A 71,412-nucleotide genomic window follows, 5' to 3' on the forward strand; every position below is an offset into this window, starting at 1 on the left:
ACTTTTTGTCTTGATTTCTTGGTACTTTTTCAAAAACTGTATAATAAACCAAGGAGAATATAAACCAAAACTGGGTAGTTATGTCTAACCTTCAGTTGTCATTACTCTTTTGCTAGATTAGATGGATTATTTAAAGCAATAGCTATTTGATAACGTTTCTCAGAGGCTTCATAAGATTTTGTATTTATAAATGTTAGGTCGATTAATGGATAGCTGTGAAATAAGCGATTTCTAGGTTGATTAAACGACTGTCGATGTATTGTTACAAAGCGCTTCACTACAGCACGACAGTGGCCACCCGTTATCTGAGAATTGTGTACATTTTCAGTTGGATATTTTTGTGGGAAAATACTATTCAACTTCGAAAATAGTTATTATTAGATATTTCATTTTGATGTTTGAATGGCAATTACACGCAGAAAAGATTCACGTTCGCTAACAACTCTATTTCATCGCGAACTGTCTCCAGTCAGTACTGTAGCTAAATTGCCAGCCAGCCGACTGCCTTGCACAGCTGTTTGCTTATGGAGAAAATTGCACAAAGCTTTCGGATGCGGGACTTTTGTGAACTACTTGCTGAACTGAAGGTATAATTTGCCTGTTTGTACTATTAACCTAGTAGTTAGGAAGCTAGCAAACTAGATAAAACCAGTGCAACAAAAAAGTAAAAATAACTAGTTAAGAGTGTGTGGATCGGGGGAAAAAACTGGCGAAAGTGCACCAGGACCCGAAGAAATTCCTGATGGCAAACGAGATGATAATTTTGAACGTTTATGATATGGTAAGTTAATGTTCCATTTAAATTGCTTAAATGTAAGAACACTAACCAAAACACAGCAACTCGCAGCTAACGTTTTCCGAATGACCGGTATTTCATTGACGACCTAACGTTAGTTTTAAAGCGAGCTAGCTATCCAGCTAGCTACTGTAGCTAACAAGACTCGTGTCTGAAGCGGAGAATGGATGGAGCATTGGAAGAGCTTCGAACTATTGCTGATGTATGGAAATGTTAAACCGTTAATTTTGGGGTTAACTGGGCTAACAGCCAGGGTCAGGATGTTTTACTGTCTCCGGCTGCTTCTGTTTTGTAATCTGGCCAAGTCATGATCTGCCTGTCGGCGGGAAACAAAAACAGCCAGCCCAGGGTCTGACTGTCATGGGGAAACCGAAGTAAAGACAGTTCCAGGTTGGATATTCGACGAATATTCGCCTGTAGGTTTCCTTACGTCCACCAACAGCAGTTAGGGACCGTCAACATAGTGACAACAGTTTGTCGATTTACATCTCGCACTTTTAAATTATTTATTTACATTTTTGAATTTCAATAGCTCTTTGGCCATATGACCTACTGACTTCAAACAAGGTTCAGAATGTACACTGTGGGCCTACACATTGCACACCCTTTAGTTTGTCTATTTTCATCTCGCACGTTTTTACATGAATTTTTCTAACTTTAAAATGTCAATAACTCCTTGGTCATGTGACCTACTGACTTAAAACATGGATCAGAATGTACACTGACTACCCTTATATATTGCACACCTTTTAGTTTTCCCATTTTCATCTCACATGTTTTTACATACATTTTTCCAAATGTAAAACTTCAATAGCCCTTTGGTCATGTGACCTACTGGACTCAAACTTTAGAATGTCCACGGACTAGCCTTATATATTGCACACTCTTGTTTGTGTACTGTGAAATCATGTGGTGTAATGTACATTTATGATAGTTTTAAATTTCAATAGCTCCTTGGTCATGTCAATTACACACCTAAGAAGCGTGCAGTAGATATACACCCATATTGCATAACCTCTAGTTCAAGTCAAGAGCTACCCTTCCCCCTTCAGTCTGCTTTGCACATGTCTGAAAGTGACAGAGCCAGCAGCCAAGAGTTTTTCACAGAATGTCATAAAAAATTGTAACACTAATGAATGTATGTAAAATGCTAATATGTATTAGATCCAGTACAATGGAATAACTAAGACCTGAATTTGAATGCAGCGTGTTCCAATTCCTCCTTCTCTTTCTGTCCAGCAGGGTCAACCAAAAACACTTGGCCTAATGGTTCATGCAGATACTGGGGAAGCAATATAGAAATGTATTGATCCCTTTAATGATTTTACTATTAAATCACCCATATCACAACCCTCATACCTCTTAACAAAAATGTACCTAAATCAATTTTGGAAAAAGGATTTTACTCACAATGAACTTCCAGTGGTTCTGGTTCACATTCATGAAATCAATGACAGCATTGTTGTTATTGTCATGTTATGACTGGTATTTATTACCTCACCCACAAGCCATTTGTGGGGCTGCAGAGTTTTAAACTCCGAATGATGGAGAAGGAAAGAGGCATTTTTGTCTGTAGACCTCACAACAGCAACCACCACCTCGCAAATGTTTCGCCACAGAGCTGTGACCTGCAAATGAAACACATTTATAAGAGTTATTGTCCGCTTAAACATGAACTGAAAACAAACTATCACAATCCTTTAACATTAAAAAAACATACCTGGCCTGCAGCCTCGTTGTCTTGGAGTGATGTTGCCTCATCCCTGTTTTCATATTTCTTGTGGTGTGCCTTCCCTGCTGGTTTCTTTTTACCCTTCTTTGGCTCAGGTAATTGTCTGGGAGGCTGGAAATACTTTGACCTGGACTTGTGAGGTGAGTATTTTCTTTGTCTCTTGGCCCACTGCTCCTCTTCCTGGTCCAACAACTTGTTGCGGTAGGGGGATTTAGTGAACAGTAATTCTGGCAGATCATGTTTTATTATGTGCTCCCTATACCTTCCTTGGAGGGTGGCATGCATTTTCAAAATGAATTCAGCTAGATGGAGGAATTTCTTCTTCTGCAAAATGGAATGCTTCACTATCCAGAACCACTGTTCCACATAGCAGTTGGTGTCCTGTGATTTCCCTGATTGAAATGTTGTGTTGGTCACATTACAATATCTTGTAAGGTCACCCAGCAGTATCCCACTCCATAGGGGGGAAATGGCCATGTAAGTGTCCATTAGAACATCGATTATCCCAGGGCAGAAAAAACGATTTTCCTCCAGAAGAATGCAAATGTTTAAGAACTGACATGAATTCACGTGTGAAGGGAGATTGTCCGCATGTTTTGTTTTTTTGCTGACATTGCACTTTCTTCATAACTCAACTCTCATGTCCTCCACTTTCATCTTCTCTGACTTCATAATACTCTCATCTAAATGCTTTTGTGATTCATCCACAAGATTACTTTTAGTTGTGATTTCAAAAGCACACACGTGTCTAAAGACATTGAGTGCCTCGAAGAGAAAAAAATAATGTAAAATTGAGTGAGATGAAAATGGACAAACTAAAGGGTGTGCAATATATAACAGTAGTCAGTGGACATTCTGTACCTTGTTTGAAGTCAATAGGTCACATGACCAAGGAGCTATTGAAATGTTAAATAAAATAGACAAACTAAATGGATAAACTAAAGGGTGTGCAATGTGTAGGCCCACTGACTGAACATTCTGAACCTTGTTTGAAGTCAGTAGGTAACATGACCAAGGAGCTATTGAAATGTGAAAGTTAGAACAATTTATATAAACACGTGTGAGATGAACAAATTAAAGGGTGTGCAATATAGAAGGGTAGTTAGTGGACATTCTGAACCTTGCTTGAGTCAAGTAGGTCACATGACCCAGGAGCTAATAAAATTTCAATGTAAAAAAGGTTTGTACTTTGTTTACGCTCCCTGACATTCAACTAGGAATACAAAATGCTGCTCACATTTCCACATGTTTATTAGCTTTGGAAAGTGAATGAATGTCCAAATTGTGAAAATAAGACCTATGCAATGTTGTACGCAATTTTTCCAACATGACACTTATTTGGAGTCTGTGGCTCAAGTGGTTTGAAAGCGTGAATATCTGTTGAATATCCAACATTAAACTATCTTTACCTCGGTCATGGGGGAGAGTGGGACGCTCATAGGACCCTGGCTGGATCAGCAGTGATTATTCTACACTTAGGATTTACGTTTTCCAAAATAGATTCCTAGCAAACGTTACTAAGACTGACCAAACTGTTTAAACGTCCACATTAGTAGAAATCCACATTTTTGAGCTGAAATACGTTGGCCAGAGTTTACCCATGATGTTGCACAACGATTTAAGTCGATAAATAATAATCGTTTTAGTCAATGATATAGCTAGTTGGGCTTGAAGTGACATCCTAACTGCCCACTTAGTGCAAATCCGTGTGAATGCAGTGACTTTGCCTGTGACATGTACGAATTATTTTCAGGTTATGTTTCTGGGCTGGGTTTTATTTGAATGTTGCCACCCACTAATTGTTCATTAATCAGAAACCGCTGCAAAGTTATCCCTCTTCCTGAATGAGATGAGCCAAACAGCCTTGTGTCCACTTAACTGCCTGAGCCATGGATACAAGTAAAATAGGGAGTACAAACGTATGATTTTTTTGCACCAATTGTATTTTTTTTAACAGAAAATTTGCTTAATCCATTGTATATTTTGTCAATTTTCACTTTTAACTAGTCTGTATTAAAAATCTATATATACAGTGTACAAAACATTAGGAACACCTGCCCCTTCCATTACCGACTGGCCAGGTGAAAGCAATGATCCCTTATTGATGTCACCTGTTAAATCCACTTCACAGTAGTCAGTGTAGATCAGCTTTAAAGTATGTGTCAGAGTAAATGTATAATTATTTCATTAATTACTGGAATTGATTTGGCCAAGTGCATTTGCGCTCTCTGTTTAGCAACGGTATCTGCTCAGTTTGGCAGCTGCGGGAGTGTGAGGGAGATGCCCGTGTGCTTCGCGGTTTACCGGATCTTTTTTTCTGCAGCTTTCTTGAAGATCACTCCGCGACACACGATGCAGCGCTGTCGTTCAGCAGAAGATGATGCGCTGCTGCCACTGCCTTGTCATTTCTCACTCGACATCACTCACCGCTGTCATAAATTGGCTCATGCTAGCCACAAGTTGTGACTGAGATCAATTGTCATGAAACGTATTTACAGCGATGAGTTTCTTTCTCTTTCATACAAATTTATAACGAGGAGCACAATGTGTTTTGTGCGGGGATGTGCTTACTAATGAGTCTCATAACGAACCAATTAATATGATGGTAATCCCAGGGAGTTCTTTCAAAACAGGGCAGAATCCTTCAGGAAACAGTGCTTAGACAGTGGAAAAGTAAGTCAGCTAGCAAGGTATTGTTGTCATTTTATAACAGGTGATGATAAGCAGAAATAAGGGAGTACGAACTAAATCTCAGTAGTAGATGTGAGTTTCTCTTTCAAACAATCCCCTGGCCTTGTACACAGCTAATAGCTAACATTTGCCAAAGCAAGCTAGCTACTGATAGTGCAACCCTAGTAACAGTACAGATTAACATGAAAAATGATCATGCCCACTACATTTTACTGTATAAATGATTGTTGAAAACTAGTCTAGATTGGAACTGTTGCTGTTAAAATACAATAATTCTTAACTTGAATAAACTGATTGAAGCAAGATGCTTTTTGAGGCAAACACACACACAGTTCTGGGTTGCTCATCTACAGGAGGAAGCAGCAGTCTCCTGACTGAGAAAGCAGTAGATGTTCTGGCACCACATACCTATGCGTGTCAGGGTTCTCAACTCTGACACTTAAAAAACAAGTACAGAAACAGTTTCAAGCATAACCTCAGTGTTGCACTGTCAAAATCAGAGCACCGAAAATAGATATTCTCTCATTAGGACTGTGTGTGTGTGTTTTCTGGTCTACATCTGTGTGCCGTGATCAATCAGTTTATTCCAGTTCAGAATAAAAAATATGTATTGTATTTTAACAGCAACAGTTCCAACCTATACTTTTTTCAACAATAATTTCTACAGTAAGATGTACAGTAGGCCTGATCATTATTTTTCATCTGTACTGTTACTTAGGGTTGTACTATCAAAAAGCCTGCGTGTGTTTTCAGTTGTTCATCTGTGTGATGTGATCAATCTGTTTTTTCCAGTTCGGAATGAAAATTATGTATTTTAACAGCAACAGTTCCATCCTAGACATATGTAAGATTGTCTTTTTAATGGGGGAAAATAAACATTAACAGATATTTATATGGATATTTTATTGTTATTTGTTTGTCTATATTGCATTTGTTTTAGGCATAAGGGCAATGAAATGTACCAATATTTATGTATAGTTGCATATTTTTCTAAGCTTGTGTAACGGATGTGAAATGGCTAGCTAGTTAGCGGGTACGCGCTAGTAGCGTTTCAATCAGTTACGTCACTTGCTCTGAAACCTATTAGTAGTGTTGCCCCTTGCTCTGCAAGGGCCGTGGCCTTTGTGGAGTGATGGGTAACGATGCTTCGTGGGCGACCGTTGTTGATGTGAGCAGAGGGTCCCTGGTTCGCGCCCGTGTCGGGGCGAGGGGACGGTTTAAAGTTATACTGTTACATTGATGCTGTTGACCCGGATCACTGGTTGCTGCGGAAAAAGGAGGTTGAAAGGGGGGTGAGTGTAACGGATGTGAAATGGCTAGCTAGTTAGCGGGTACGCACTAGTAGCGTTTCAATCAGTTACGTCACTTGCTCTGAAACCTATTAGTAGTGTTGCCCCTTGCTCCGCAAGGGCCGCGGCTTTTGTGGAGCGATGGGTAACGACGCTACGTGGGTGTCAGTTGTTGATGTGTGCAGAGGGTCCCTGGTTCGCGCCCGAGGTCGGGGCGAGGGGACGTACTAAAGTTATACTGTTACACTTGGGTCCCAGAAAAACACATTTCTAATTTAGGTCCCAGGCTGAAAAAGTTTAAGAACCCCTGGTGTAGATGAAGGGGAGGTGACAGGTTAAAGAAGGATTTTTAACTCTTAAGACAATTGAGACATGGATTGTGTATGTGTGCAATTTCAGCTTTCATGAATGGCACACTTGGCATTCAGGCCAAAGGGTCCAATCCTGGTTTCATCAGACCAGAGAATCTTGTTTTAGGTGCCTTTTGGCAAACTCCAAGCGGGCTGTCATGTGCTTTTTACTGAGGAGTGGCTTCCGTCTGGCCACTCACCCATAAAAGCCTGATTGGTGGAGTGCTGCAGAGATGGTTGTTCTTCTGGAAGGTTCTCCCATCTCCACAGAAGAAGTCTGGAGCTCTGTCAGAGTGACCATCTGGTTCTTGGATACCTCCCTGACCAAGGCCCTTCTGCCCTGATTGCTCAGTTTGGCTGGGTGGCCAGCTCTAGAAAGAGTCTTTATGGTTCAAAACTTCTTCCATTTAAGAATGATGGAGGCCACTGTGTTGTTGGGTACCTTCAATTCTGCGGAATTTTGTTGGTACCCTTCCCCAGATCTGTGCCTTGACACAATCCTGTCTTGGAGCTCTATGGACAATTCCTTCGACCTCATGGCTTGGTTTTTGCTCTGACATGCACTGTCAACTGTGCGACCTCTATATAGACCGGTGTGTGCCTTTCCATATATTTTCCAATCAATTGAATTGACCACAGGTGGAATCCAATGTAGAAACATCTCAAGGATGATCAATGGAAACAGGATGCACCTGAGCTACATTTCAAGTCTCATAGCAAAGTGTCTGAATACTTATGTAAATGAGGTATCTTTTATTAACTTTTTCAAGCATTTTCAAAACATTTATTAAACCTGTTTTCGCTTTGTCATTATGGGGTATTGTGTGCAGATTGATGAGGGAAAAACATTAAGTTACTAAATTTTATAATGAGAAAGTAGTCATCATTGCTGCATCAACAGTTACCCAGTCAGGACTTATTTTCTGAATCTCTTCTTGCATATAATCCTTATTGTTGAAATGACTTCTCAAATGAGAAAAGTACTGCTTAACATTACAGGGCTCAGAAAAATTACACAGGTCACATTTTATACAAGCAGTAACTGTTTCATTAATATTTCTTCGGTGTTGAGTCAAATGCTTCTTGAGTGCCATTTCTGTTTTAAAGGTGCACGGACAGTCTTGATGCATACATGGTAATGGGGAGGATCTTGCATAATGTCCATGCTTCAATTTGTAATGTCTAATAAGGATGCATTCATTTGATGTGTCAAATCTGCAGTACTTACAGTTACACTTCATCCATTGAAGGAATAATGCTTTTGGATTTCCAAGAATCTAAAAAAGAATGTTTACATACATTGTTTTTATTTACTTTAGTTAATATGTTAATTATTTACAAATTCTGAAATTGATCAATTCAAGCTATAAGTGCTGTCTAGGTAAACCTGTTTACTAACTGCAAAATACAGTTTTATAACATGGTTTGCTTAACATAACATCTCATTACACCCAAACTAACAATTGTAAAATAACAAAATATATACTAACATTACTACTTGCAAGATTAGGCTAATTAATCATTAGAATATTCTTAGGTTTTTAAATCATATTTTGGAAAAAGAAGGGTTTAAAACCCAATACTAATTAGAAGCATTTGTACTATTATGCAGGTTATTAAACTATTTCCAAGCTAGCCAACAAGCAGCTTTTATCAGCACGTGCAATTCGGACCATGTGCAATCTAGAGCCGTGCTAACAAAACACACTTTAACTAACCAGCACGTGCAAATTCGGCCACGTGTCCTAACGGTCCTAACAAACACTATGCTAGCTAACACCATGCTAGATAGCGCAATGCTAGCTAACAGCATACTAGCTAAATGCCACAACATACCCTGGAGAAGTTACTTAGCTACACATGCCTATATCTGATGTTTGGCTAGCAAGTCACTGAATACAACCACAATAGTAAAATAAACATAACAGCTCATTACTACCCAATCTAATAGTAATTATAACTACAATCATAGTTACAGTAGCAGTTTGCTTTTGGAGCTACTTACTGTTATACAGGTTATCAAATACATTACAAGTTAGTCAGCATGTCTGCAAGTTGGTGCCGTGTGCTGCTAGCTAGAGCGCTACTATTTCAAATCAAAGTTTATTTGTCACGTGCGCCGAACACAACAGGTGTAGACCTTACAGTGAAATGCTTACTTACAGGCTCTAACCAATAGTGCAAAAAAGGTGTTAGGTGAACAATAGGTAAGTAAAGAAATAAAACAACAGTAAAAAGACTATACAGTAGCGAGGCTACATACAGACACCAGTTAGTCAGGCTGATTGAGGTAGTATGTACATGTAGATATGGTTAAGGTGTCTATGCATATATGATGAACAGAGAGTAGCAGTAGCGTAAAAGAGGGGTTGGCAGGTGGTGGGACACAATGCAGATAGCCCGGTTAGCCAATGTGCGGGAGCACTGGTTGGTCGGCCGAATTGAGGTAGTATGTACATGAATGTATAGTTATAGTGACTATTCATATATGATAAACAGAGAGTAGCAGCAGCATAAAAAGAGGGGTTGGGGGAGGCACACAATGCAAATAGTCCGGGTAGCCATTTGATTACCTGTTCAGGAGTCTTATGGCTTGGGGGTAAAAACTGTTGAGAAGCCTTTTTGTCCTCGACTTGGGCACTCCGGTACAGCTTGCCATGCGGTAGTAGAGAGAACAGTCTATGACTGGGATGGCTGGGGTCTTTGACAATTTTTAGGGCCTTCCTCTGACACCGCCTGGTGTAGAGGTCCTGGATGGCAGGCAGCTTAGCCCCAGTGATGTACTGGGCCGTACGCACTACCATCTGTAGTGCCTTGCAGTCAGAAGCCGAGCAATTTCCGTACCAGGCAGTGATGCAACCAGTCAGGATGCTCTCGATGTTGCAGCTGTAGATACTTTTGAGGATCTCAGGACCCATGCCAAATCTTTTTAGTTTCATGAGGGGGAATAGGCTTTGTCGTTCCCTCTTCACGAATGTCTTGGTGTGTTTGGTCCATTCTAGTTTGTTGTTGATGTGGACACCAAGGAACTTGAAGCTCTCAACCTGCTCCACTACTATTTAACAGCAATCTTAGCTACAATTATACTTCAGTACACGTAGCAGAATTGCACAATTAATCTGATTTTTAAACTGATATAGTCAAATACTATTTGCCAAACGTAGCCAAATATCTGATAATTCTTAATTTAACCAAATTACCATTTTAACATGTTGTGTGTTCTTGATAGCTAGAATGTAACATAGTGGCTAATGTCCTTGCTATTCTTGTGCTGAAAAGTTATCATTATTTTTTATAAAGGGCACTTGTTAACTTACCCAATAAATATTTATACGTGTAGGTAAATAACATGCTAGTGGTTGTATGGTTTTAAAGAAGATACTCACCTTTTGCCAAGCTACTCACTCCTGCTTGGAAAGCTGTTGAATGCAGTAGAGGAGTTGCTGAAGCACGGTCTTGATCAAGCAACTTCCTGAAATGCACCGCCGCCTGTAAATTACCACTGAGTTCTAAAATAAATTGTGCTAGTATGACCGGGCTTAAGTAAACAAATATGTTCGATTCTAAATATTATGCACTTTTGTTTAAGAATTAATTGATTACTAGAATTACAAGGAGCAAGTGCTAAACCAAATTAAGTTTGATCTATATCCCCTATCAATGCGCAAACAAGGAGCAAACTCTACACAAACATCACATAATGGGATAGGTGATCTGATGCATTCCGCATGTTTTTTGTTGTTGTAGTTAGTCTTGTTTATAACCAATTGTAACATTACACATATTACTTTCACTACATTGGCCTCACCAAATACAAATTGTTAGATGGCTAGCCATGAAAGCTTAGGCCCAATATTAGGATCGCTAATACATGTGCATGCATAGAGAAATAGTATATGTAAATAATTTCCCCTACAGTTTACTCAGTTAGCAGACGCTCTTATCCAGAGCGACTTAGTTAGTCTTACAGGGATAAGCAATAGGCCTACTTGCTATGCAAGCAGCTTGGCCTTAGTTGCACGTGTAGACCTTCATGCAGTAAAAACCTGTAACCCTCAGCTAACACAATATGAACCCATAGCCCATACAATTGACACAGTTCATGCTATGTGGCTCCATATTCTTTAACATTTGCTGCATTGGTGTCAGAAATGAGAAAACGAGATATTGCATGTGACTTTAGCCCTCACAGACAAAAAATGAATTTATTGGCTGCAAGGAACATGGGGGAAGTCACTCCAGTAATGTTGCAGTAATCAAGTTCCGTTTAAAACAAAACAATCAACAAAATGACAATTGTTGGCACCCCATAGGGATTCTTGCATATGAAAAAAGGAGCTGTATTGTGGCCTTCCATGGCTCCCTTTTTTAACTGGGGTATAAAAATAAGGTAATGGCATGGAAAATGCATTTTTCATCAATCACAATGTGGAAAGGCAAGAACACTCACAAATTCAAAAAGAAAAAAATGGTTTCCACTATTAAACAATAGGTACACTATTAGGGCAATAATTAAGAAGTTCAAACCCACACAACAGTACATGTGCACCGGAGGCAGATGCACAGACCACTGATTTGACTTCTTGGTTCTGACTTAAAAGTTAAATGAACACAGGTCTTAGCCAATTTAACTTAATTTTGTAAGTTAAGTTAATGTACAGATTTGTAGTTATCTTGACTTGACATTTAAAGCCAAGACAACTGTTGTCTTCATTTAGTTCATTTGACTTATTGGATCTAATTTGAAAGTTGAGTGAACACATAGTTCATAGCTGATTCAACTTGATTTTATAAGTTAAGACAATGTAATGACTTGTAGTTAATATAACATGTCATTATTTTGTCAACACAACTAGGATCTTGTTTTAGTTTATTTGACTTATTAGTTCTGAATTGAAAGTTTACTGAGCAAATTGTTCTTTGCTAACTGAACTAGATTTTTAATCTTTACAGCTTTTGTTGAGTTGAAGTGAACTTAATATTTGTCAAATCAACACATTTTGCACATTTAGTTGACTTGAATAGATTAAATAAGTTATTTTGACTTAATCGCAAAACCTTTTTTTACTGTGCTTATAGTTGCATGTAATTTGCAGCATGCATGATCATGAGCAGTAATTGTAGCCTATCATTTCACTTCATTGCCTGCCAGCAGTCTACCTACCAAAAGTTGCAGTGTCCATTGCAATGTAGAAAAACTCATCAGCTATCTTTCAGTAGTTATTGATATTACCGGAGCGTCATCTTATTCTTTTGAACTATTTCTATGGTGGATTCGCGGCCGCAATTTATGGAAGATGCAATGCCAAAACTTTGGAGAAAACAATAGATGGCAAAGTCAAAGATCGCCACAGATCACTGGGCTAAGTTTTCCCTAAATCAATGCTCATGAGAAATCCAGAACCAGCCATAGAGCCAGCTGGCTAATCTGTTGAATACATTGTAGTTTAAAAAGAACCCAGCAACAACAGATTAGCTAGCTAGATATGGTTAGCTTGATGGCAAGCTAGCTACATGTACTATAGATAAGGTTAGCATGCTAGCTAGCTACACTGACAGCTGTCAGTGCCCTATTTGTTGATGTTTATTAACTCCACATGTGTAAACTCCCACACCCAATTTGTGGATATGTATAAGTAGCCTTCGTCATTCTTCGGAGGTGGAACCTAAAAGTGCATTTCCTCTCAAGGACAGGATATTATGTTGAAATAGTGGCGTCATTTTCCTTTAAAAATGCGATTTCTGTACTTGTTTATAAAAATTAAAAATAGCACATTGATTGAAAACACAAATTTATGCAAATGACAGACATTGAATAATGTACCATGAAGTTGGCTGGTTATCCTGTGAATGAACAACCGGAGTTGAATTTCCATATTAGGAGCTGTGCAGGATGAGAGTGTGAGTCTTTCCAAACCTAGGCACTTACCTTTTGGTGTCAAAACAAAGTACTGAAGGATTTGGAGATGAAGCATAACCTGCTGCTGTGACTGGCCCTGCTCATCAGAATAAATAAAAATAGCAACACGAGGAATAAAATACACAAGAACGAAGCTATACAGTGAGGGGAAAAAACTAATTGATCCCCTGCTGATTCTGTACGTTTGCCCACTGACAAAGAAATGATCAGTCTATCATTTTAATGGTAGATTTATTTGAACAGTAAGAGACAGAATAACAACAACAAAATCCAGAAAAACGCATGTCAAAAATGTTATAAGTTGATTTCAATTCATCTTGAACTTCTTCCATTTTCTAATAATTGCGCCAACAGTTGTTGCCTTCTCACCAAGCTGCTTGCCTATTGTCCTGTAGCCCATCCCAGCCTTGTGCAGGTCTACAATTTTATCCCTGATGTCCTTACACAGCTCTCTGGTCTTGGCCATTGTGGAGAGGTTGGAGTCTGTTTGATTGAGTGTGTGGACAGGTGTCTTTTATACAGGTGCAGTTAATACAGGTAATGAGTAGAGAACAGGAGGGCTTCTTAAAGACAAAATAACAGGTCTGTGAGAGCCGTAATTCTTACTGGTTGGTAGGTGATCAAATACTTATGTCATGCAATAAAATGCAAATTATTTACTTAAAAATCATACAATGTGATTTTCTGGATTTTTGTTTTAGATTCCGTCTCTCACAGTTGAAGTGTACCTATGATAAAAAATTACAGACCTCTACATGCTTTGTAAGTAGGAAAACCTGCAAAATCGTCAGTGTATCAAATACTTGTTCTCCCCACTGTGTGTATATATATATATATTTGTGGCCTTATTGAAGAGCTCAGTGACTTTCAATGTGGCACCGTCATAGGATGCCACCTTTCCAACAAGTCAGTTTGTCAAATTTCTGCCCTGCTAGAGCTTCCCTGGTCAACTGAAGTGGAAACGTGTAGGAGCAACGTTGCAACACTCACTACCGAGTTCCAAACTGCCTTTGAAAGCAACGATTCCAATATGGATTGTCTACTCAGGGAAAACAGGGGGATGAGGGAGTCGCTACTAGATATACAAACCCGAAGCACGTGTCAAAATCTAATATTTTCTGGGATTCCTGAGGATGCATCCAATAATCCAGAGGGGGCGATCACAGAGTTCATGCAATCCGCCTTGAAACTTCCTCTTGAGACTGTAAACAAGGTGGCTTTCCACTGAGTGCACAGACTTGGAGCTTGGAGTGGAAAGACCAAGGGTCCCCGACTGATCATTGCAAAAAGTTGAACACTACCAACAAAAGGAGATGATCAAAAGCAGGGGAAGGGAGCTTAAATGGACCAACTTTGGTCTCAATTACCAATTTCACCGGGAGATAAATGAACATCGCAAGAGGCTGTATCCTGTACAGAGGCAACAGAGGGAGAGGGGTAAGCGTGCCTTTCTCATTGTGGACAAACTGTTTATAGACGGACAGCTCTTCTGAGACAGCTCCATAACACCATGGCTGTACTAAATTCTATGGGGACGTCAGGTTAAGGGAAAAAATAATGGGGAATGTAAAATGTATGTGATTTTATAGGATACTTATTTTTATAAGGATATTTTCTACCTGCAGGCTGCAATGTTTTTATTTGTTGACATTATACTGTTGGCTATTTTTACATTAGTTGGCAGTAGAAGTTACTTTTTTATGTTTGTTTCGTTTTCACCTTTCAGGCCAGGACAATAGCTGTTAGATTCAATGTGGGTAGAGGTGGAGAACTCAATTGCTCTTTGTCATCTGATTTCTGCTATGGGAATTGTGAGAAATGCAAAGGGAAACATTAGCGTTCTTCTGTATTTCAGTGGGCAAGGCTGACTGACCACAGCATCTAACACACTACACATTTCCTATTTGGTTGTTGTGGTTGTAGGCTATTTTCCTGATTTCTACACCCTCAGCAGGAGCTCGGATATGGTATCTTCAACCTAGCTGAATTTCCCCTTGAAAACCGGATGTGGGGACCCCCCCTTAAGGCTTTTATTTTACACCTGCTTTGTATGTGTGACCACCTCAAGTCTTTGCTGTTTTAGGGAAGAACACTACTGATTTACTGAGATGTATAGTTATTCACCCTATTCAAACCAAATGCCTAGTTGTACACTTTCTCAAAGAGAAGATTCTCCCTTTAGCCTAGATCCTAGGCTATTTTCCTATCCAGTCCCAATACCACTGAAACGCAAAATCCTGAATCCTGTCTCACATGAAAATTCCTAATTTTATTCTGTAATCCATAGGTTGCATTATCAAAGCACGTCTCTCGCCTATGCATGTCAAAATACCGCTATAGCCTTTTTCCCGCTTCTTTGCGCTGTCTCGTACTTGCTGCCCATATGAGACCTTCTCATACCAAAAAATGGTATGAGAGTAGATATGGATAGTTTTTTTTTACGGAGTTGGTCCCCGTTAAGATATTTCCACTCTTCATCTCCCTGTTATTCATTTGCTGATCTGCTATCTGTGTAATCAACAACATTCTGCCAAATATAGGAGATATTCTGTCATTTGTTGAAGGAGGTTAGCAGGTCTAGCAAGCTTAGCAACTTTGGTCAATTTGACTTTTGTTTGTTTTTATGATTCGACAACGCTATACATGGGGTGCGTCCTGAGCGCGCTCGGTGTCGAGATGGCGTACTGCTGAAATGTGCTAAATTAATTGAGGAACATGATATTGCTCTAAATTTATGAACGGCCTGTTTCGCAATTCACAATAATGTCAATGGCGATCACAGAGTAACTATCTTTACTAAATATCATATTAATTGCTCTGAAATCTTTACATGGTTCCACAGCCAACAAGGTGGTGCAGTGCCCCCCTTATTTGGGGAGAACCTTTGCATAGTGAACATATCATGGTTTTAAACACTTTTTAAATGGGCACTTACAATTGTTTCGGTATTTCCCGGCAGGGGCGTGATGCACCCCAAAATCTTAAGGGGCACAAAGTAAGTGATGATGGTTGGGGGGTGATCCGGAGGGGTGCTAGGCCCGTCTGTAAATTCTACAATTTTGTATTTTTCAAACACCTGAAACACCTTTTCCCTGCAATCTAGAGCCGTAATCATTATGCTTAATTCTGTCAAAAAAAAAAAAAAAATCTGCATATCTAAGCATACTTCTTGAGCTGTCTTTATCCTCCTAACTGGTGGTTATTTTTTTTTAAAGAAACTTAATATACTTCTCGGCACCTAAAAGATTGAAGATGTCTTATTCAGTACATTTATTAATTGCCTGCTTTTCTGAAGTCTACCAATCTTGCCAGCAGGCATGCAGGTAAGATAGTTAGACAGGCTTCATTGATGGCCTGAAATAGCTTCTTGGTAGATATTTATGAGGTCGGGAGATTTTGGGAACCTATCTGGGATAGCTAAAGCCAAATTCATAAAATTGCTAGGTGGCTAGTAGTATTACAGAGAAATGACATTTTTTTTTATTTTTATTATTAATCTGAGGGGGTACGTGTCCCTGTGCCCCCTATGGGCATGTTTTCTGTGACTCGGGATAAATATGAATTATTCCCCGTATTGAAATTTAGTACATTTTCGGGAAAATATGAATCCCTACCAGGCAGTGACTGAGTCGACTTGCATCCGGTATCACTACTCATGTCTGTCTACTTCAGCAACGGTGGAAATTAGGAGATAGAATAATCTGATGTTACCCTTTGTGCTAATGTCACAGAGATATTTTACAATGAAGATGGCAGATCAGTAATAATACTAGCACTTCAAATGAGCCTGTACTCAATTTACATAACAAATGATGTCAAGCATAACAGAAATATTGTTGTTCTAGTTGTTCTCAAGTTGAAACAAATCTTGAGGGTTTTGCAATGTAAACTTATGCATGAAAACATAGCATTGTATAATTGCTCACTGCTGGTTAGTTTCATGAGTGCCTCTGTTTACGCATTTGGTCATCAGTGCATCGCATTGTTGCTTTTCAAGTGCTCATGAGGGAATGGGGAGAAAATATGTGTAAGTAGGAGAGAACACCCTCTAAAATGGTATCTTTTCTTTCAAATAGCCTTTTTCCCCCCTCTGTCTGCAGTCGTCACTGCAGTAAACTTGGTACATTAAAAACAGGAGACTCTGGGTAGTCTAATAGATTTGAATGTCCTGTGCTACAGACAGGAATGTACCATTGGGAAGCATTTAATATGGTGATGATATTGTTGGTCTGTCTGTTCATATAAACTCAGCAAAAAAAGAAACGTCCTCTCACTGTCAACTGCGTTTATTTTCAGCAAACTTAACATGTGTAAATATTTGTATGAACATAACAAAATTCAACAACTGAGACATAAACTGAACAATTTCCACAGACTAACAGAAATGGAATAATGTATCCCTGAACAAAGGGGGGGTCAAAATCAAAAGTAACAGTAAGTATCTTGTGTGGCCACCAGCTGCATTAAGTACTGGAGTGTATCTCCTCCTCATGGACTGCACCAGATTTGCCAGTTCTTGCTGTGAGATGTTACCCCACTCTTCCACCAAGGCACCTGCAAGTTCTGGGGGGAATGGGCCTAGCCCTCTCCCTCCGATCCAACAGGTCCCAGACGTGCTCAATGGGATTGAGATCCAGGCTCTTCGCTGGCCAAAGCAGAACACTGACATTCCTGTCTTGCAGGAAATCACGCACAGAATGAGCAGTATAGCTGGTGGCATTGTCATGCTGGAGGGTCATGTCAGGATGAGCCTGGAGGAAGGGTACCACATGAGGGAGGAGGATGTCTTCCTTGTAATGCACAGCGTTGAGATTGCCTGCAATGACAACAAGCTCAGTCCGATGATGCTGTGACACACCGCCCCAGACCATGACGGACCCTCCACCTCCAAATCAATCCCTCTCCAGAGTACAGGCCTCGGTGTAACGCTCATTCCTTCGACGATAAACGCGAATCCGACCATTACCCCTGGTGAGACAAAACCGCGACTCGTCAGTGAAGAGCACTTTTTGCCAGTCCTGTCCGGAAGAGAGAGACTGGCCCTAACTGCTGCTTTGGGAAATTGTCTTTTGGTGTGCTATTTAACTTTTTATTAGCCTATTAACTTGGCTAACTCTGAGCTTGCTTCAGGAAAAACAATATCATACAGTTACATTTCCCTGCTAAAACTCCCTCTTTTTGGGGGGGGGGATCTCTCTCTCTCTCCACACACCATGTGCTTGTTGCTCAGAGTAGACAAAAGGAAATTAGGTCTGTGGAGGCCTCCAGGGGCCTTGGGCGGGGCTGCACGAGCAGCAGAGCATGTGGTGGGAGTAGAGTAGACTGGGTCAGAGGCATTGAGGTACTCAACAATGACACACCACTACAGCACAGCCAGCATGCCACAGCAGAGGAGCCAGCCACACAGAGACCAGGGTTGTGTTCTGGAGGGAGAAAACGTTTTGAAACAGGGAGCTACTGGAACCTGAACTTGTCCAATAAGAACACTGATTTTTGCTTTGGTGTGCCCTACTGAGCACATCCCAGTAGGTGGTTAGGAACAAAGCCAAACTAATAGACTACTGTTCACTGCTAGCCTCACCATGCTTTGTTCCTCAGTACTTGATGTAAAGTATGTTTTAAAGGTTGACTCAGCGAAATGACTTTGATATTGAGATGCAAGACTTCCACTCACAGTCACACACAGTATCTGCGCATGTGCACGGGCTCGCTTCACGTTCTTATAGCGTGGAAGCCACGGGACCAAAACAGCAGCGAAGTAGAGCCTCGCGCTTCAATGCTCTTAGTTGTTGTGGAAATGTTTACTGTTTACTTACTGCATCCGCTGGAGACTCATCTCCCTCACTAACTTCAAGCACCAGCTGTCAGAGCAGCTCACAGATCATTGCACCTGTACGTAGCTCATCTGTAAATAGCCCATCCAACTACCTCATCCCCCTACTGTATTTATTTATTTATTTTGCTCCTTTGCACCCCAGTATCTCTACTTGCACATTCATCTTTTGCACATCTATCACTCCAGTGTTTAATTGCTATATCGTAATTACCTCGCCACTATGGCCTATTTTATTGCCTTACCTCCCTTATCTCACCTCATTTGCACACACTGTATATATACTTTTTCTACTGTATCATTGACTGTATGTTTGTTTATTCCATGTGTAACTCTGTGTTGTTGTATGTGTCGAACTGCTTTGCTTTATCTTGGCCAGGTCGCAGTTGTAAATGAAAACTTGTTCTCAACTAGCCTACCTGGTTAAATAAAGCTGAGTCTACCTTTAACACTCCCTTTTCACATGTATGTTACTCTGTGTTCAGTCCTTAAGCTACAGGCCACAAGTAGATTTATCACCATAGTCTGTTAGCTAGGCAATTAAAAAAAATATATTGCTGGTTCCTTGCTATTTCACAATTAAATAGTGATGCGTTCTCTCTTTTGCCTCACTAGCAGATTTAGGCCTACAGTATGAACTATGTCTGCTTTATCCGTAGCAGGGAATCTTGCGTGTCTGTCGCAGATCTGAGCTGGATCAGCTCCCTCGGCCTGGCTGCGTTTGATACAGACGTCCCCCTCGGCCTGGCTGCGTTTGATACAGACGTCCCCCTCGGCCTGGCTGCGTTTGACACACACGTCCCCCTCGGCCTGGCTGCGTTTGATACAGACGTCCCCCTCGGCCTGGCTGCGTTTGACACACACGTCTCCCTCAGCCTGGCTGCGTTTGACACACACGTCCCCCTCGGCCTGGCTGCGTTTGACACACACGTCCCCCTCGGCCTGGCTGCGTTTGACACACACGTCCCCCTCGGCCTGGCTGCGTTTGACACACACGTCCCCCTCGGCCTGGCTGCGTTTGACACAGACGTCTCCCTCGGCCTGGCTGCGTTTGACACACACGTCCCCCTCGGCCTGGCTGCGTTTGACACAGACGTCTCCCTCGGCCTGGCTGCGTTTGACACACACGTCCCCCTCGGCCTGGCTGCGTTTGACACAGACGTCTCCCTCGGCCTGGCTGCGTTTGACACACACGTCCCCCTCGGCCTGGCTGCGTTTGACACAGACGTCTCCCTCGGCCTGGCTGCGTTTGACACACACGTCCCCCTCGGCCTGGCTGCGTTTGACACAGACGTCTCCCTCGGCCTGGCTGCGTTTGACACACACGTCCCCCTCGGCCTGGCTGCGTTTGACACAGACGTCTCCCTCGGCCTGGCTGCGTTTGACACAGACGTCTCCCTCGGCCTGGCTGCGTTTGACACAGACGTCTCCCTCGGCCTGGCTGCGTTTGACACACACGTCCCCCTCGGCCTGGCTGCGTTTGACACAGACGTCTCCCTCGGCCTGGCTGTGTGCTGCCAAGGCTGTAACGGTGCTGATGTAGGGTGATCGTTTTAATAGCTTGAGTAGCCTAGCCTTCCCTTTAGGGAGCAGGTTGTTTAGTGGGTAATTTTTTTTTTACCCATTACCCCTTTAAAAACGGACCACCTCAACCTGTAAAACAAAAGCCCAATGTTTGAAAGGGTCTCCAGAAAGGTGTAAGTTAAGCTAGTTGGGAAAATACTTTTTAAAGTGTGATTATGCTATGAAAAATGTGCCTGTCTGTATCTGTAACAATATAAAAATATATAAATAACCTGGGAGACTGCAGTGAAAGTGGGCGACAGGCAACAGCCATTTAATTAGCAGCTGTCAAACTCTGTCCTCTCTATTGCGTTATGATGCATGCTGTCACACTGGAGAAGTTTGCATAGCAACAGTTTGGCTAATTCCCTGCAGAGGCCCACACCTGACAAACTGCAGGCAGATGCATAACCGAAGATAAGAGAGCGCTAACCATAGTTCTCAAGGACAAATGCATGCGTGAGGAGTCAAGGACATGATAAAGTGTGTTAGCATGGGTGTGTGTACAAGAGAAAGAATGTGAGAGTACAGTTTAATTCCGGTGGTCTACAGGTTTTCTGTGGAGTAGACAAACGAACATCACCTTGAATGACTTGATGGTGAATAAAACCTTGGACCTGAAAGTGACATACTGATCTCACTGTAATGACACAGACAGGGACCTGCCAACAATATAATGATGAACCAGTTCTAATCTGTTTGTACTTAATCTGCCGGGGTGTGCACCACTAGATTGCACAAGTATACTACCGGTCCAAAGTTTTAGAACACCTACTCATTCAAGGGTTTTTATTTTTACTATCTTCTACGTTGTAGAATAATAGTGAAGACATCAAAACTGAAATAATACATATGGAATCATGTAGTAACCAAAAAAGTGTTAAACAAATCAAAATATATTTGAGATTCTTCAAACAGCCACCCTTTGCCTTGATGACAGCTTTGCACACTCTTGCCATTTTCTCAACCAGCTTCATGAGGTAGTCACCTGGAATGCTTTTCAATTAACAGGTGTGCCTTCTTAAAAGTGAATTTGTGGAATTTATTTCCTTAATGCGTTTGCCCATCAGTTGTGTTGTGACAAGGTAGGGGTGGTATACAGAAGATAGCCCTATTTGGTAAAATACCAAGTCGATATTATGGCAAGATCAGCTCAAATAAGCAAAGAGAAACGACAGTCCATCATTACTTTAAGACCTGGTCAGTCAATACAGAACATTTCAAGAACTTTTAAAGTTTCTTCAATTGCAGTCGCAAAAACCATCAAGCGCTATGATGAAACTGGCTCTCATGAGGACCGCCACAGCAATGGAAGACCCAGAGGATACGTTCATTAGTTACCAGCCTCAGAAATTGGTCAGGAGTCCAAATTTTAGATTTTTGGTTCCAATCACCGTGTATTTGTGAGACGCGGTGTGGGTGAACGGATGATCTCCACATGTGTATTTCCCACCGTAAAGCATGGAGGAGGAGGTGTTATGGTGTGGGGTAGCTTTGCTGGTGACCCTGTCTGTGATTTTATTTAGAATTCATGGCACACTTAACCAGCATGGCTACCACAGCATTCTGCAGCTAAACGTCATCCCATCTGGTTTGGGCTTAGTGAGACTGTCATTTGTTTTTTAACAGGACAATGACCCAACACACCTCCAGGCTGTGTAAGGGCTATTTGACCAGGAAGGAGAGCGATGGAGTACTGCATCAGCTGACCTGGCCTCCACAATCCCCGATCTCAACCAAAGTTAGATGGTTTGGGATGAGTTGGACCGCAGAGTGAAGGAAAAGCAGCCAACAAGTGCTCAGCATATGTGGGAACTCCTTTAAGACTGTTGAGAGAATGCCAAGAGTGTGCAAAGCTGTCAAGGCAAAGGGGGGCTATTTGAAGAATATAACATATATTTTGATTTGTTTAACACTTTTTTTGTAACCTCATGATTCCATATGTGTTATTTCATAGTTTTGATGTCTTCACTATTATTCACAATGTAGAAAATAGTTTTTAAAAATTAAGAAGAACCGTTGAATGAGTAGGTGTCCTAAAACGTTTGATCAGTTTACTGTCCACATCACCCACAGGAGGTTTTAATCAGGGATAGTTTGTCACCTGAATCTATGTCCCTCCGCATTAGCAGAGATACGCACTGAGCAGGCTTCTGGACTTCTGGGTAGGGGAGAGAAGGGTCGGGGGCGGTATGCACTTATGCACGTCTTTGCTGAAGTCTAATTGGTTTCCATGGTTACAAGGGATAAGAGGTCACTGGCACTTTGGTTTTCCAGTTATGGTTCGGAGCCAGTCGTCTATGAAGCGCTCCTGTCTTTGTCAGCTCTGAGACGCTGCTTTGTGCAGGGATGGATGGGTGATCCTATTTTATAAGCTTTCATAGCTGACATTTCCCCAACCCATACACAATCCCAGTCAGATATGTGGACTGACTGTGTAGGACTGGGGCATCTACCAGATAGAAAACCTTTCTAATGACTTGTTTATGCTCTGACTCTATACTTTTGGGCAATGATTTATGTCTGTTTGGTTTTTCCTTTTAGAATAAGTGGATTGAGAACATGAGAACAAGTTAAGACTATAGCCTACTGTAACTTAAAACCTTATATTACACTATAAATAGGCCAGAAATGCCCTATTCAAAACAAACAACGAGGGAGGTAACATCCATCTTCTGCTTCTCCACCAATTCTCTCTCAGCACTCCTAGGGCATGTCACCGTTAGGGTTAACGATCATTAACATGCTCCGTCTCACTCAACTGGCTGCTGGCGCAGCAGAGTCCCGTATGGCCTAGTAAAGTGGTGTTTCATTCAGTAGAACAGAGCCTTCAGACCTCCTCCTTAGATAATGACACGCTAGCTCTCTCACTGATGGCTCTCTCCATCAAACCTGAGCAGTAGTAGCACTGGGGACCTGGCTGATGAGACCCCACTGAGCATCTGGACCTGTTTGATTAAAGAACCATCTCAGGGTAGGAGGCAGCTGAACACAGCTGTACCAGATGCCAATTCAAAGCCTGGCAGCATTTGAATATAGCTGCAATTTATGAGCTTGGCTAGACTTAATTACCAACCCCTTTGTGTCTGACTGACTTTAAAAGGTTTCCTCTCTGTCAAGCTCACCACTTAACACCGCCACTGCTGGCTGAGACCAGACTATTTTAGGATATCACACGTCATGGCAGACCTGCACTGTCAAGTCTTCTAGTTTCTCTGCAGCTTTGGTACTAGTTTGGGTGAGGGTACTGTCTCTTGTGTGGGCCTATCGACCTGTCATTATCAAATGTATAAATGCATCACTACTGCATGGAGCAGGACCTATCAACCTGTCATCAAATGTATCCAATGCCTTCAGAAAGTATTCATAACCCTTGACTTGTTCCACATTTTGTTTTTACAGCCTGAATTAAAAATGGATCAAATATATTTTTCTCACCCATCTACACCCAATAACCCATAATGTGAAAACATGTTTTTCACACCCCTGAGTTAATACTTTGTACATACACTTTTCTTTTTAAGTCTAAACTGTATCTAGGTTACTCAGGAACAGTTAATGTCGTCTTGGTAAGCAACTCCAGTGTAGATTTGACCTTGTGTTTTAGGTTATTGTCCTGCTGAAAGGTGAATTCGTCTCCTAGTGTCTGTTGGAAAGCAGACTGTACCAGGTTTTCCTCTAGGATTTTGCTTGTGCTTATAGCCGTATTCCGTTTTGTTTTATCCTAAAGAACTACCTAGTACTTGCCGATGACAAGCATACCCATAACATGAGGCAGCCACCACCAACATGCTTGAAAATATGAAGAGTGTGGTGTGTTGTTGGATTTGCCCCAAACATAACGCTTTGTATTCAGGACCAAAAGTTTCTCTACCAACAGCCACATCCAATGTTGTTTTAGGGAATTTGGCAGTACGTCCAACTGGCCTCACAACCACATGTAACCATGATAGCCAGGACCTCAACATCCGGCTTCTTCACCTGCGAGATTGTCTGATACCAGCCACCCGGACAGCTGATGAAACTGTGGGTTTGCACAACCGAAGAATTTCTGCACAAACTGTCAGAAATTGTCTCGGGGAAGCTCATCTGCGTGCTCATCTTCCTCACCAGGGTGTTGAGCTGACTGCAGTTTGGTGTCGTAACCGACTTCAGTGGGCAAATGCTCACCTTCGAAGGCCTCTGGCACGCTGGAGAAGTGTGCTCTTCACGGATGAATCCTGGTTTCAACTGTACCGGGCATATGGAGGACAGCGTGTATGGAATTGTGTGGGTGGGTGATGATATCAATGTTGTGAACAGAGTGCCCCATGGTGGCGGTGGGGTTATGGTATGGGTAGGCATATGCTATGGACAACGAACATAATTGCATTTTATCAATGGAAATTTGAATGCACAGAGAACTTGACGAGATCCTGAGGCCCATTGTCGTGCCATTCATCCGCTGCCATCACTTCATGTTTCAGCATGATAACGCATGGACCAATGTCGCAAGGATCTGTACACAATTCCTGGAAGCTGAAAATGGCCCAGTTCTTCCATGGCCTGCATACTCACCAGACATGTCACCCATTGAGCATGTTTGAGATGCTCTGGGTCGACATTTACAACAGCGTGTTCCAATTCCCGCCAATATCCTGCAACTTCGCACCGCCATTGAAGAGGAGTGGGACACCATTCCACAGGGCACAATCAACTCTATGCAAAGGGCATGTCGCGCTGCATGAGGCAAATGGTGGTCACACCAGATACTGATTTGGTTTTCTGATTCACGCCCCTACCTTTTTTTAAAAGTTGCATGTGACCATCAAATGCAGATCTGTATTCCCAGTCATGTGAAATACATAGATTAGGTCTTTAATGTATGTATTTCAATTGACTGATTTCCTTATATGAACTGTAATTCAGTAAACTCTTGTTGGATGTTGCGTTTTAGATTTTTGTTCAGCATAATTGACTTGACATTTCAGCTTTACATTTTTCATTCATAAAAATCGAACAAAATCCCTCTTTGACATTATGGCGTAATGCGTGTAGATCAGTGACACAAAGTCTCAATTTTAATAATGATTATTCCGGCTGTATGTAACACAACAAAATGTGGGAAAAGTATAGGGGTGTGAATAATTTCTGAAGGCACTGTAAATGCATCACTACTGCATGGAGCAGGGCCTATCACTAGCAGAATCCTTTTTTCCCTTTAACGACTCCGACGAGCCTGACGCGAAGAATATACTGCTTCCTCGGGAACAGGCCCCGATCCCCGAAGATCTGCGTGAAGAGGAGGCGGAGAAAGAGGGGCCAAAGGGCGGGCTGCCTTCTGAGAATTCGTAGGCAATCGAATAAACTCCCACTTCCCTCCATTCTACTAACAAACGTGCAATCCTTGGAGAATAAAATCGACGAGTTACGCAGGAGATTAAATTACCAACGGGACATTAAAAACTGTAACATATTATGCTTCACGGAGTCATGGCTGAACGACAACGATATCAACATAGAACTGGCTGGTTATACGATGTACCGGCAGGATAGAACAGCGGCATCTGGTATGACAAGGGGCATCGGACTATGTATTTTTGTAAATGACAACTGGTGCACGATATCTAAGGAAGTCTCGAGCTATTGTTCGCCTGAGGTAGAGTATCTCATGATAACCTGTAGAGAGAGTTTATCTGTATTCTTCGTAACTGTTTACATACCACCACAGTCAGAGGCTGGCACTAAGACAGCATTGAATGAGCTGTATTCCGCATTAAGCAAACAAGAAAATGCTCACCCAGAGGTGACACCCCTAGTAGCTGGGGACTTTAATGCAGGGAAACTGAAATCCGTTTTACCAAATTTCTATCAGTATGTTAAATGTGCAACCAGAGGGAAAAAACTCTGGACTACCTATAAACCACACACAGAGACGCATACAAAGCTCTCCCTCGCCCTCCTATTTGGCAAATCTGACCATAATACTATCCTCCTGACTCCTGCTTACAAGCAAAAATTAAAACAGGAAGCACCAGTGACTAGATCAATAAAAAAAGTGGTCAGATGAAGCAGATGCTAAGCTATAGGACTGTTTTACTAGCACAGACTGGAATATGCTCCGGGATTCCTCCGATGGCATTGAGGTGTACACCACATCAGTCATTGGCTTCAACTGCGAGCATGCGTTGACCAACTGGCAAGTGTCTTCACTGACATTTTCAACCTCTCCCTGTCCGCGTCTGTAATACCAACATGTTTTAAGCAGACCACCATAGTGCCTGTGCCCAAGAAAACTAAGGTAACCTGCCTAAATGACTAACGATCCATAGCACTCATGTCTGTAGCCATGAAGTGCTTTGAAAGGCTGGTCATGGCTCACAACACAATCATCCCAGAAACCCTAGACCCACTCCAATTTGCATACCGCCCCAACAGATCCACAGATGATGCCATCTATATTGCACTCCACACTGCCTTTTCCCACCTGGACAAAAGGAACACCTATGTGAGAATGCTATTCATTAAATACAGCTCAGTGTTCAACACCATACTGCCCTCAGCTAATCAATAAGCTAAGGACCCTGTGACTAAACACCTCCCTCTGCAACTGGATCCTGGACTTTATGACGGGCCGCCCCCAGGTGGTAAGGGTAGGTAACAGCACATCCGCCACGCTGATCCTCAACAATAACCCTAACCCAGTACATCACTGGGGCCAAGCTTCCTGCCATCCAGGACCTCTATACCAGGCTGTGTCAAAGGAAGGCCCTAAAAATTGTCAAAGACTCCAGCCACCCTAGTCATAGACTGTTCTCTCTGCTACCGCACGGCAAGCGGTACTGGAGCGCCAAGTCTAGGTCCAAGATGCTTCTAAACAGCTTCTACCCCCAAGCCATAAGACTCCTGAACATCTAGTCAAATGGCTACCCAGACTATTTGCATTGCCCCCCTCCCCCTCTTTACACCACTGCTACTCTGTTGTTTTCCTTCATCAATCTACACACGACACCCCATAATGACAAATTTAAAAAAAAAACGGAGATCACATTTACCTACTGTAACTTTTCAGGCCTTAACTCAGTACTTTGTTAAAGCACCTTTTGGCAGCGATTACAGCCTCAAGACTTCTTGGGTATGACGCTACAAGCTTTGCAAACCTGGATTTCAGGAGTTTCTCCCATTCTTCTTTGCAGATTCTCTCAAGGTCTGTCAGGTTGGATGGGGAGCGTCGCTGCACAGCTATTATCAGGTCTCTCGAGATGTTCGATTGGGTTCAAGCCCAGGCTCTGGCTCGGCCGCTCAAGGACATTCAGAGACTTGTCCCAAAGCCACTCTTGAGTTCTCTTGGCTGTGTGCGGAGGGTCATTGTCCTGTTGGAAGGTGAACCTTCACCCCAGTCTGAGGTCCTGAGCACTCTAGAGCAAGTTTTCATCAAGGATCTCTCTGTACTTTGCCCAGTTCGTCTTTCCCTTGATCCTGACTAGTCTCCCAGTCCCTGCCACTGAAAAACATCTCCACGGCATGATGCTGCCACCACCATGCTTCACCGTAGGGATGGTGCCAGGTTTCCTCCAGACGTGACGCTTGGCATTCAGGCCAAAGAGTTCATTCCTGGTTTCATCAGACCAGAGAATCTTGTTTCCAAGCAGGCTGTCATGTGCCCTTTACTGAGGAGTGGTTTCCGTCTGGCCACTTTACCATAAAGGCCTTATTGGTGGAGTGCTGCAGAGATGGTTATCCTTCTGGAAGGTTCTCCCATCTCCACAGAGGAACGCTGTTGCTCTGTCAGAGTGACCATTGGGTTCTTGGTCACCTCCCTGACCAAGGACCTTCTCCCCTGATTGCTCAGTTTGGCTGGGTGGCCAGCTCTAGGAAGTCTTGGTGGTTCCAAACTTCTTCCATTTTAAGAATGATGGAGGCCACTGTGTTCTTGAAGACCTTCAATGCTGCATCCATTTTTTGGCACCCTTCCCCAGATCTGTGCCTCGACACAATCTTGTCTCTGTGCTCTATGGACAATTCATTTGACCTCATGACTTGGTTTTTGCTCTGACATGCACTGTCAACTGTGGGACCTTATATAGACGTGTGTGTGTGTTTCTTTCCAAGTCATGTCCAATTCATTGAATTTACCACAGGTGGACTCCAATAAAGTTGTAGAAACATCTCAAGGATGATCAATGGAAACAGGATGCACCTGAGCTCAATTTCGAGTATCATAGCAAAGGGTCTGAATACATATTTAAATAAGGTATTTTAACTTTATTTTAATACTTTTGCAAAAATGTCTAACAATTTGTTTTCGCTTTGTCATTATGGGGTATTGTGTGTAGATTGAGGACATTTTTATTTTTAAATAAATGTTCGAATAAGGCTGTAATGTAACAGTGGAAAAAGAGAAGGGGTACTTTCCGAATTCACTGTATATTACTCATTGCAAAGCAAGTATACACATGTTTATAGACCCCTCACCCTTTATGCTGTGACTTCTCTGTTCCCCTGTGTCTGTGATGTGGTGGTTCGTCTGGCAGCAGTAATAATGACCAGTGGTGTTCCTGTGTTTCAGTACTGGATCAACGAGTTCACCTCCAATCTAGGAATTGGAGTCTTTCACTCTGGGATGGAGATCTATGGCAGAGGTAAGGCAACCTCTTCTTCCCACTGCTATGATTACAGCTCAGCAACACTGACCTCAAACACAGCAACACCACACAGAGGAAGTCAGAGACACTGAGTCACAAGTCTCTGACTTCCTCTGTGTTATCTAATCCATGTTCTTACCTTTCAGAGTTTGCCTATGGAGGACACCAATATCCATTTTCAGGAATATTTGAGATAACTCCAGGGGATGCCACAGAACTCGGGGAGACATTCAAATTCAAGTGAGTATTTGCTTTTTCCCCATCCCATTCCCCCCACCCGGAAACAATGTTTTCCACCCTGCGTAGCAACACAGGTTAGTTGTCAGTCCCTAATATCTCTGTCTACCCACCCACCACTCCATTGCTTCCCAGAGTTCTGTCAACTTGGCTGGATGTCCTTTGGGTGGTGGACCATTCTAGATGCACACACTTTAAAGTGTTGAGTGTGAATGTTGCAGTTCTTGACACAAACCAGTGCGCCTGGCACCTACTACCATTCCTCGTTCAAAGGTACTTCAATATTTTGTCTTGTCCATTCACCCTCTGAATGGCACACAATCCATGACTCAATTGTCCGAAGGCTTAAAAATTATTCTTTAACCTGTTTCCTCCCCTTCATCTACACTGATTGAAGTGGATTTAACAAGTGACATCAATAAGGGATCATAGCTTTTACCTGGATTCACTTGGTCAGTCTGTCATGGAAAGAGCAATGTTTTGTACACTCAATGTATTTTCAGTGCATTCGGAAAGTATTTAGACCCCTTGACTTTTTCCATTTTGTTACGTTACAGCCTTATTCTAAAATTGATTAAATCGTTTTTTTCCCCCTCATCAATCTACACCCAATACCCCTATAATGACAAAGAATTTTTTTACATTTTTGTTAATTTTATTAAAAATTGAAGAGGAGTGGGACAACATTCCACAGGCCACAATCAACAGCCTGATCAAGTCTATGTGAAGGAGATGTCGCGCTGCATGAGGCAAATGGTGGTCACACCATATACTGACTGGTTTTCTGATCCATGCCCCTACCTTTTGTTACGGTATCTGTGACCAACAGATGCATATCTGTATTCCCAGTCATGTGAAATCCCCAGATTAGGGCCTCATTTACTTATTTATTTAAATTGACTGATTTCCTTATATGAACTGTAACTCAGTAAAATCTTAGAAATTGTTGCGTGTTGTTTTTATATTTTAGTTTGTGTATATATATTGCTTGTATGTATGTGTTGGGCTAGCTGAGATTATTCTTTAAAGTCAAGTATATTTGTCCAGGTCTCAATTGTTTCTTGACTAGCCCCATTCATTCTCCCTGTCGATAATTCTAATATTATGACTTCTAATTGTATATGTATCCACTGGCATATTGGGAGAGAGTGGGGTGATTGCCATCTAAGAGCCAACATTTTTTCGCATCAGTGCTGCTTGCCAGTAGTAATAGTCTGATTCAAGGAGCTATTATCGTTAACTAACATGGTAGATGCAACGCATTGAATATTTACATTCATGCACTTCGAAATACATTTTTTTACTTAGCCCCAGAAGTATTTAACTGCAGAGCACTCCCACATCATATAAAGGAATGTGCCTACCTGATTTAGGTGACACAGTGAAGAGTTGGGGCCAATTTCATCGTAAAACCTTTCCTTGATGTTAAATTCATTCTGTGAACTAGGGCTGACCCCATTTAGTCGGTTGCAAATTTGTTAGAGCAAGCTTTGGACTGGACCAAACTGTTGAAAGTTGATCGATGTTTCAAGTTCCTTGCAGACAGGCCATGCTTAGCCAATGTGACTTTTCTTTTACCTGCAGGATGCAATGTTTTTATTTGTTGGCTTTATGTAGGCTATTTTTACATAGTTGGTAATAGAAGTTACATTTAGATTTGTATAATTTTTATTTAGATAGAATTTGTATTAATCACATGGCAATGATTTTGAAATTCGTTGACTTTATGCTCATTACGCTTACGTTTATTTTATAATAATGGCAGAATATGAGAAGGCCAGCAGCAGCGGTAGGAGGAAGTTCAGGAACAGTTTTTTTCTTGACCTCTGGCTCCCTCTTGAGTCATTTGTGTGTCTTAATTATTTAATCACAGTGTGCTTAAAGCATCAGACAAGCTCGGTCGCCTATATATATATATATATATATACAGTTGAAATCAGAAGTTTACATACACCTTAGCCAAATACATTTAAACTCAGTTTTTCACAATTCCTAACATTTAATCCAAGTAAAAAATTCCCTGTCTTAGGTCAGTTAGGATCACCACTTTATTTTAAGAATGTGAAATGTCAGAATAATAGTAGAGAGAATGATTTATTTCAGCTTTTTATTTCTTTCATGACATTCCCAGTGGTTCAGAAGTTTACATACACTCAATTAGTATTTGGTAGCATTGCCTTTAAATTGTTTAACTTGGGTCAAACGTTTCAGGTAGCCTTCCATAAGCTTCCCACAATAAGTTGGGTGAATTTTGGCCTATTCCTCCTGACAGAGCTGGTGTAACTGAGTCAGGTTTGCAGGCCTCCTTGCTCGCACACGCTTTTTCAGTTCTGCCCACACATTTTCTATAGGATTGAGGTCAGGGCTTTGTGATGGCCACTCCAATACCTTGACTTTGTTGTCCTTAAGCCATTTTGCCACAACTTTGGAAGCATGCTTGGGGTCATTGTTCATTTGGAAGACCCATTTGCGACCAAGCTTTAACTTCCTGACTGATGTCTTGAGATTGCTTCAATATATCCACATAATTTTCCTGCCTCATGATGCTATCTATTTTGTGAAGTGCACCAGTCCCTCCTGCAGCAGAGCACCCCCACAACATGATGCTGCCACCCCGTGCTTCACGGTTAGGATGGTGTTCTTCGGCTTGCAAGCCTCCCCCTTTTTCCTCCAAACATAACGATGGTCATTATCACCTAACAGTACAATCTTTGTACCCATGTGCAGTTGCAAACTGTAGTCTGGCTTTTTTATGACGGTTTGGAGCAGTGGCTTCTTCCTTGCTGAGCGGCCTTTCAGGTTATGTCGATATATAGGACTCGTTTTACTGTGGATATGGATACTTTTGTACCTGTTTCCTCCAGCATCTTCACAAGGTCCAAAGTACGTTCATTCCTAGGAGACAGAATGTGTCTCCTTCCTGAGCGGTATGACGGTTGTGTGGTCCCATGGTGTTCATACTTGCATACTATTGTTTGTACAGATGAACGTGGTACCTTCAGGCGTTTGGAAATTGCTCCCAAGGATGAACCAGACTTGTGGAGGTTTACAATTTTTTTTCTGAGGTCTTGGCTGATTTCTTTTGATTTTCCCATGATGTCAAGCAAAGAGGCACTGAGTTTGAAGGTAGGCCTTGAAATACATCCACATGTACACCTCCAATTGACTCAAATGATATCAATTAGCCCATCAGAAGCTTCTAAAGCCATGACATAATTTTCTGGAATTTTCCAAGCTGTTTAAAGGCACAATCAACTTAGTGTATGTGAACTTCTGACCCACTGGAATTGTGATACAGTGAAATAATCTGTCTGTAAACAATTGTTGGGAAAATTACTTGTGTCGTGCACAACCGACTTGCCAAAACTGAGAAATGGCGCCGGAGGAAATGGCAGCAGTTTTACGGGCGCCCAACCAATTGTGCTCTTATGTGGGGGTTTTTGCGTTATCTGTAACTTATTTTGTACATAATGTTTCTGCAACCGTATCTTACGGCAAAAAAAGAGCTTCTGGATATCAGGACAGCGATCACTTTCCTCGGATTAGACAAAGATTTTTTCTACAACAAGGATGACGCACAAGACATTCTCCAAACACCCCACAGGGCTGACATCCCCGTTATTTGCAAGAGGAAGCGATGCGGACAAAGAGCCGGATGCCTGGTCAGGACCCGGAGAAGGCGACTGGGAAAGCTGCCGTTACCGTCAATACTACTCGACAACGTGCAATCATTGGACAATAAATTATACGAGGTACGATCACGAATATCCTACCAACGGGACATCAAAAACTGTAATATCCTATGTTTCACGGAATCGTGGCTGATTGACGACATGGATATTCAGCTAGCGGGATATACGCTGCACCAGCAAGATAGAACAGCACACTCCGGTAAGACGAGGAGGGGTGGTCTGTGCATATTTGTAAACAACAGCTGGTGCACGAAATCTAAGGAAGTCTCTAGATTGTGCTCGCCTGAAGTAGAGTATATTGTGATAAATTGCAGGCCACCCTACTTGCCTAGAGAGTTTTCAGCTATACTTTTTGTGGCTGTTTATTTACCACAACAGACAGATGCTGGCAATAAGACCGCACTCAGTCAGCTGTATAAGGAAATAAGCAAACAGGAAACCACTCACCCAGAGGCGGCGCTCCTAGTGGCCGGAGACTTTAATGCAGGGAAACTTAAATCAGTTCTACCAAATTTCTATCAACATGTTAAATGTGCAACCAGAGGGGAAAAAATTCTAGATCACCTGTACTCCACACACAGAGACGCGTACAAAGCTCTCCCTCGCCCTCCATTTGGTAAATCCGACCACAACTCTATCCTGATTCCTGCTTACAAGCTAAAATTAAAGCAGGAAGCACCAGTGACTCGGTCTATAAAAAAGTGGTCAGATGAAGCAGATGCTAAACTACAGGACTGTTTTGCTATCACAGACTGGAACATGTTCTGGGATTCTTCCGATGGCATTGAGGAGTACACCACATTAGTCACTGGCTTTATCAATAAGTGCATCGAGGACGTCGTCCCCACGGTGACTGTACATACATACCTCAACCAGAAGCCATGGATTACAGGCAACATTCGCACTGAGCTAAAGGGTAGAGCTGCCGCTTTCAAGGTGCGGGACTCTAACCCGGAAGCTTACAAGAAATCCTGCTATGCCCTGCGACGAACCATCAAACAGGCAAAGGGTCAATACAGGGCTAAGATTGAATCATACTACACCGGCTCCGACGCTCATCTTATGTGTCAGGGCTTGCAAACTATTACAGACTGCAAAGGGAAGCACAGCCGCGAGCTGCCCAGTGACACGAGCCTACCAGATGAGCTAAATCACTTCTATGCTCGCTTCGAGGCAAGCAACACTGAGGCATGCATGAGACCATCAGCTGTTCCGGACAACTATGTGATCACACTCTCTGTAGCCGACGTGAGTAAGACCTTTAAACAGGTCAACATACACAAGGCTGTGGGGCCAGATGGATTACCAGGACGTGTGCTCCTGGCATATGCTGACCAACTGGCAGGTGTCTTCACTGACATTTTCAACATGTCCCTGATAGTCTGTAATACCAACATGGTTTCACCATAGTCCCTGTGCCCAAGAACACAAGGCAACCTGCCTAAATGACTACAGACCCGTAGCACTCACGCACGTAGCCATGAAGTGCTTTGAAAGGTTGGTAATGGCTCATATCAACACCATTATCCCAGAAACCTTAGACCCACTCCAATTTGCATACCGCCCAAACAGATCCACAGATGATTCCATCTCTATTACACTCCACACTGCCCTTTCCCACCTGGACAAAAGGAACACTTATGTGAGAATGCTATTCATTGACTACAGCTCAGCGTTCAACACCATAGTACCCTCAAAGCTCATCACTAAGCTAAGGATCCTGGGACTAAACACCTCCCTCTGCAACTGGATCCTGGACTTCCTGACGGGCCGTCCCCAGGTGGTGAGGGTCGGTAGCAACACATCTGCCATGCTGATCCTCAACACTGGAGCTCCACAGGGGTGGGTGCTCAGTCCCCTGCTGTGCTCCCTGTTCACCCACGACTGCATGGCCAGGCACGACTCCAACACCATCATTAAGTTTGCAGACGACACAACAGTGGTAGGCTTGATCACCGACAATGATGACACATAGGGAGGAGGTCAGAGACCTGGCCGGGTGGTGCCAGAATAACAACCTATCCCTCAACGTAACCAAGACTAAGAAGATAATTGTGGACTACAGGAAAAGGAGGACCAAGTACGCCCCCATTCTCATCGACGGGGCTGTAGTGGAGCAGGTTGAGAGCTTCAAGTTCCTTGGTGTCCGCATCAACAACAAACTAGAATGGTCTAAACACACCAAGACAGCCGTGAAGAGGGCACAACAAAGCCTATTCCCCCTCATGAAACTAAAAAGATTTGGCATGGGTCCTGAGATCCTCAAAAGGTTCTACAGCTGCAACATCGAGAGCATCCTGACTGGTTGCATCACTGCCTGGTACGGAAATTGCTCGGCTTCTGACTGCAAGGCACTACAGATGGTAGTGCGTACGGCCCAGTACATCACTGGGGCTAGGCTGCCTGCCATCCAGGACCTCTACACCAGGCGGTGTCAGAGGAAGGCCCTAAAAATTGTCAAAGACCCCAGCCACCCCAGTCATAGACTGTTCTCTCTACTACCGCATGGCAAGCGGTACCGGAGTGCCAAGTCTAGGACAAAAAGGCTTCTCAACAGTTTTTACCCTCAAGCCATAAGACTCCTGAACAGGTAATCAAATGGCTACCCAGACTATTTGCGTTGTGCCCCCCCCCAACCCCTCTTTTTACGCTGCTGTTACTCTCTGTTTATCATATATGAATAGTCACTTTAACTATACATTCATGTACATACTACCTCAATTGGGCCGACCAACCAGTGCTCCCGCACATTGGCTGACCGGGCTATCTGCATTGTGTCCCACCACCCGCCAACCCCTCTTTTACGCTACTGCTACTCTCTGTTCATCATATATGCATAGTCACCTTAACCATATCTACATGTGCATACTACCTCAATCAGCCTGACTAACCGGTGTCTGTTTGTAGCCTCGCTACTTTTATAGCCTCGCTACTGTATATAGCCTGTCTTTTTACTGTTGTTTTATTTCTTTACTTACCTATTGTTCACCTAACACCTTTTTTGAACTATTTGTTAGAGCCTGTAAGTAAGCATTTCACTGTAAGGTCTACACCTGTTGTATTCGGCGCACGTGACAAATAAACTTTGATTTGGTCTTATACAAGACATTTGTGGAGTGGTTGAAAAACGAGTTTTAATGACTCCAACCTAAGTGTATGTAAACTTCCGACTTTAACTGTGTGTGTATATATATATTAGTTATTTTTATTCAAACATAAGGTCTAAAGAACAGACGACGCTTGGTCAACCAATATTTTGTTTTTGTCGGGGTCAGCCCTACTGTGAACAGACTTATTGTATAACTTGATGGTTCGGATTATGGGATACCAAGGTCATATTTTTCAATATTCTGTTCCAGTTAAAGGGTTGTCCATATTTACTTAGATCTGTGGACAATACTTCTTTTAATGGCTAGCTCAGAAAATGAGCTTTCCAAAAGTTATTTATACACTGCTCAAAAAAATAAAGGGAACACTTAAACAACACAATGTAACTCCAAGTCAATCACACTTCTGTGAAATCAAACTGTCCACTTAGGAAGCAGCACTGATTGTCAATAAATTTCACATGCTGTTGTGCAAATGGAATAGACAACAGGTGGAAATTATAGGCAATTAGCAAGATACCCCCAATAAAGGAGTGGTTCTGCAGGTGGTGACCACAGACCACTTCTCAGTTCCTATGCTTCCTGGCTGATGTTTTGGTCACTTTTGAATGCTGGCGGTGCTTTCACTCTAGTGGTAGCATGAGACGGAGTCTACAACCCACACAAGTGGCTCAGGTAGTGCAGCTCATCCAGGATGGCACATCAATGCGAGCTGTGGCAATAACGTTTGCTGTGTCTGTCAGCGTAGTGACCAGAGCATGGAGGCGCTACCAGGAGACAGGCCAGTACATCAGGAGACGTGGAGGAGGCCGTAGGAGGGCAACAACCCAGCAGCAGGACCGCTACCTCCGCCTTTGTGCAAGGAGGAGCAGGAGGAGCACTGCCAGAGCCCTGCAAAATGACTTCCAGCAGGCCACAAATGTGCATGTGTCTGCTCAAACGGTCAGAAACAGACTCCATGAGGGTGGTATGAGGGCCCGACGTCCACAGGTGGGGGTTGTGCTTACAGCCCAACACCGTGCAGGACGTTTGGCATTTGCCAGAGAACACCAAGATTGGCAAATTCGCCACTGGCGCCCTGTGCTCTTCACAGATGAAAGCAGGTTCACACTGAGCACATGAGCACATGTGACAGACGTGACAGAGTCTGGAGACGCCGTGGAGAACGTTCTGCTGCCTGCAACATCCTCCAGCATGACCGGTTTGGCGGTGGGTCAGTCATGGTGTGGGGTGGCATTTCTTTGGGGGGCCGCACAGCCCTCCATGTGCTCGCCAGAGGTAGCCTGACTGCCATTAGGTACCGAGATGAGATCCTCAGACCCCTTGTGAGACCATATGCTGGTGCGGTTGGCCCTGGGTTCCTCCTAATGCAAGACAATACTAGACCTCATGTGGCTGGAGTGTGTCAGCAGTTCCTGCAAGAGGAAGGCATTGATGCTATGGACTGGCCCGCCCGTTCCCCAGACCTGAATCCAATTGAGCACACCTGGGACATCATGTCTCGCTCCATCCACCAATGCCACGTTGCACCACAGACTGTCCAGGAGTTGGCGGATGCTTTAGTCCAGGTCTGGGAGAAGATCCCTCAGGAGACCATCCGCCACCTCATCAGGAGCATGCCCAGGCGTTGTAGGGAGGTCATACAGGCACGTGGAGGCCACACACACTACTGAGCCTCATTTTGACTTGTTTTAAGGACATTACATCAAAGTTGGATCAGCCTGTAGTGTGGTTTTCCACTTTAATTTTGAGTGTGACTCCAAATCCAGACCTCCAGGGGTTGATAAATTTGATTTCCATTGATAATTTTTGTGTGATTTTGTTGTCAGCACATTCAACTATGTAAAGAAAAAAGTATTTAATACGAATATTTCATTCATTCAGATCTAGGATGTGTTATTTTAGTGTTCCCTTTATTTTTTTGAGCAGTGTATATTATAGAGATCAGTCCTTTCGGGGGCCCAGATCATTTATTTATAACTCCCATCATTATATGGTTCGGTAGTTGGGTTTCCCGAGAGACTGCATAGGCAAACATTGCAGACATAAGTTCTAAATATAGAAAAAAAGGTGTTTGCCTGGTTATGTCTTTACCTTTCAAATCTTGGAATGTTCCAAAACCATTAACCACTGTCCATGATATCGGCAAGGATACGGATTCCACATTTGGACCATTGGGGGATGCAAATGGCCGCCCTCTAGATCGCAAGGCATTATTGTAAAATATTGGAGTATGGGCTTGTATTTTTTTTAAATTTAGCACCAAATAGAAATTGTGTTAGAAATAATGAGACCAAAGTGTAGTTTACATTGTTTAAGGTATATATCAGTAAAGACCACCTCTTCCAGGGCAATAGGAGACACCATATTTCTCTCTTTACTCTCTTTACAAGGGGGCAGAGGATTCATGTCTAAACCAATTCAGGATGGGAGGAAATGCTAATGTGTGGAAATACAATTTAAAGTTTGGTACGGATAGTCCGCCTACGTTTTTCCCTCTTTACAAGTTTGTTAATTTTATCTGGGCTCGCTTACCTTGCCATATACATTTTGAAACCGCAGTATGGATTGTATTCCAATTGCCAGAATGGGGAGAGAAGGGATGCATTGAACTACAGAAATTCAGCTGTGGCAATATATTCATTTTGACGATAGATATTCTGCCGGTTAAAGCAAATGGGATATTAGTGCATCTACTGAGGTCGGATTGAATTGATTTCAGTGTTCTGTTAAAGGTTCTGGCAATGGTTTCATCTAAAGAAGGAAATATATCTACTCCCAAATATTTAAAATGGTAAACTATGGGGATTCCATTAGTAGAGATCGAGTCCTCCATCAGGGTCTTGAGAGGCGGTAGGACTGATTTTGGTTTTATAACTTGATGGTGCTGAATTTCTCTATGATCTTTAAAACTTTTGGGAGGGATTGAGATACTTTATCTAGACAATGTAAGATATCGTCGGCGTATAATGGGATTACGTGATCTGTAGAATTGATCGATATTGATGCCTGGGCCAGGGGCTCCATATACAATAAAAAATAGCAGAGGTGAGATTGGATCACCTTGCCTGCTACTTCTACTTATTATGAACAAAACAGAGCAGGTATTGCCTGTTATTACTATGGATGAGGGATTGGCATATAGTATTTTAATCATGTTAATAAAATTGAAGCCAAGTCCCATATGTTCCAAAATCCAACCAAAGATATTACCATTCTAGTCTATCAAAAGCTTTTTCTGCATCAAGTGATAGAATTGCCCAAAGAGCTTTGGTTTCTGATGAAGCACGTAAGATATGTAATAGACTGAGGTTATCTGAGGATAATAGTTTAACAGACCCGCTTTGGTCCAGATGTACCAATTTGGGTAAGTAAGTTTTCTATGTTTATCAAAGATGGTGAGCACACTGGTTGAACGCTCTAACATCATTAACAACTTTTCCAATTCTGATATCTTTTTAGTTGTGATTTATTCAGTCCAGATGCAAATACAGTTGCGTTGTTTGTAATAAAACCTTTGGTGGCATCCTATAGAATCTGAGGATCATCGACTGAATTTTTGTTAATCTTTAGCAATTAATTCAATTCAGTTTTTCAAATTTTTCAAAGAAAGTAGGATTTTGTAGTAAGGAAACATTAAAGCTCCATCTTGTGGCTCTTTTAGGAGATTCAGACATTTTGTATCTGGCAATAAGATGCATTGTTGGTTTCTGAGTTAAACTTGAAAATATGAAGTATCCTTTTCCATGTCACTGAGGGAGAGAGGGGAATGTAGAATGTTTACATTCTGTCAGAATGTTATTGTTAGATATCAGGGATCCTTTGGTGAGGAGTGAGGAATTTGGTGCTGAGATCAGATCAGATGAAGTGAGGAAGAATAGATATCACTAAGTTTCTGTCTAGCAACAGAGATGTATTGGCTGTTCAGATGTGTAGGAGGAGACTCAGCATAGGAGAAAGGGTTAAATACCAGTACTTGTGTGAATATGCTCTTTGTCTGTTCAGCTGTCTGACCCTTTGGATGAATAAATGTGGTTTGAGCTTTTATAGTTGTTTTGACCGTTATTTAGAACCTAACAGCATGTTGATCAGATATGCTCATATGTCGGATTTCTTTTTTCTTGATTAAAGAAAATAGAGGACTATTTAATAGTACGAAATCGATTCTGGGATATTTTAAAATATCGCCTTGTATGGTGGAAATATTTGACTTGAATTGACCCTCTCCTCTCTCTGTGTGGATCCTGTTCCTGGCGCCAGAGAGGCCATTGTCCTGGGCAGCACAGACTTCACTGAGGAGGATGTGGAGCGCATCATGGAGGAGCTGGGGAAAGAGTACAAGGGGAACGCCTACCATCTCATACACAAGAACTGTAACCACTTCTCTTCAGCCCTGTCGGAGGTAAGCAACACTCTAAACACACACACAAACACAAACACACACACACACACACACACACACACACACACACACACACACACACACACACACACACACACACACACACACACACACAAAGGCCTATATCCCAGTGTTTTCCAGGGTGTGCCGGACTCTTTCTGAATTATGTTGAAGAAGCTTCCATTAAAGAACACCCTCTGTGTTCTGTTAGACCGGTAACTCTCAAACCACAATATAGCAGGGGGTGTAAAGCCATAACACATACATTTTTCAAGCAGCAGATTTTGATCGGTAATGTTAAAAGCTGCACTGATGTCTAACAAAACAGCTACCACAATTTCTCTCAGCCAATCATCAGTCAAGTGCTGTACATGTTGAGTGTCCTTCCTTATAAGCGTGCTGAAAGTCTGTTGTCAATTTGTTTACTTACAATGCTATTTCTATCTGGTCAAATACAATTTTTTCCAAAAGTTCACTAAGGTTTAGAAACAGGCTTATTGGTCGGCTGTTTGAGCCAGTAAAGGGGACTTTGCTATTCTTGGGTAGCAAAATTACTTTTGCTTCCCTCCAGGCCTGAAGGCACACACTTTACTGTAGGCTTAGATTGAAGAGATGGCAATTAGGAGTGGACATATTGTCCACTATAATTCTCAGTCATTTTCCATTCAAGTTGTCAGACCCAGGTGGCTTGTCATTGTTGATAGACAATTTTTACAGTTTTTACAGTCATTTTCTTAATGGTTGCATGCTTATTAGTAACTGGAATAAGCAATTTCATAAATGTGGTTACACACCACAGACCAGCAAATATTAGTTACATCTTCAACATAGGAATCACTACTAAACTTATTGTATGACCTCTTATGCACTATATTGAAACTTTGGTGTTCCGAGATATGGCTTCTATATTATGATCACTACATCCATTGGATTTGGATACTGCTTTAGAGCAGATTTCTGCAGCATTAGTAAAGATTTGATCAAAACAAGAAGAGTATTTTAATTCCGGTGCTGTTTGTAAATTCCCCGGCTGGCAGTATTTATCACATACATTATCAAGCATTTCACACACATTATCCAGATACTGACCAGGGCCTAAAATGTACTTTTTGATCTACCAGCCACCGTGGCAGATGGATAAGAAAAATCTACCAGCCACCTAGATTTTTTTTACCAGCCCAAATATTTTTTCCCTGCTAAAATTACACCGATAAAACACAAAAAAACAGATGAGCAAGCTTTGTAATATTTCTAAAACAATAAATGTATTACCAGTCAGAATTGATGTGGCATCGTTTCATTTCATTTTTGTGACTCGAGTCTTTGAACCAAAATATCACAGATGAGACAAAACATTTCACGTGCCCCTTTAAGTGCGGGAGGTTACCATGGTAATGTGACTCGAGTCATGTTTGTGCCTGTTAGATTGAGTCTGACTAGTAGAAGCATTGTCTTCTCTTATCTAGCAGTTGAAACTCAAACATTAAAAAACAACCTAGCTTGTGAACAAAACAATGTAAATAGCCAAGAAACACAAGGACAGTCTCACTTCAGTATACTTAGTTTCAAAAGTGTGCAAAGCTGTCATCAAGGAAATAGGTGGTTACTTTGAAGAAACTAAAATATATTTTGATTTAACAATTTTTATAATTTTTATTTTTTGGTTACCTAATGATTCCATATGTGCTATTTCATAGTTTTGATGTCTTCACTATTATTCTACAATGTAGAAAATAGGAAAAATAAAGAAAATCCCTTGAATGAGTATGTGTGTCCAAACTTTTGGCTGGTACTGTAGGATTCATAGGTTTTTGACTTTGTTCGATTAATTTACCAGCTATGAAACAAAATGGAAGAAATACTTTGAAAACAGCTACTGCAGCATTTATTTGACTATAAATGTGATCTTACTTGACTATTTGTATTCACAAATGCAAGTGAAACGCTCGCACTGTGTAGCCCTGACCATCCGCCAACTTGGCTGGTGAAATATACATCTTGCTGGCCGATGCCAAAATCTACCCGCGGGTGGTAAGTTTAGGCCCTGATACTGATTGTTAGCACTTGGTGGTCTATAGCAGCTTCCCACAAGAATAGGCTTTAGGTGAGGCAGGTGAACCTGTAGCCATATTAATTCAACAGCATTTGACATGAGATCCTCTCTAAGCTTTACATCAATATAAAGTGCAACACCTCCACCATTGGCATTCCTGTCTCTTCTTATCTGTTACTAGCAAGTTATTGATTTCATGAACCACGTTTCTTAGGCTAGCCATGATTGCGGTAATGTATTTAAGTCCTGCCTTTCATCTTACCGTCTTTGGCACGCATTAATTCATGAACATTATATTGTTGTCCAACATCAAACTTGTCCTTGTCAATCACAAAGCTTCACAGAAATGCTTTTAAAGCATTATTTACATTTAAATGTATGTAGTTCTGTCCTCATCTTTTTTTCTTGACTTTTACCTTTATATTTAGCTAATAAATGATGGGTTAGTATGCATATGTTTCTAACTAGCAATTTGTAGTTCATCTGTCTTCAGCCAAAATAAAGTGGGGAGTTTGAAAGGAGAGAAAGCGTACGATGGTGTGATGATATCCAACGTGGATCCCTACGCGCACCGAGTGCTAATGTACATGTGATGTTGGCCCGGTTAATGACACCTAACGCCCATTGTAAATCTTAAGGCAGCAGACAAAATTACTTTTGTCCTCTCATTATGGAGAACCGGCTTCAGAACATTAACATGCAATAAATGGACTTTGGGACAATAGGTTTCGTCAGCCACAATGGTGGTAATGACGATAGATGGAATATGAACATGAATGTCGTTTTTGTAATGTTATTAAAAGATAACATCGTCCTTTAAAACGAAAACATTGTAACTTTAAGAGTTGTCCTAACATGTGCCTGATGTTTGCATATTGTACGTTGTGTGGAAAATGTCCAAATCAAAGACAGTGTTTTTGTAAGATGAAATGTGAAGTTAGTTGTCTAAATTGGATCTGAGTAAAATCCAGACCTTGCCTTGTAACTTGCCTCGTAACTGCCCTGAAGGCAGAAATGCCCATTTCTGACCCGAGGGTATAAAACGTGAGTTAAGAATTAGCATATCAGACTAAGTGACCCTGAGCTGCAGCCAAGGTCTGAGTGGTCAGCAAACCCAAAACGCAACACGAGGTTGAATAATAAATAATTTTTAGAGATTAATTTATGCAAGGGGTCTCCAACAGGTCAATCGCGAGCTCACAGGCCAGCTATGAGTAGCCTCCCAAACAATTCAGAAAGTGCTTGCATTTGTCACGTGTTCCACCGCAAACTGTCATAAACAAATCTCACAAGTATCAGACACCTCAAGCTCCCGGCTAATATCCAATCAAATCCACATTGACATTATCCCACCCCTGGTTAGCCACAATTGGCTTGAAATATCTGCCATTTAATTTCCAGCAATATTGCCTCTGTCTGTGTGGTGCGCGCATTTATCTATCATTCACTTTGTTTAGCCAGTTGGCTTGTTTTTCACAGCCAGAGGCTTTTGCCACCCAAGACCTGTTTTTCCCAAAGTGGAATAGTTCCATTAGACATCACAAGCACTAAAGATAGGAATCTAAAGCTAATACCGCTTTGAAAGAAAGGCCGATTTGTGTTCCTCTGCATTTACTGGGTCAGTAAATGTCTTTGTTTGGTGTTCGCTTTTTATTTTACATTTAACTAGGCAAGTCAGTTAAGAACAAATTCTTATTTTCAATGACGGCCTAGGAACAGTAGGTTAACTGCCTTGTTCAGGGGTAGAACAGATTTTTACCTTGTCAGCTCGGGGATTCGATCTTGCAACCTTTCGGTTACTAGTCCAACGCTCTAACCACTAGGCTACCTGCCGCTTTGGACCACAAGGTTTGAAAAGATTGGTTTTATGGTTGCTAAACTATTTTCACGGGACAGAGATTTTTATTGATGTGAGAAATTCTAATAATGTCATTGGTCTTACAAAAGTGACAGGGGACAGGTAACAACTCAACACAGGTGTCTTTATCAGGGTCTTGAACAGAAGTAAACTCCTCTATTCACTGGGGTGATAAAAATACATTACTGTGCTCAGCAAAAGGAATGGTCATGGCCAGTGTCTACCAAGGAAGTAATTACATTGTAATGATGTCTGTACTTAGCAAGACGACAGCCACACTATTTTCCCATTGAAATAGCACCCCAGTAGTAGCACATCAGATGAATAAGGGTTGAATTGGATACAGTCTCGCGCAGTTCATTCCAATACCTAAAGGACCATTAGCTCTATCCTGCTTAGTAGGGCCAAATGCCTTACCGCTACAGTGTCAGCAGATCCATTTCCAGTAAGACCTAGCACTCTAGTATCAGTGCTGCATGTCTCACTGTTCTACTCTGCACTCTTCCTGTCTATCCATCAGATCCTGTGTGGCAGGGAGATCCCTCGCTGGGTGAACCGGCTGGCCTACTTCAGCTCTTGTGTGCCCTTCCTGCAGAGCTGCCTGCCCATGGAGTGGCTGACCACGGCTGCCCTGCAGTCCAGCATCAGCCAGGAGCTCCAGGCAGAGCTGGAGGAGGCAGAGGATGCCTCCGCCTCCATAAACTCCATGCCTTCCCTCGCCTCTCCTTCCCCCTCCGGGCCCAGGGTTCCCCGACATCATCCCCGCTGACAGGACTGGCAGACTTGGGGTGAAGGCTACTGCCTCGGAGTACTGTTGTGTTTTTACACATAGTAAAACAACATTCAGATCATGTTTTGTGGCATTTCTTGATTTTCAAGGCCTTTATTTTCTATACTCAGGACTCTGAAAAATACTTTGAATATTGTTATTTTTTCACTAATAGCTTCTTTTTATTTTTCTAACACTTTAGTCATCACCGAGTGCATTTGTAATCCTCTCTTTAAATAGAGCTTTTGTTTACAACATGTTTGTGGGTGAGTGTTTTACAACCACCTGGGCCAAACCCTCTCCACACTTTTCTTACGACACACACAGCTGATGTCTACACCCGTGGCAGCCGTGCCTGAAGATTTTTACTGTACCTGCTCGTTGAGCTCTGCACTGTTTCTCTATAGTTTACCTGTTTCTGTCTTTGTCAAGCAGCGGACTCCTTAACCTAGAATAACTAACACAGTTTTAGAGTCTTCTGTGTAACTGACAAGATTTGTATCCCGTTTTAAAGTTATTAAAGAAAAATATGTTATAGATCTGATTATTGTTTTGATGAGTTATGAACTAAAAATGTTTCCCTATTCAACATGGTGCTTATGTCAGTATAGTATAATTAAGCAATAAGGCAGGTGGAGGTGTGGTATATGGCCAATATACCACGGCTAAGGACTGTTCTTACCCACGACGCAATGCGGAGTGCCTGGATACAGCCCTTAGCCGTGGTATATTGGCCATATACCATAACCCCCCGAGGTGCCTTATTGTTATTATAAACGTTTTACCAACGTAGTAATTAAAGCGGTAAAAATAAACGTTTTGTCATACCCGTGGTATAGTTCTGATATACCACGGCTGTCAGCCAATCAGCATTCAGTGCTCGAACCACCCAGTTTATAATGGCCATTATACATTGGGTGGTTTTAGCCCCGAGTGCTGATTGGCTGACAGCCATGGTATATATACAACACCCGCTCGAGCCTTATTGCTTAATTATACCACGGCTAAGGGCTGTTCTTAGGGAAGCTGCGAAGGTGCCTTATTGCTGTTTTACCAACATATGGTTGGTAAAATAGCACTTTTTACCAACATATGTTTACCAACAAATAGAACAGTAAAGTCATTTTTTCATCATACCCGTGGAATATCGTCTAATATACACATGGCTGAAATGCTGTTACAACCGATCAGTATCCAGGACCCAAACTACCCAGTTTATAATTATAATAGCCAAGTTGTCTCCACACAGCTCCAGCTTATTGGTATGCAGACTCCATTCTCCTCCATCTGGGCTGCTGCTGTTGTCCTTGACTGTAATAACATTTCTGTGACACAAATCTGATTTCCTCCATTGTTTGGGATTGCACTTGGCACGTACCACTGGCTATTGATTAACACTCAACTTTTATTAACATGAGTCCTTTCCTGTTGAAGTAGCAGTTGTTGCCCAAACAGGATATTTTCCCAAGTATGAAGTCTCTAAGCTGAATAATGTTAGCAGAGAGACACTGTAGGTTTCCCACCATTCATAACTAAAAACAAAGCTAGATTCAAGCTTACTGTACTTTCTCTCAAGATAAATGTTCTGTGAAACTGACCCACCCGCGCAGGATGTGCTGCCTCAATGGGGATTTTCATGGATCTTCTGGTCAGAGGTAGACGTGCTGGAAAGAGGAGCTGTCCTTCATCGTAAATCAAAAGCAGTAGAGCTAACATCTCAATTGAATCATGAATATTTTGAAGCTAGCTATGTAATCCTGTTAGCCAGAATGTTTTGCCATTTGGAGTGAGGTAGCTCAGCTTGTCAGACCACCAGGTCTTGTTGCCGGCAGTGTCAACAGTGTTCTCATATCCGTGTTGAACTCTCATCACCAGCCAAGGCACCAGAGGATCAAGTCCCCTAGAACTACTCTGTGGTGATGACGTGAGTGACACTGCCGATATACTGTATCGGTCATATGATGGCTGTTTTCACTGGAAGTCATGTCTGTCTGTTACACCTCTGAGGTGTGAGGACCCTTGGTGGCGTAGTGAACACATTGCCCTGGGGAGCTAATATTAAAAATGTATCTTAATGAACAGAGCTCCGTAGCATCCGTTTGTTGAATGATGATGATGAATCTATTGAAATGAACTTGTCTATCAAACAACTTTTTTTATTACGCTTGAGCCCCATTGCAACATCAGGTCAATTATTGACAGAATTTAAGAATTCTGAATTGATTTATAGTCTCTGATCCAAAAAATATTTGTCGTAGACTAACAGTGAAATGCTTACGTTCGGGTCCTTTTTAAACAATACAGAGTTAAAGATAAGATACAAAAAAATAGAAATGTTGACACGAGGAACAAATACACTGTGAATAACAAATAAAATTAGCAGAAAATAACATGTCTATATACAGGGAGTAGAAAATAACATGTCTATATACAGGGAGTAGAAAATAACATGTCTATATACAGGGAGTAGAAAATAACACGGCTATATACAGGGAGTAGAAAATAACATGGCCATATACAGGGAGTAGAAAATAACATGGCTATATACAGGGAGTAGAAAATAACATGGCTATATACAGGGAGTAGAAAATAACATGGTCATATACAGGGAGTAGAAAATAACATGGCTATATACAGGGAGTAGAAAATAACATGGCTATATACAGGGAGTAGAAAATAACATGGCCATATACAGGGAGTAGAAAATAACATGGCTATATACAGGGAGTAGAAAATAACATGGCCATATACAGGGAGTAGAAAATAACATGGCTATATACAGGGAGTAGAAAATAACATGGCTATATACAGGGAGTAGAAAATAACATGGCCATATACAGGGAGTAGAAAATAACATGGCCATATACAGGGAGTAGAACATAACATGGCCATATACAGGGAGTAGAACATAACATGGCCATATACAGGGAGTAGAACATAACATGGCCATATACAGGGAGTAGAACATAACATGGCCATATACAGGGAGTAGAAAATAACATGGCCATATACAGGGAGTAGAACATAACATGGCCATATACAGGGAGTAGAAAATAACATGGCCATATACAGGGAGTACCAGTACTGAGTCAATGTGAAGAGGTACACGAGTAATTGAGGTAGCTATCTATGTACTGTACATATAGGCAGGGGTAATACAGGAGTAATAAAGGCCCAGTATACTAATTTTGTGGAAAAATATTTATGTTTTTTATATTTTTATTCTGATTTCATCAGCGGGTGCTGCAGCACCCTCAGGAACCTTACTTCCCGTGTCTATGAGTGTAAGTATGTGTGTGTGTGAGTGTGTGTGTAGAATCCTGTGTGAGTGGGTAGAGTCAAGTCCAGTGTGAGTGGGTAGAGTCAAGTCCAGTGTGAGTGGGTAGAGTCAAGTCCAGTGTGAGTGGGTAGAGTCAAGTCCAGTGTGAGTGGGTAGAGTCAAGTCCAGTGTGAGTGGGTAGAGTCCAGTGTGAGTGGGTAGAGTCCAGTGTGAGTGGGTAGAGTCCAGTGTGAGTGGGTAGAGTCCAGTGTGAGTGGGTGGGTAGAGTCCAGTGTGAGTGGGTGGGTAGAGTCCAGTGTGCGCGTGAGTGGGTAGAGTCCAGTGTGCGCGTGAGTGGGTAGAGTCCTGTGTGTGTTTGTCTGAGTAGGTAGAGTCCTGTGTGTGTATGTGTGAGTGGGTAGAGTCCTGTATGTGTGAGTGGGTAGAGTCCAGTGTGTGAGTGGGTAGAGTCCAGCGTGCGTGTGAGTGGGTAGAGTCCAGCATGCGTGTGAGTGGGTAGAGTCCAGCGTGAGTGTGAGAGAGTCCAGTGTGCATGTCAAATCAAATTTTATTTTCCACATACACATGGTTAGCAGATGTTAATGCAAGTGTAGCGAAATGCTTGTGCTTCTAGTTCCGACAATGCAGTAATATCCAACGAGTATTCTAACCTAACAATTTCACAACAACTACCTTATACACACAAGTGTAAAGGAATGAATAAGAATATGTACATTAAAAAAAATACACACCCCAAAAATATATGAATATATATGAGTGATGGTATAGAACGGCATAGGCAAGATGCAGTGGATAGTATAGAGTACAGTATATACATATGAGATGAGTAATGCAGGGTATGTAAACATTATATGAAGTGGCATTGTTTAAAGTGGCAAGTTGTCACGGCTCTTGTCGGAATGCATGGACCAAAACGCAGCGTGGAAAGTGTTCATTGTGTTTTATTAATCAAAAAACACTCAAACAAAATAACAAAGAGAAAAACAGTTCTGTCAGGTGCAGACACTAAACAGAAAATAACTACCCACAAAACCCAAATGAAAAAGGAAAACTTATATATGATCCCCAATCAGAGACAACGATAGACAGCGGCCTCTGATTGGGAACCACACCAACATAGAAATAAAGAAGCTAGAATGCCCACCCTAGTCACACCCTGGCCTAACCAAAATAGAGAATAAAAACCTCTCTGGCCAGGGCGTGACACTAGTGATACATTTATTACATACATTTTTCCAGTGGCTGGAGTTGAGTCAGTATGTTGGCAGCAGCCACTCAATGTTAGTGATGGCTGTTTAATAGTCTGATGGCCTTGAGATAGAAGCTGTTTTTCAGTCTCTCGGTCCCTGCTTTGATGCACCTGTACTGACCTCGCCTTCTGGATGATAGCGGGGTGAACAGGCAGTGGCTCGGGTGGTTGTTGTCCTTGATGATCTTTATGGCCTTCCTGTGACATCGGGTGGTGTAGGTGTCCTGGGGGGCATGTAGTTTGCCCCCGGTGATGCGTTCTGCAGACCTCACTACCCTCTGGAGAGCCTTACGGTTGTGGGCGGAGCAGTTGCCGTACCAGGCGGTGATACAGCCTGACAGGATGCTCTCGATTGTGCATCTGTAAAAGTTTGTGAGTGTTTTTGTGACAAGCCGAATTTCTTCAGCCTCCTGAGGTTGAAGAGGCCCTGTTGCGCTTTCTTCACCACGCTGTCTGTGTGGGTGGACCATTTCAGTTTGTCCGTGATGTGTACGCCGAGGAACTTAAAACTTTCTACCCTCTCCACTACTGTCCCGTCGATGTGGATAGGGGGCTGCTCCCTCTGCTGTTTCCTGAAGTCCACGATCATCTCCTTTGTTTTGTTGAGTGTGAGGTTATTTTCCTGACACCACACTCCGAGGGCCCTCACCTCCTCCCTGTAGGCCGTCTCGTCGTTGTTGGTAATCAAGCCTACCACTGTAGTGTCGTCTGCAAACTTGATGATTGAGTTGGAGGCGTGCATGGCCACGCAGTCGTGAGTGAACAGGGAGTACAGGAGAGGGCTGAGAACACACCCTTGTGGGGCTCCAGTGTTGAGGATCAGCGGGGTGGAGATGTTGTTACCTACCCTCACCACCTGGGGGCGGCCCGTCAGGAAGTCTAGGACGCAGTTGCACAGGGCGGGGTCGAGACCCAGGGTCTCGAGCTTGATGACGAGTTTGGAGGGTACTATGGTGTTAAATGCTGAGCTGTAGTCGATGAACAGCATTCTCACATAGGTATTCCTCTTGTCCAGATGGGTTAGGGCAGTGTGATTGCGTCATCTGTGGACCTATTGGGGTGGTAAGAAAATAGGAGTGGGTCTAGGGTGTCAGGTAGGGTGGAGGTGATATGGTCCTTGACTAGTCTCTCAAAGCACTTCATGATGACGGAAGTGAGTGCTACGGGGCGTTAGTCATTTAGCTCAGTTACCTTAGCTTTTTTGGGAACAGGAACAGTGGTGGCACTCTTGAAGCATGTGGGGACAGCAGACTGGGATAAGGTTTGATTGAATATGTCCGTAAACACACCAGCCAGCTGGTCTGCGCATACTCTGAGGACCCGGCTGGGGATGCCGTCTGGGCCTGCAGCCTTGCGAGGGTTGACACGTTTAAATGTTTTGCTCACATCGGATGCAGTGAAGGAGAGCCCGCAGGTTTTGGTAGCGGGCCGTGTCAGTGGCACTGTATGGTCCTCAAAGCGAGCAAAAAAGTTATTTAGCCTGTCTGGGAGCAAGACATCCTGATCCGCGACGGGGCTGCTTTTCCTTTTATAGTCCGTGATTGACTGTAGACCCTGCCATATACCTCTCGTGTCTGAGCCATTGAATTGTGACTCTACTTTGTCTCTATACTGACGCTTAGCTTGTTTGATTGCCTTGCGGAGGGAATAGCTACACTGTTTGTATTCGGTCATGTTTCCGGTCACCTTGCCCTGATTTCGTCTACCTTGTTGTCAAGAGACTGGACATTTGCTAGTAGTATGCTCGGGAGCGGTGCGCGATGTGCCCGTCTACGGAGCCTGACCAGAAGACCGCTCTGTCTGCCCCTTCTGTGTCGCCATTGTTTTGGGTCGCCAGCTGGGATCCGATCCATTGTCCTGGGTGGTGGGCAAAACAGAGGATCCGCTTCGGGAAAGTCGTATTCATGGTCGTAATGTTGGTGAGTTGACTTGGCTCTTATATCCAATAGTTCCTCATGACTGTATGTAATAAAACCTAAGATTACCTGGGGTACCAATGTTAGAAATAACACATCAAAAAACAAAATACTGCATAGTTTCCTGGGAACGCGAAGCGAGGCGGCCATCTCTGTCGGCGCCGGAAGAAAAAAAAGAGTGGGTAGAATCCTGTGAGAGAGTGGCTAGAGTCGTGTGTGTGTGTGTGTGTGTGTGTGTGTGTGTGTGTGTGTGTGTGTGTGTGTGTGTGTGTGTGTGTGTGTGTGTGTGTGTGTGTGTGTGTGTGTGTGTGTGTGTGTGTGTGTGTGTGTGTGTAAAATCCTGTGTGTATGTGAGTGGGGAGAGTCCAGTGTGTGTGGTGTGTGAGAGAGAGACCAGTGTGTGACTGGGTACAGTCGGGTGTGACTGGGTACAGTCGGGTGTGACTGGGTACAGTCCTGTGTGTGTGGGTAGAGTCCTGTGTGTGTGGGTAGAGTCCTATATGAGTGGGTAGAGTCCAGTGTGTGTGAGAGAGTGGGTAGAGTCCAGTTTGTGTGAGTAGGCAGAGTCCAGTGTGTGTGTGTGTGTGTGTGTGTGTGTGTGTGAGAAAGGGTAGAGTCCAGTGTGTGAGTGGGTAGATTCCTGTGTTTGTGTGTGTGAGTAGGTAGAGTCCAGTGTGTGTGCGACTGGGTAGAGTCCTGTGTGTGTGGGTAGAGTCCTGTGTGTGTGTGGGTAGAGTCCTGTGTGTGTGTGGGTAGAGTCCTGTGTGTGTGGGTAGAGTCCAGTGTGTGTGAGAGAGTGGGTAGAGTCCAGTTTGTGTGAGTGGGCAGAGTCCAGTGTGTGTGTGACTGGGTAGAGTCCTGTGTGTGTGGGTAGAGTCCTGTGTGTGTGGGTAGAGTCCTGTGTGTGTGGGTAGAGTCCTATATGAGTGGGTAGAGTCCAGTGTGTGTGAGAGAGTGGGCAGAGTCCAGTGTGTGTGTGTGTGTGTGTGTGTGTGTGCGACTGGCTAGAGTCCAGTGTGTGTGCGACTGGCTAGAGTCCAGTGTGTGTGCGACTGGCTAGAGTCCAGTGTGTGTGCGACTGGCTAGAGTCCAGTGTGTGTGCGACTGGCTAGAGTCCAGTGTGTGTGCGACTGGCTAGAGTCCAGTGTGTGTGCGACTGGCTAGAGTCCAGTGTGTGTGCGACTGGCTAGAGTCCAGTGTGTGTGCGACTGGCTAGAGTCCCGTGTGTGTGCGACTGGCTAGAGTCCCGTGTGTGTGCGACTGGCTAGAGTCCCGTGTGTGTGCGACTGGCTAGAGTCCCGTGTGTGTGCGACTGGCTAGAGTCACGTGTGTGTGCGACTGGCTAGAGTCCCGTGTGTGTGAGTGGCTAGAGTCCCGTGAGTGGGTAGAGTCCAGTGTGAGTGTGTAGAGTCCAGTGTGTGTGAGTGGGTAGATTCCAGTTTGTGTGAGTGGGTAGATTCCTGTGTGTGTGAGTGGGTGGATTCCAGTGTGTGAGTAGGTAGAGTCCAGTGTGATTGGGTAGAGTCCAGTGTGTGTGTGATTGGGTAGAGTCCAGTGTGTGTGTGAGTGGGTAGATTCGTGTGTTTGTGTGCGTGTGTGTGACTGGCTAGAGTCCAGTGTGTGTGACTGGCTAGAGTCCATTGTGTGTGACTGGCTAGAGTCCATTGTGTGTGACTGGCTAGAGTCCAGTGTGTGTGACTGGCTAGAGTCCAGTGTGTGTGACTGGCTAGAGTCCAGTGTGTGTGACTGGCTAGAGTCCAGTGTGTGTGACTGGCTAGAGTCCAGTGTGTGTGTGACTGGCTAGAGTCCAGTGTGTGTGTGACTGGCTGGAGTCCAGTGTGTGTGTGACTGGCTGGAGTCCAGTGTGTGTGTGACTGGCTGGAGTCCAGTGTGTGTGTGACTGGCTGGAGTCCAGTGTGTGTGTGACTGGCTAGAGTCCAGTGTGTGTGACTGGCTAGAGTCCAGTGTGTGTGACTGGCTAGAGTCCAGTGTGTGTGACTGGCTAGAGACCAGTGTGTGTGACTGGCTAGAGACCAGTGTGTGTGACTGGCTAGAGACCAGTGTGTGCGCGACTGGCTAGAGTCCAGTGTGTGCGCGACTGGCTAGAGTCCAGTGTGTGCGCGACTGGCTAGAGTCCAGTGTGTGCGCGACTGGCTAGAGTCCAGTGTGTGTGCGACTGGCTAGAGTCCCGTGTGTGTGCGACTGGCTAGAGTCCCGTGTGTGTGCGACTGGCTAGAGTCCCGTGTGTGTGCGACTGGCTAGAGTCCCGTGTGTGTGCGACTGGCTAGAGTCCCGTGTGTGTGCGACTGGCTAGAGTCCCGTGTGTGTGCGACTGGCTAGAGTCCCGTGTGTGTGCGACTGGCTAGAGTCCCGTGTGTGTGCGACTGGCTAGAGTCCCGTGTGTGTGCGACTGGCTAGAGTCCCGTGTGTGTGCGACTGGCTAGAGTCCCGTGTGTGTGCGACTGGCTAGAGTCCCGTGTGTGTGCGACTGGCTAGAGTCCCGTGTGTGTGCGACTGGCTAGAGTCCCGTGTGTGTGCGACTGGCTAGAGTCCCGTGTGTGTGCGACTGGCTAGAGTCCCGTGTGTGTGCGACTGGCTAGAGTCCCGTGTGTGTGACTGGCTAGAGTCCAGTGTGTGTGACTGGCTAGTCCAGTGTGTGTGTGACTGGCTAGTCCAGTGTGTGTGTGACTGGCTAGTCCAGTGTGTGTGTGACTGGCTGGAGTCCAGTGTGTGTGTGACTGGCTGGAGTCCAGTGTGTGTGACTGGCTAGAGTCCAGTGTGTGCGACTGGCTAGAGACCAGTGTGTGCGACTGGCTAGAGACCAGTGTGTGCGACTGGCTAGAGTCCAGTGTGTGTGCGACTGGCTAGAGTCCAGTGTGTGTGCGACTGGCTAGAGTCCAGTGTGTGTGCGACTGGCTAGAGTCCAGTGTGTGTGCGACTGGCTAGAGTCCCGTGTGTGTGCGACTGGCTAGAGTCCCGTGTGTGTGCGACTGGCTAGAGTCCCGTGTGTGTGCGACTGGCTAGAGTCCCGTGTGTGTGCGACTGGCTAGAGTCCCGTGTGTGTGCGACTGGCTAGAGTCCCGTGTGTGTGCGACTGGCTAGAGTCCCGTGTGTGTGCGACTGGCTAGAGTCCCGTGTGTGTGCGACTGGCTAGAGTCCCGTGTGTGTGCGACTGGCTAGAGTCCCGTGTGTGTGCGACTGGCTAGAGTCCCGTGTGTGTGCGACTGGCTAGAGTCCCGTGTGTGTGCGACTGGCTAGAGTCCCGTGTGTGTGCGACTGGCTAGAGTCCCGTGTGTGTGCGACTGGCTAGAGTCCCGTGTGTGTGCGACTGGCTAGAGTCCCGTGTGTGTGCGACTGGCTAGAGTCCCGTGTGTGTGCGACTGGCTAGAGTCCCGTGTGTGTGCGACTGGCTAGAGTCCCGTGTGTGTGCGACTGGCTAGAGTCCCGTGTGTGTGCGACTGGCTAGAGTCCCGTGTGTGTGCGACTGGCTAGAGTCCCGTGTGTGTGCGACTGGCTAGAGTCCCGTGTGTGTGCGACTGGCTAGAGTCCCGTGTGTGTGCGACTGGCTAGAGTCCCGTGTGTGTGCGACTGGCTAGAGTCCCGTGTGTGTGCGACTGGCTAGAGTCCCGTGTGTGTGCGACTGGCTAGAGTCCCGTGTGTGTGCGACTGGCTAGAGTCCCGTGTGTGTGCGACTGGCTAGAGTCCCGTGTGTGTGCGACTGGCTAGAGTCCCGTGTGTGTGCGACTGGCTAGAGTCCCGTGTGTGTGCGACTGGCTAGAGTCCCGTGTGTGTGCGACTGGCTAGAGTCCCGTGTGTGTGCGACTGGCTAGAGTCCCGTGTGTGTGCGACTGGCTAGAGTCCCGCGTGTGTGCGCGACTGGCTAGAGTCCCGTGTGTGTGCGACTGGCTAGAGTCCCGTGTGTGTGCGACTGGCTAGAGTCCCGTGTGTGTGCGACTGGCTAGAGTCCCGTGTGTGTGCGACTGGCTAGAGTCCCGTGTGTGTGCGACTGGCTAGAGTCCCGTGTGTGTGCGACTGGCTAGAGTCCCGTGTGTGTGCGACTGGCTAGAGTCCCGTGTGTGTGCGACTGGCTAGAGTCCCGTGTGTGTGCGACTGGCTAGAGTCCCGTGTGTGTGCGACTGGCTAGAGTCCCGTGTGTGTGCGACTGGCTAGAGTCCCGTGTGTGTGCGACTGGCTAGAGTCCCGTGTGTGTGCGACTGGCTAGAGTCCCGTGTGTGTGCGACTGGCTAGAGTCCCGTGTGTGTGCGACTGGCTAGAGTCCCGTGTGTGTGCGACTGGCTAGAGTCCCGTGTGTGTGCGACTGGCTAGAGTCCCGTGTGTGTGCGACTGGCTAGAGTCCCGTGTGTGTGCGACTGGCTAGAGTCCCGTGTGTGTGCGACTGGCTAGAGTCCCGTGTGTGTGCGACTGGCTAGAGTCCCGTGTGTGTGCGACTGGCTAGAGTCCCGTGTGTGTGCGACTGGCTAGAGTCCCGTGTGTGTGCGACTGGCTAGAGTCCCGTGTGTGTGCGACTGGCTAGAGTCCCGTGTGTGTGCGACTGGCTAGAGTCCCGTGTGTGTGCGACTGGCTAGAGTCCCGTGTGTGTGCGACTGGCTAGAGTCCCGTGTGTGTGCGACTGGCTAGAGTCCCGTGTGTGTGCGACTGGCTAGAGTCCCGTGTGTGTGCGACTGGCTAGAGTCCCGTGTGTGTGCGACTGGCTAGAGTCCCGTGTGTGTGCGACTGGCTAGAGTCCCGTGTGTGTGCGACTGGCTAGAGTCCCGTGTGTGCGCGACTGGCTAGAGTCCCGTGTGTGCGCGACTGGCTAGAGTCCCGTGTGTGCGCGACTGGCTAGAGTCCCGTGTGTGCGCGACTGGCTAGAGTCCCGTGTGTGCGCGACTGGCTAGAGTCCCGTGTGTGCGCGACTGGCTAGAGTCCCGTGTGTGCGCGACTGGCTAGAGTCCCGTGTGTGCGCGACTGGCTAGAGTCCCGTGTGTGCGCGACTGGCTAGAGTCCCGTGTGTGCGCGACTGGCTAGAGTCCCGTGTGTGCGCGACTGGCTAGAGTCCCGTGTGTGCGCGACTGGCTAGAGTCCCGTGTGTGCGCGACTGGCTAGAGTCCCGTGTGTGCGCGACTGGCTAGAGTCCCGTGTGTGCGCGACTGGCTAGAGTCCCGTGTGTGCGCGACTGGCTAGAGTCCCGTGTGTGCGCGACTGGCTAGAGTCCCGTGTGTGCGCGACTGGCTAGAGTCCCGTGTGTGCGCGACTGGCTAGAGTCCCGTGTGTGCGCGACTGGCTAGAGTCCCGTGTGTGCGCGACTGGCTAGAGTCCCGTGTGTGCGCGACTGGCTAGAGTCCCGTGTGTGCGCGACTGGCTAGAGTCCCGTGTGTGCGCGACTGGCTAGAGTCCCGTGTGTGCGCGACTGGCTAGAGTCCCGTGTGTGCGCGACTGGCTAGAGTCCCGTGTGTGCGCGACTGGCTAGAGTCCCGTGTGTGCGCGACTGGCTAGAGTCCCGTGTGTGCGCGACTGGCTAGAGTCCCGTGTGTGCGCGACTGGCTAGAGTCCCGTGTGTGCGCGACTGGCTAGAGTCCCGTGTGTGCGCGACTGGCTAGAGTCCCGTGTGTGCGCGACTGGCTAGAGTCCCGTGTGTGCGCGACTGGCTAGAGTCCCGTGTGTGCGCGACTGGCTAGAGTCCCGTGTGTGCGCGACTGGCTAGAGTCCCGTGTGTGCGCGACTGGCTAGAGTCCCGTGTGTGCGCGACTGGCTAGAGTCCCGTGTGTGCGCGACTGGCTAGAGTCCCGTGTGTGCGCGACTGGCTAGAGTCCCGTGTGTGCGCGACTGGCTAGAGTCCCGTGTGTGCGCGACTGGCTAGAGTCCCGTGTGTGCGCGACTGGCTAGAGTCCCGTGTGTGTGCGACTGGCTAGAGTCCCGTGTGTGTGCGACTGGCTAGAGTCCCGTGTGTGTGTGTGAGTGGCTAGAGTCCCGTGTGTGTGTGTGAGTAGGTAGATTCCAGTGTGTGTGTGTGAGTAGGTAGATTCCAGTGTGTGTGAGTGGGTGTATTCCAGTGTGTGAGTAGGTAGAGTCCAGTGTGTGTGTGATTGGGTAGAGTCCAGTGTGTGTGAGTGTGTAGAGTCCAGTGTGTGTGTGTGACTGGCTAGAGTCCAGTGTGTGTGTGTGACTGGCTAGAGTCCAGTGTGTGAGTGGGTAGATTCCTGTGTTTGTGTGTGTGTTTGAGTAGGTAGAGTCCAGTGTGTGTGAGTGGCTAGAGTCCCATGTGTGTGAGTGGCTAGAGTCCCATGTGTGTGAGTGAGTGGGTAGAGTCCCGTGTGTGTGTGAGTGAGTGGGTAGAGTCCCGTGTGTGTGCGATTGGGTAGAGTCCCGTGTGTGTGCGAGTGGCTAGAGTCCCGTGTGTGTGCGAGTGGGTAGAGTCCAGTGTGAGTGTGTAGAGTCCAGTGTGTGTGTGTGAGTAGGTAGATTCCAGTTTGTGTGAGTGGGTAGATTCCTGTGTGTGTGAGTGGGTGGATTCCAGTGTGTGAGTAGGTAGAGTCCAGTGTGATTGGGTAGAGTCCAGTGTGTGTGTGACTGGCTAGAGTCCAGTGTGTGTGTGACTGGCTAGAGTCCAGTGTGTGTGTGTGACTGGCTAGAGTCCAGTGTGTGTGACTGGCTAGAGTCCAGTGTGTGAGTGGGTAGATTCCTGTGTTTGTGTGTGTGTTTGAGTAGGTAGAGTCCCATGTGTGTGAGTGGCTAGAGTCCCATGTGTGTGAGTGAGTGGGTAGAGTCCCGTGTGTGTGCGAGTGGGTAGAGTCCCGTGTGTGTGTGACTGGCTAGAGTCCAGTGTGTGTGTGTGACTGGCTAGAGTCCAGTGTGTGTGTGTGAGTGGGTAGATTCCTGTGTGTGTGAGTGGGTGGATTCCAGTGTGTGAGTAGGTAGAGTCCAGTGTGATTGGGTAGAGTCCAGTGTGTGTGTGAGTGTGTAGAGTCCAGTGTGTGTGTGACTGGCTAGAGTCCAGTGTGTGTGTGTGTGACTGGCTAGAGTCCAGTGTGTGTGTGTGACTGGCTAGAGTCCAGTGTGTGTGTGTGACTGGCTAGAGTCCAATGTGTGTGTGTGACTGGCTAGAGTCCAGTGTGTGTGACTGGCTAGAGTCCAGTGTGTGAGTGGGTAGATTCCTGTGTTTGTGTGTGTGTTTGAGTAGGTAGAGTCCCATGTGTGTGAGTGGCTAGAGTCCCGTGTGTGTGCGAGTGAGTGGCTAGAGTCCCGTGTGTGTGCGAGTGGCTAGAGTCCTGTGTGTGTGCGAGTGGCTAGAGTCCCGTGTGTGTGCGAGTGGCTAGAGTCCCGTGTGTGTGCGAGTGGCTAGAGTCCCGTGTGTGTGCGAGTGGCTAGAGTCCCGTGTGTGTGCGAGTGGCTAGAGTCCCGTGTGTGTGCGAGTGGCTAGAGTCCCGTGTGTGTGCGAGTGGCTAGAGTCCCGTGTGTGTGCGAGTGGCTAGAGTCCCGTGTGTGTGCGAGTGGCTAGAGTCCCGTGTGTGTGCGAGTGGCTAGAGTCCAGTGTGAGTGTGTAGAGTCCAGTGTGTGTGTGTGAGTAGGTAGATTCCAGTTTGTGTGAGTGGGTAGATTCCTGTGTGTGTGAGTGGGTAGATTCCTGTGTGTGAGTAGGTAGAGTCCAGTGTGATTGGGTAGAGTCCAGTGTGTGTGTGTGTGTGAGTGGGTAGAGTCCAGTGTGTGAGTGGGTAGATTCCTGTGTTTGTGTGCGTGTGTGTGACTGGCTAGAGTCCAGTGTGTGTGCGAGTGGCTAGAGTCCCGTGTGTGTGCGACTGGCTAGAGTCCCGTGTGTGTGCGACTGGCTAGAGTCCCGTGTGTGTGCGACTGGCTAGAGTCCCGTGTGTGTGCGACTGGCTAGAGTCCCGTGTGTGTGCGACTGGCTAGAGTCCCGTGTGTGTGCGACTGGCTAGAGTCCCGTGTGTGTGCGACTGGCTAGAGTCCCGTGTGTGTGCGACTGGCTAGAGTCCCGTGTGTGTGCGACTGGCTAGAGTCCCGTGTGTGTGCGACTGGCTAGAGTCCCGTGTGTGTGCGACTGGCTAGAGTCCCGTGTGTGTGCGACTGGCTAGAGTCCCGTGTGTGTGCGACTGGCTAGAGTCCCGTGTGTGTGCGACTGGCTAGAGTCCCGTGTGTGTGCGACTGGCTAGAGTCCCGTGTGTGTGCGACTGGCTAGAGTCCCGTGTGTGTGCGACTGGCTAGAGTCCCGTGTGTGTGCGACTGGCTAGAGTCCCGTGTGTGTGCGACTGGCTAGAGTCCCGTGTGTGTGCGACTGGCTAGAGTCCCGTGTGTGTGCGACTGGCTAGAGTCCCGTGTGTGTGCGACTGGCTAGAGTCCCGTGTGTGTGCGACTGGCTAGAGTCCCGTGTGTGTGCGACTGGCTAGAGTCCCGTGTGTGTGCGACTGGCTAGAGTCCCGTGTGTGTGCGACTGGCTAGAGTCCCGTGTGTGTGCGACTGGCTAGAGTCCCGTGTGTGTGCGACTGGCTAGAGTCCCGTGTGTGTGCGACTGGCTAGAGTCCCGTGTGTGTGCGACTGGCTAGAGTCCCGTGTGTGTGCGACTGGCTAGAGTCCCGTGTGTGTGCGACTGGCTAGAGTCCCGTGTGTGTGCGACTGGCTAGAGTCCCGTGTGTGTGCGACTGGCTAGAGTCCCGTGTGTGTGCGACTGGCTAGAGTCCCGTGTGTGTGCGACTGGCTAGAGTCCCGTGTGTGTGCGACTGGCTAGAGTCCCGTGTGTGTGCGACTGGCTAGAGTCCCGTGTGTGTGCGACTGGCTAGAGTCCCGTGTGTGTGCGACTGGCTAGAGTCCCGTGTGTGTGCGACTGGCTAGAGTCCCGTGTGTGTGCGACTGGCTAGAGTCCCGTGTGTGTGCGACTGGCTAGAGTCCCGTGTGTGTGCGACTGGCTAGAGTCCCGTGTGTGTGCGACTGGCTAGAGTCCCGTGTGTGTGCGACTGGCTAGAGTCCCGTGTGTGTGCGACTGGCTAGAGTCCCGTGTGTGTGCGACTGGCTAGAGTCCCGTGTGTGTGCGACTGGCTAGAGTCCCGTGTGTGTGCGACTGGCTAGAGTCCCGTGTGTGTGCGACTGGCTAGAGTCCCGTGTGTGTGCGACTGGCTAGAGTCCCGTGTGTGTGCGACTGGCTAGAGTCCCGTGTGTGTGCGACTGGCTAGAGTCCCGTGTGTGTGCGACTGGCTAGAGTCCCGTGTGTGTGCGACTGGCTAGAGTCCCGTGTGTGTGCGACTGGCTAGAGTCCCGTGTGTGTGCGACTGGCTAGAGTCCCGTGTGTGTGCGACTGGCTAGAGTCCCGTGTGTGTGCGACTGGCTAGAGTCCCGTGTGTGTGCGACTGGCTAGAGTCCCGTGTGTGTGCGACTGGCTAGAGTCCCGTGTGTGTGCGACTGGCTAGAGTCCCGTGTGTGTGCGACTGGCTAGAGTCCCGTGTGTGTGCGACTGGCTAGAGTCCCGTGTGTGTGCGACTGGCTAGAGTCCCGTGTGTGTGCGACTGGCTAGAGTCCCGTGTGTGTGCGACTGGCTAGAGTCCCGTGTGTGTGCGACTGGCTAGAGTCCCGTGTGTGTGCGAGTGGCTAGAGTCCCGTGTGTGTGCGAGTGGCTAGAGTCCCGTGTGTGTGCGAGTGGCTAGAGTCCAGTGTGAGTGTGTAGAGTCTAGTGTGTGTGTGTGAGTAGGTAGATTCCAGTGTGTGTGAGTGGGTAGATTCCTGTGTGTGTGAGTGGGTGGATTCCAGTGTGTGAGTAGGTAGAGTCCAGTGTGATTGGGTAGAGTCCAGTGTGTGTGTGATTGGGTAGAGTCCAGTGTGTGTGAGTGTGTAGAGTCCAGTGTGTGTGTGTGACTGGCTAGAGTCCAGTGTGTGTGTGTGACTGGCTAGAGTCCAGTGTGTGAGTGGGTAGATTCCTGTGTTTGTGTGTGTGTTTGAGTAGGTAGAGTCCAGTGTGTGTGAGTGGCTAGAGTCCCATGTGTGTGAGTGGCTAGAGTCCCATGTGTGTGAGTGAGTGGGTAGAGTCCCGTGTGTGTGTGAGTGAGTGGGTAGAGTCCCGTGTGTGTGCGAGTGGGTAGAGTCCCGTGTGTGTGCGAGTGGCTAGAGTCCCGTGTGTGTGCGAGTGGGTAGAGTCCAGTGTGAGTGTGTAGAGTCCAGTGTGTGTGTGTGAGTAGGTAGATTCCAGTTTGTGTGAGTGGGTAGATTCCTGTGTGTGTGAGTGGGTGGATTCCAGTGTGTGAGTAGGTAGAGTCCAGTGTGATTGGGTAGAGTCCAGTGTGTGTGTGAGTGTGTAGAGTCCAGTGTGTGTGTGACTGGCTAGAGTCCAGTGTGTGTGTGTGACTGGCTAGAGTCCAGTGTGTGTGTGTGACTGGCTAGAGTCCAGTGTGTGTGACTGGCTAGAGTCCAGTGTGTGAGTGGGTAGATTCCTGTGTTTGTGTGTGTGTTTGAGTAGGTAGAGTCCCATGTGTGTGAGTGGCTAGAGTCCCATGTGTGTGAGTGAGTGGGTAGAGTCCCGTGTGTGTGCGAGTGGGTAGAGTCCCGTGTGTGTGTGACTGGCTAGAGTCCAGTGTGTGTGTGTGACTGGCTAGAGTCCAGTGTGTGTGTGTGAGTGGGTAGATTCCTGTGTGTGTGAGTGGGTGGATTCCAGTGTGTGAGTAGGTAGAGTCCAGTGTGATTGGGTAGAGTCCAGTGTGTGTGTGAGTGTGTAGAGTCCAGTGTGTGTGTGACTGGCTAGAGTCCAGTGTGTGTGTGTGACTGGCTAGAGTCCAGTGTGTGTGTGTGACTGGCTAGAGTCCAGTGTGTGTGACTGGCTAGAGTCCAGTGTGTGAGTGGGTAGATTCCTGTGTTTGTGTGTGTGTTTGAGTAGGTAGAGTCCCATGTGTGTGAGTGGCTAGAGTCCCATGTGTGTGAGTGAGTGGGTAGAGTCCCGTGTGTGTGCGAGTGGGTAGAGTCCCGTGTGTGTGCGAGTGGCTAGAGTCCAGTGTGAGTGTGTAGAGTCCAGTGTGTGTGTGTGAGTAGGTAGATTCCAGTTTGTGTGAGTGGGTAGATTCCTGTGTGTGTGAGTGGGTAGATTCCTGTGTGTGAGTAGGTAGAGTCCAGTGTGATTGGGTAGAGTCCAGTGTGTGTGTGTGTGTGAGTGGGTAGAGTCCAGTGTGTGAGTGGGTAGATTCCTGTGTTTGTGTGCGTGTGTGTGACTGGCTAGAGTCCAGTGTGTGTGCGAGTGGCTAGAGTCCCGTGTGTGTGCGAGTGGCTAGAGTCCAGTGTGAGTGTGTAGAGTCCAGTGTGTGTGTGTGTGAGTAGGTAGATTCCAGTTTGTGTGAGTGGGTAGATTCCTGTGTGTGTGAGTGGGTAGATTCCTGTGTGTGAGTAGGTAGAGTCCAGTGTGATTGGGTAAAGTCCAGTGTGTGTGTGTGATTGGGTAGAGTCCAGTGTGTGTGTGTGTGTGTGGGTAGAGTCCAGTGTGTGACTGGCTAGAGTCCAGTGTGTGTGACTGGCTAGAGTCCAGTGTGTGTGACTGGCTAGAGTCCAGTGTGTGTGACTGGCTAGAGTCCAGTGTGTGTGACTGGCTAGAGTCCAGTGTGTGTGACTGGCTAGAGTCCAGTGTGTGTGACTGGCTAGAGTCCAGTGTGTGTGACTGGCTAGAGTCCAGTGTGTGTGTGTGTGAGTGAGTAGGTAGAGTCCAGTGTGTGTGTGAGTGGCTAGAGTCCTGTGTGTGAGTGGGTAGATTCCTGTGTTTGTGTGTGTGTTTGAGTAGGTAGAGTCCAGTGTGTGTGTGTGAGTGGGTAGAGTCCAGTGTGTGTGAGTGGCTAGAGTCCTGTGTGTGTGGGTAGAGTCCAGTGTGTGTGTGATTGGGTAGAGTCCAGTGTGTGAGTGGCTAGAGTCCCGTGTGTTTGTGCGAGTGGCTAGAGTCCCGTGTGTGTGTGCGAGTGGCTAGAGTCCCGTGTGTGTGTGCGAGTGGCTAGAGTCCCGTGTGTGTGTGCGAGTGGCTCGAGTCCCGTGTGTGTGTGCGAGTGGCTCGAGTCCAGTGTGTGCGAGTGGCTCGAGTCCAGTGTGTGCGAGTGGCTCGAGTCCAGTGTGTGCGAGTGGCTCGAGTCCAGTGTGTGCGAGTGGCTCGAGTCCAGTGTGTGCGAGTGGCTCGAGTCCAGTGTGTGCGAGTGGCTCGAGTCCAGTGTGTGCGAGTGGCTCGAGTCCAGTGTGTGCGAGTGGCTCGAGTCCAGTGTGTGCGAGTGGCTCGAGTCCAGTGTGTGCGAGTGGCTCGAGTCCAGTGTGTGCGAGTGGCTCGAGTCCAGTGTGTGCGAGTGGCTCGAGTCCAGTGTGTGCGAGTGGCTCGAGTCCAGTGTGTGCGAGTGGCTCGAGTCCTGTGTGTGCGAGTGGCTAGAGTCCTGTGTGTGTGAGTGGCTAGAGTCCTGTGTGTGTGTGTGTGAGTGGCTAGAGTCCCGTGTGTGTGCGAGTGGCTAGAGTCCCGTGTGTGTGCGGGTAGATTCCTGTGTTTGTGTGTGTGTTTGAGTAGGTAGAGTCCCATGTGTGTGAGTGGCTAGAGTCCCGTGTGTGTGCGAGTGAGTGGCTAGAGTCCCGTGTGTGTGCGAGTGGCTAGAGTCCCGTGTGTGTGCGAGTGGCTAGAGTCCCGTGTGTGTGCGAGTGGCTAGAGTCCCGTGTGTGTGCGAGTGGCTAGAGTCCCGTGTGTGTGCGAGTGGCTAGAGTCCCGTGTGTGTGCGAGTGGCTAGAGTCCCGTGTGTGTGCGAGTGGCTAGAGTCCCGTGTGTGTGCGAGTGGCTAGAGTCCCGTGTGTGTGCGAGTGGCTAGAGTCCCGTGTGTGTGCGAGTGGCTAGAGTCCCGTGTGTGTGCGAGTGGCTAGAGTCCAGTGTGAGTGTGTAGAGTCCAGTGTGTGTGTGTGAGTAGGTAGATTCCAGTTTGTGTGAGTGGGTAGATTCCTGTGTGTGTGAGTGGGTAGATTCCTGTGTGTGAGTAGGTAGAGTCCAGTGTGATTGGGTAGAGTCCAGTGTGTGTGTGTGTGTGAGTGGGTAGAGTCCAGTGTGTGAGTGGGTAGATTCCTGTGTTTGTGTGCGTGTGTGTGACTGGCTAGAGTCCAGTGTGTGTGCGAGTGGCTAGAGTCCCGTGTGTGTGCGACTGGCTAGAGTCCCGTGTGTGTGCGACTGGCTAGAGTCCCGTGTGTGTGCGACTGGCTAGAGTCCCGTGTGTGTGCGACTGGCTAGAGTCCCGTGTGTGTGCGACTGGCTAGAGTCCCGTGTGTGTGCGACTGGCTAGAGTCCCGTGTGTGTGCGACTGGCTAGAGTCCCGTGTGTGTGCGACTGGCTAGAGTCCCGTGTGTGTGCGACTGGCTAGAGTCCCGTGTGTGTGCGACTGGCTAGAGTCCCGTGTGTGTGCGACTGGCTAGAATCCCGTGTGTGTGCGACTGGCTAGAGTCCCGTGTGTGTGCGACTGGCTAGAGTCCCGTGTGTGTGCGACTGGCTAGAGTCCCGTGTGTGTGCGACTGGCTAGAGTCCCGTGTGTGTGCGACTGGCTAGAGTCCCGTGTGTGTGCGACTGGCTAGAGTCCCGTGTGTGTGCGACTGGCTAGAGTCCCGTGTGTGTGCGACTGGCTAGAGTCCCGTGTGTGTGCGACTGGCTAGAGTCCCGTGTGTGTGCGACTGGCTAGAGTCCCGTGTGTGTGCGACTGGCTAGAGTCCCGTGTGTGTGCGACTGGCTAGAGTCCCGTGTGTGTGCGACTGGCTAGAGTCCCGTGTGTGTGCGACTGGCTAGAGTCCCGTGTGTGTGCGACTGGCTAGAGTCCCGTGTGTGTGCGACTGGCTAGAGTCCCGTGTGTGTGCGACTGGCTAGAGTCCCGTGTGTGTGCGACTGGCTAGAGTCCCGTGTGTGTGCGACTGGCTAGAGTCCCGTGGTCCGTGTGTGCGACTGGCTAGAGTCCCGTGTGTGTGCGACTGGCTAGAGTCCCGTGTGTGTGCGACTGGCTAGAGTCCCGTGTGTGTGCGACTGGCTAGAGTCCCGTGTGTGTGCGACTGGCTAGAGTCCCGTGTGTGTGCGACTGGCTAGAGTCCCGTGTGTGTGCGACTGGCTAGAGTCCCGTGTGTGTGCGACTGGCTAGAGTCCCGTGTGTGTGCGACTGGCTAGAGTCCCGTGTGTGTGCGACTGGCTAGAGTCCCGTGTGTGTGCGACTGGCTAGAGTCCCGTGTGTGTGCGACTGGCTAGAGTCCCGTGTGTGTGCGACTGGCTAGAGTCCCGTGTGTGTGCGACTGGCTAGAGTCCCGTGTGTGTGCGACTGGCTAGAGTCCCGTGTGTGTGCGACTGGCTAGAGTCCCGTGTGTGTGCGACTGGCTAGAGTCCCGTGTGTGTGCGACTGGCTAGAGTCCCGTGTGTGTGCGACTGGCTAGAGTCCCGTGTGTGTGCGACTGGCTAGAGTCCCGTGTGTGTGCGACTGGCTAGAGTCCCGTGTGTGTGCGACTGGCTAGAGTCCCGTGTGTGTGCGACTGGCTAGAGTCCCGTGTGTGTGCGACTGGCTAGAGTCCCGTGTGTGTGCGACTGGCTAGAGTCCCGTGTGTGTGCGACTGGCTAGAGTCCCGTGTGTGTGCGACTGGCTAGAGTCCCGTGTGTGTGCGACTGGCTAGAGTCCCGTGTGTGTGCGACTGGCTAGAGTCCCGTGTGTGTGCGACTGGCTAGAGTCCCGTGTGTGTGCGACTGGCTAGAGTCCCGTGTGTGTGCGACTGGCTAGAGTCCCGTGTGTGTGCGACTGGCTAGAGTCCCGTGTGTGTGCGACTGGCTAGAGTCCCGTGTGTGTGCGACTGGCTAGAGTCCCGTGTGTGTGCGACTGGCTAGAGTCCCGTGTGTGTGCGACTGGCTAGAGTCCCGTGTGTGTGCGACTGGCTAGAGTCCCGTGTGTGTGCGACTGGCTAGAGTCCCGTGTGTGTGCGACTGGCTAGAGTCCCGTGTGTGTGCGACTGGCTAGAGTCCCGTGTGTGTGCGACTGGCTAGAGTCCCGTGTGTGTGCGACTGGCTAGAGTCCCGTGTGTGTGCGACTGGCTAGAGTCCCGTGTGTGTGCGACTGGCTAGAGTCCCGTGTGTGTGCGAGTGGCTAGAGTCCCGTGTGTGTGCGACTGGCTAGAGTCCAGTGTGAGTGTGTAGAGTCTAGTGTGTGTGTGTGAGTAGGTAGATTCCAGTGTGTGTGAGTGGGTAGATTCCTGTGTGTGTGAGTGGGTGGATTCCAGTGTGTGAGTAGGTAGAGTCCAGTGTGATTGGGTAGAGTCCAGTGTGTGTGTGATTGGGTAGAGTCCAGTGTGTGTGAGTGTGTAGAGTCCAGTGTGTGTGTGTGACTGGCTAGAGTCCAGTGTGTGTGTGTGACTGGCTAGAGTCCAGTGTGTGAGTGGGTAGATTCCTGTGTTTGTGTGTGTGTTTGAGTAGGTAGAGTCCAGTGTGTGTGAGTGGCTAGAGTCCCATGTGTGTGAGTGGCTAGAGTCCCATGTGTGTGAGTGAGTGGGTAGAGTCCCGTGTGTGTGTGAGTGAGTGGGTAGAGTCCCGTGTGTGTGCGAGTGGGTAGAGTCCCGTGTGTGTGCGAGTGGCTAGAGTCCCGTGTGTGTGCGAGTGGGTAGAGTCCAGTGTGAGTGTGTAGAGTCCAGTGTGTGTGTGTGAGTAGGTAGATTCCAGTTTGTGTGAGTGGGTAGATTCCTGTGTGTGTGAGTGGGTGGATTCCAGTGTGTGAGTAGGTAGAGTCCAGTGTGATTGGGTAGAGTCCAGTGTGTGTGTGAGTGTGTAGAGTCCAGTGTGTGTGTGACTGGCTAGAGTCCAGTGTGTGTGTGTGACTGGCTAGAGTCCAGTGTGTGTGTGTGACTGGCTAGAGTCCAGTGTGTGTGACTGGCTAGAGTCCAGTGTGTGAGTGGGTAGATTCCTGTGTTTGTGTGTGTGTTTGAGTAGGTAGAGTCCCATGTGTGTGAGTGGCTAGAGTCCCATGTGTGTGAGTGAGTGGGTAGAGTCCCGTGTGTGTGCGAGTGGGTAGAGTCCCGTGTGTGTGTGACTGGCTAGAGTCCAGTGTGTGTGTGTGACTGGCTAGAGTCCAGTGTGTGTGTGTGAGTGGGTAGATTCCTGTGTGTGTGAGTGGGTGGATTCCAGTGTGTGAGTAGGTAGAGTCCAGTGTGATTGGGTAGAGTCCAGTGTGTGTGTGAGTGTGTAGAGTCCAGTGTGTGTGTGACTGGCTAGAGTCCAGTGTGTGTGTGTGACTGGCTAGAGTCCAGTGTGTGTGTGTGACTGGCTAGAGTCCAGTGTGTGTGACTGGCTAGAGTCCAGTGTGTGAGTGGGTAGATTCCTGTGTTTGTGTGTGTGTTTGAGTAGGTAGAGTCCCATGTGTGTGAGTGGCTAGAGTCCCATGTGTGTGAGTGAGTGGGTAGAGTCCCGTGTGTGTGCGAGTGGGTAGAGTCCCGTGTGTGTGCGAGTGGCTAGAGTCCAGTGTGAGTGTGTAGAGTCCAGTGTGTGTGTGTGAGTAGGTAGATTCCAGTTTGTGTGAGTGGGTAGATTCCTGTGTGTGTGAGTGGGTAGATTCCTGTGTGTGAGTAGGTAGAGTCCAGTGTGATTGGGTAGAGTCCAGTGTGTGTGTGTGTGTGAGTGGGTAGAGTCCAGTGTGTGAGTGGGTAGATTCCTGTGTTTGTGTGCGTGTGTGTGACTGGCTAGAGTCCAGTGTGTGTGCGAGTGGCTAGAGTCCCGTGTGTGTGCGAGTGGCTAGAGTCCAGTGTGAGTGTGTAGAGTCCAGTGTGTGTGTGTGTGAGTAGGTAGATTCCAGTTTGTGTGAGTGGGTAGATTCCTGTGTGTGTGAGTGGGTAGATTCCTGTGTGTGAGTAGGTAGAGTCCAGTGTGATTGGGTAAAGTCCAGTGTGTGTGTGTGATTGGGTAGAGTCCAGTGTGTGTGTGTGTGTGTGGGTAGAGTCCAGTGTGTGACTGGCTAGAGTCCAGTGTGTGTGACTGGCTAGAGTCCAGTGTGTGTGACTGGCTAGAGTCCAGTGTGTGTGACTGGCTAGAGTCCAGTGTGTGTGACTGGCTAGAGTCCAGTGTGTGTGACTGGCTAGAGTCCAGTGTGTGTGACTGGCTAGAGTCCAGTGTGTGTGACTGGCTAGAGTCCAGTGTGTGTGACTGGCTAGAGTCCAGTGTGTGTGTGTGTGTGAGTAGGTAGAGTCCAGTGTGTGTGTGAGTGGCTAGAGTCCTGTGTGTGAGTGGGTAGATTCCTGTGTTTGTGTGTGTGTTTGAGTAGGTAGAGTCCAGTGTGTGTGTGTGAGTGGGTAGAGTCCAGTGTGTGTGAGTGGCTAGAGTCCTGTGTGTGTGGGTAGAGTCCAGTGTGTGTGTGATTGGGTAGAGTCCAGTGTGTGAGTGGCTAGAGTCCCGTGTGTTTGTGCGAGTGGCTAGAGTCCCGTGTGTGTGTGCGAGTGGCTAGAGTCCCGTGTGTGTGTGCGAGTGGCTAGAGTCCCGTGTGTGTGTGCGAGTGGCTCGAGTCCCGTGTGTGTGTGCGAGTGGCTCGAGTCCAGTGTGTGCGAGTGGCTCGAGTCCAGTGTGTGCGAGTGGCTCGAGTCCAGTGTGTGCGAGTGGCTCGAGTCCAGTGTGTGCGAGTGGCTCGAGTCCAGTGTGTGCGAGTGGCTCGAGTCCAGTGTGTGCGAGTGGCTCGAGTCCAGTGTGTGCGAGTGGCTCGAGTCCAGTGTGTGCGAGTGGCTCGAGTCCAGTGTGTGCGAGTGGCTCGAGTCCAGTGTGTGCGAGTGGCTCGAGTCCAGTGTGTGCGAGTGGCTCGAGTCCAGTGTGTGCGAGTGGCTCGAGTCCAGTGTGTGCGAGTGGCTCGAGTCCAGTGTGTGCGAGTGGCTCGAGTCCAGTGTGTGCGAGTGGCTAGAGTCCTGTGTGTGTGACTGGGTAGAGTTGTGTGTGAGTGAGTGGGTAGAGTCCAGTGTGAGTTTGTGAGAGTGGCTAGAGTCCAGTTTGAGTGGGTAGAGTCCAGTTTGAGTGGCTAGAGTCCAGTGTGTGTGTGTGTGTGTGTGTGTGTGTGTGTGTGTGTGTGTGTGTGTGTGTGTGTGTGTGTGTGTGTGTGTGTGTGTGTGTGTGTGTGTGTGTGTGTGTGTGTGTGTGTGTGTGTGTGGGTAGAGTCCTGTGTGTGAGAGTAGGTAGAGTCCTGTGTGTGAGAGTGGGTAGAGTCCTGTGTGTGTGAGAGTGGGTAGAGTCCTGTGTGTGTGGGTAGAGTCCTGTGTGAGTGAGTGGGTAGAGGTCTATATGAGTGGGTAGAGGTCTATATGAGTGGATGGAGGTCTATATGAGTGGATGGAGGTCTATATGAGTGGATAGAGTCCTATATGAGTGAGTGGGTAGAGTCCTGTGTGTGTGTGTGTGTGTGTGTGTGTGTGTGTGTGTGTGTGTGTGTGTGTGTGTGTGTGTGTGTGTGTGTGTGTGTGTGTGTGTGTGTGTGTGTGTGTGTGTGTGTGTGTGTGTGCGAGTGGCTCGAGTCCAGTGTGTGCGAGTGGCTCGAGTCCAGTGTGTGCGAGTGGCTCGAGTCCAGTGTGTGCGAGTGGCTCGAGTCCAGTGTGTGCGAGTGGCTCGAGTCCAGTGTGTGCGAGTGGCTCGAGTCCAGTGTGTGCGAGTGGCTCGAGTCCAGTGTGTGCGAGTGGCTCGAGTCCTGTGTGTGCGAGTGGCTAGAGTCCTGTGTGTGCGAGTGGCTAGAGTCCTGTGTGTGCGAGTGGCTAGAGTCCTGTGTGTGTGTGTGTGAGTGGCTAGAGTCCTGTGTGTGTGGGTAGAGTCCAGTGTGTGTGTGATTGGGTAGAGTCCAGTGTGTGTCAGTGGCTAGAGTCCCGTGTGTGTGTGTGAGTGGCTAGAGTCCAGTGTGTGTGAGTGGCTAGAGTCCAGTGTGTGCGAGTGGCTAGAGTCCAGTGTGTGCGAGTGGCTCGAGTCCAGTGTGTGCGAGTGGCTCGAGTCCAGTGTGTGCGAGTGGCTAGAGTCCAGTGTGTGCGAGTGGCTAGAGTCCTGTGTGTGCGAGTGGCTAGAGTCCTGTGTGTGTGAGTGGCTAGAGTCCTGTGTGTGTGTGTGTGAGTGGCTAGAGTCCTGTGTGTGTGGGTAGAGTCCAGTGTGTGTGTGATTGGGTAGAGTCCAGTGTGTGTGAGTGGCTAGAGTCCCGTGTGTGTGTGTGAGTGGCTAGAGTCCAGTGTGTGTGAGTGGCTAGAGTCCAGTGTGTGTGAGTGGCTAGAGTCCAGTGTGTGCGAGTGGCTAGAGTCCAGTGTGTGCGAGTGGCTAGAGTCCAGTGTGTGCGAGTGGCTAGAGTCCAGTGTGTGCGAGTGGCTCGAGTGGCTAGAGTGTGAGTGAGTGGATAGAGTCCAGTGTGTGTGTGTGAGTAGAATCCTGAGTGTGTGTGTGTGAGTCCGTTGTGTGTGACTGGGTAGAGTTGTGTGTGAGTGAGTGGGTAGAGTCCAGTGTGAGTTTGTGAGAGTGGCTAGAGTCCAGTTTGAGTGGGTAGAGTCCAGTTTGAGTGGCTAGAGTCCAGTGTGTGTGTGTGTGTGTGTGTGTGTGTGTGTGTGTGTGTGTGTGTGTGTGTGTGTGTGTGTGTGTGTGGGTAGAGTCCAGTGTGTGTGTGAGTAGGTAGAGTCCTGTGTGTGAGAGTAGGTAGAGTCCTGTGTGTGTGAGAGTGGGTAGAGTCCTGTGTGTGTGGGTAGAGTCCTGTGTGAGTGAGTGGGTAGAGGTCTATATGAGTGGGTAGAGGTCTATATGAGTGGATGGAGGTCTATATGAGTGGATAGAGTCCTATATGAGTGTGTAGAGTCCTATATGAGTGAGTGGGTAGAGTCCTGTGTGTGTGTGTGTGTGTGTGTGTGTGTGTGTGTGTGTGTGTGTGTGTGTGTGTGTGTGTGTGTGTGTGTGTGTGTGTGTGTGTGTGTGTGTGTGTGTGTGTGTGTGTGTGTGTGTGTGTGTGTGGGGGTAGAGTTACAGTTAGAGTTACAGTTAAAGTCAGAAGTTTTCATACACCTTAGCCAAATACATTTAAACTCAGTTTTTCACAATTCCTGACATTTAATCCTAGTAAGAATTCCCT

At 46.4% G+C, this 71,412-nt stretch overlaps 1 protein-coding gene across 1 annotated transcript; it reads left to right on the forward strand.

The window, feature by feature from the left end:
* The first annotated feature begins 28,695 nt into the window (after window positions 1-28,695).
* On the forward strand, window positions 28,696-45,417 carry LOC120046018 (deubiquitinase DESI2-like). The gene is made up of 4 exons (XM_038990930.1): window positions 28,696-28,795; window positions 28,945-29,038; window positions 40,095-40,236; window positions 44,668-45,417. Exons 1-4 carry the CDS (start codon window positions 28,696-28,698, stop codon window positions 44,914-44,916), a joined length of 585 nt encoding a protein of 194 aa, XP_038846858.1. The 3' UTR covers window positions 44,917-45,417.
* The last annotated feature ends 25,995 nt before the right edge of the window (window positions 45,418-71,412 follow it).

Source organism: Salvelinus namaycush, chromosome 4 (genome assembly GCF_016432855.1).
Source record: "Salvelinus namaycush isolate Seneca chromosome 4, SaNama_1.0, whole genome shotgun sequence".
In the NCBI taxonomy this organism is placed as follows: domain Eukaryota; kingdom Metazoa; phylum Chordata; class Actinopteri; order Salmoniformes; family Salmonidae; genus Salvelinus; species Salvelinus namaycush.

Excerpts from the sequence above, each read along its gene's own strand:
- LOC120046018 (XM_038990930.1), top strand. The coding sequence starts at position 28,696 with ATGACCAGTGGTGTTCCTGTGTTTCAGTACTGGATCAACGAGTTCACC. Across the intron at positions 28,796-28,944 it reads GATGGAGATCTATGGCAGAG|AGTTTGCCTATGGAGGACAC; the intron begins GTAAGGCAACCT and ends CTTACCTTTCAG. Across the intron at positions 40,237-44,667 it reads TCTCTTCAGCCCTGTCGGAG|ATCCTGTGTGGCAGGGAGAT; the intron begins GTAAGCAACACT and ends TCTATCCATCAG.